Consider the following 55,545-nt stretch of genomic DNA (forward strand, 5'->3'; position numbering starts at 1 on the left):
TCCAAAAGAAAAGAGAAAGGAAACCTTTCAAATTCATTCTATGAGGCCAACATTACTCTGATACCAAAACCAGATAAAGACACCACAAAAAAAGAGCACTACAGGCCAATATCTTGATGAATATAGATGAAAAAATTCTTAACAAAATACCAGCACACTGAATCCAACAACACATCAAAAACGTCATTTGCCACAATTAAGTGGGATTTAGTCCCAGGATACAAGGATGGTTTCCCATCAAAGTACTAACCAGGCCCGACCCTGCTTAGCTTCCGAGATCAGACGAGATCAGGCGCGTTCAGGGTGGTATGGCCGTAGACACAAGGATGGTTTAATACTTGCAAATCAAGCAACATGATATGAAACCTTACATCAGTAAGAAGGATTAAAAAAAATAAGATCATTTCAACAGATACAGAAAAAGCCTTTGACAAAGTACAACATCCATTTATGATAAAACCCCTCACAACAAAGTAGGTTTAGGTACCTCAACATAATAAAGGCCTTATATGAAAAGTATGATGGGAAGATGGCGGAGAAGTAGCAAGCTGAGACTGCTTCAGCTAGCCGGAGATCAGCTAGATAGCTTATCTAAAGATTGCAAACACCTGAAAATCCATCGGCAGATCGAAGAGAAGAAGAACAGCAATTCTGGAAACAGAAAAACAACCACTTTCTGAAAGGTAGGACCGGCGGAGAAGTGAATCCAAAGCGACGGGAAGATAGACCCCGGGGGGAGGGGCCGGCTCCCGGCAAGCGGCGGAGCAACCGCGCACAAAATCAGGACTTTTAAAAGTCTGCTCCGCGGAGGGACATCGCTCCAGAGGCTAAACCGGAGCGAAGCCCACGCGGGGTCAGCGTGGCCTCAGGTCCCGCAGGGTCACAGAAGGATCGGGGGTGTCTGAGTGTCGCAGAGCTTGCGGGTATTGGAACGGGAAAGCCGGCTACAGAGACAGAGCCGACAGTAAGCTCGCAGCTCCGTGTTACCTTGAACCGGTCGCAGGCTCGGTGAGCTCGGAGCGCGGCCGGAGGTCAGGCAGACGGGAGTAACTGGGCGCTGTTCTCTGAGGGCGCACTGAGGAGTGGGGCCCTGGGCTCTCGGCTCCTCCGGGCCGGAGACCAGGAGGCCGCCATTTGTATTCCCGTCCTCTGGAACTCTACGGAAAGCGCTCAGGGAACAAAAGCTCCTGAAAGCAAACCCGAGCGGATTACTCACCCCGGCCCCGGGTAAGGGCGGTGTAATTCCGCCTGGGGCAAAGACACTTGAAAATCACTACAACAGGCCCCTCCCCCAGAAGATCAACAAGAAATCCAGCCGAGACCAAGCTCACCTACCAAGGAGTGCGGTTTCAATACCAAGGAGAGCAGCAGAATTCCAGAGGAGGAGAAAGCCAAGCACGGAACTCATGGCTTTTTTCCTGTGATTTTTTTTAGTCTTGCAGTTAATTTAATTTTTTCTTTTTCATTTTTTTTTTTTTTTTCTCGCCTTCGGGTAAAATTTTTTTTTTTTTTAACTGTTACCTTTTTCTTTTTTAACGATTTTTTACTAGTTTATCTAATATATATATATTTTTTTTTACATTTTTCTTAGGTGTTTTCTTTTTTAAAAAAAAAATTCTTTTCTTTTTTTTTTTTTTTTTTTTTTTTTTCTTTTTTCTTTCTTCCTTTTTGAACCTCTTTTTATCCCCTTTCCCCCCACTCACGATTTTGGATCTCTTCTAATTTGGCTAAAGCATATTTTCCTGGGGTTGTTGCCACCCTTTTAGTATTTTACTTGCCCCTTCATTTACTCTTATCTGGACAAAATGACAAGACGTAAAAATTCACCACAAAAAAAAGAACAAGAGGCAGTACCGAAGGCTAGGGACCTAATCAATACAGACATCGGTAATATGTCAGATCTAGAGTTCAGAATGACAATTCTCAAGGTTCTAGCCGGGCTCGAAAAAGGCATGGAAGATATTAGAGAAACCCTCTCGAGAGATATAAAAGCCCTTTCTGGAGAAATAAAAGAACTAAAATCTAACCAAGTTGAAATCAAAAAAGCTATTAATGAGGTGCAATCAAAAATGGAGGCTCTCACTGCTAGGATAAATGAGGCAGAAGAAAGAATTAGTGATATAGAAGACCAAATGACAGAGAATAAAGAAGCTGATCAAAAGAGGGACAAACAGCTACTGGACCACGAGGGGAGAATTCGAGAAATAAGTGACACCATAAGATGAAACAACATTAGAATAATTGGGATTCCAGAAGAAGAAGAAAGTGAGAGGGGAGCAGAAGGTATACTGGAGAGAATTATTGGGGAGAATTTCCCCAATATGGCAAAGGGAACAAGCATCAAAATTCAGGAGGTTCAGAGAATGCCCCTCAAAATAAATAAGAATAGGCCCACACCCCGTCACATAATAGTAAAATTTACAAGTCTCAATGACAAAGAGAAAATCCTGAAAGCAGCCCGGGAAAAGAAGTCTGTAACATACAATGGTAAAAATATTAGATTGGCAGCTGACTTATCCACAGAGACCTGGCAGGCCAGAAAGAGCTGGCATGATATTTTCAGAGCACTAAACGAGAAAAACATGCAGCCAAGAATACTATATCCAGCTAGGCTATCATTGAAAATAGAAGGAGAGATTAAAAGCTTCCAGGACAAACAACAACTGAAAGAATTTGCAAATACCAAACCAGCTCTACAGGAAATATTGAAAGGGGTCCTCTAAGCAAAGAGAGAGCCTACAAGTGGTAGATCAGAAAGGAACAGAGACCATATACAGTAACAGTCACCTTACAGGCAATACAATGGCACTAAATTCATATCTCTCAATAGTTACCCTGAATGTGAATGGGCTAAATGCCCCTGTCAAAAGACACAGGGTATCAGAATGGATAAAAAAACAAAACCCATCTATATGTTGCCTCCAAGAAACACATTTTAAGCCCGAAGACACCTCCAGATTTAAAGTGAGGGGGTGGAAAAGAATTTACCATGCTAATGGACATCAGAAGAAAGCAGGAGTGGCAATCCTTATATCAGATCAATTAGATTTTAAGCCAAAGACTGTAATAAGAGATGAGGAAGGACACTATATCATACTCAAAGGGTCTGTCCAACAAGAAGATTTAACAATTTTAAATATCTATGCCCCCAACGTGGGAGCAGCCAACTATATAAACCAATTAATAACAAAATCAAAGAAACACATAAACAACAATACAATAATAGTAGGGGACTTTAATATTCCCCTCACTGAAATGGACAGGTCATCCAAGCAAAAGATCAGCAAGGAAATAAAGGCCTTAAATGACACACTGGACCAGATGGACATCACAGATATATTCAGAATATTTCATCCCAAAGCAACAGAATACACATTCTTCTCTAGTGCACATGGTACATTCTCCAGAATAGATCACATCCTCGGTCCTAAATCAGGACTCAACCGGTATCAAAAGATTGGGATCATTCCCTGCATATTTTCAGACCACAATGCTCTAAAGCTAGAACTCAACCACAAAAGGAAGTTTGGAAAGAACCCAAATACATGGAGACTAAACAGTATCCTTCTAAAGAATGAATGGGTCAACCGGGAAATTAAAGAAGAATTGAAAAAAATCATGGAAACAAATGATAATGAAAATACAACGGTTCAAAATCTGTGGGACACAACAAAGGCAGTCCTGAGAGGAAAATATATAGCGGTACAAGCCTTTCTCAAGAAACAAGAAAGGTCTCAGGTACACAACCTAACCCTACACCTAAAGGAGCTGGAGAAGGAACAAGAAAGAAACCCTAAGCTCAGCAGGAGAAGAGAAATCATAAAGATCAGAGCAGAAATCAATGAAATAGAAACCAAAAAAACAATAGAACAAATCAACGAAACTAGGAGCTGGTTCTTTGAAAGAATTAATAAAATTGATAAACCCCTGGCCCGACTTATCAAAAAGAAAAGAGAAAGGACCCAAATAAATAAAATAATGAATGAAAGAGGAGAGATCACAACTAACACCAAGGAAATACAAACTATTATAAGAACATACTATGAGCAACTCTACGGCAATAAATTTGACAATCTGGAAGAAATGGATGCATTCCTAGAAACATATAAACTACCACAACTGAACCATGAAGAAATAGAAAGCCTGAACAGACCCATAACCAGTAAGGAGATTGAAACAGTCATTAAAAATCTCCAAACAAACAAAAGCCCAGGGCCAGACGGCTTCCCGGGGGAATTCTACCAAACATTTAAAGAAGAACTAATTCCTATTCTCCTGAAACTGTTCCAAAAAATAGAAATGGAAGGAAAACTTCCAAACTCATTTTATGAGGCCAGCATCACCTTGATCCCAAAACCAGACAAGGATCCCACCAAAAAAGAGAGCTATAGACCGATATCCTTGATGAACACAGATGCGAAAATACTCAACAAAATACTAGCCAATCGGATTCAACAGTACATTAAAAAGATTATTCACCACGACCAAGTGGGATTTATTCCAGGGCTGCAAGGTTGGTTCAACATCCGCAAATCAGTCAATGTGATACAACACATCAATAAAAGTAAGAACAAGAACCATATGATACTCTCAATAGATGCTGAAAAAGCATTTGACAAAGTACAACATCCCTTCCTGATCAAAACTCTTCAAAGTGTAGGGATAGAGGGCACATACCTCAATATCATCAAAGCCATCTATGAAAAACCCACCGCAAATATCATTCTCAATGGAGAAAAACTGAAAGCTTTTCCGCTAAGGTCAGGAACACGGCAGGGATGTCCATTATCACCACTGCTATTCAACATCGTACTAGAGGTCCTAGCCTCAGCAATCAGACAACAAAAGGAAATTAAAGGCATCCAAATCGGCAAAGAAGAAGTCAAATTATCACTCTTCGCAGATGATATGATACTATATGTGGAAAACCCAAAAGACTCCACTCCAAAACTGCTAGAACTTATACAGGAATTCAGTAAAGTGTCAGGATATAAAATCAATGCACAGAAATCAGTTGCATTTCTCTACACCAACAGCAAGACAGAAGAAAGAGATATTAAGGAGTCAATCCCATTTACAATTGCATCCAAAACCATAAGATACCTAGGAATAAACCTAACCAAAGAGACACAGAATCTATACTCAGAAAACTATAAAGTACTCATGAAAGAAATTGAGGAAGACACAAAGAAATGGAAAAATGTTCCATGCTCCTGGATTGGAAGAATAAATATTGTGAAAATGTCTATGCTACCTAAAGCAATCTACACATTTAATGCAATTCCTATCAAAGTACCATCCATCTTTTTCAAAGAAATGGAACAAATAATTCTAAAATTTATATGGAACCAGAAAAGACCTCGAATAGCCAAAGGGATATTGAAAAAGAAAGCCAACGTTGGTGGCATCACAATTCCGGACTTCAAGCTCTATTACAAAGCTGTCATCATCAAGACAGCATGGTACTGGCACAAAAACAGATACATAGATCAATGGAACAGAATAGAGAGCCCAGAAATAGACCCTCAACTCTATGGTCAACTAATCTTCGACAAAGCAGGAAAGAATGTCCAATGGAAAAAAGACAGCCTTTTCAATAAATGGTGCTGGGAAAATTGGACAGCCACATGCAGAAAAATGAAATTGGACCATTTCCTTACACCACACACAAAAATAGACTCAAAATGGATGAAGGACCTCAATGTACGAAAGGAATCCATCAAAATCCTTGAGGAGAACACGGGCAGCAACCTCTTCGACCTCTGCCGCAGCAACATCTTCCTAGGAACAACGCAAAAGGCAAGGGAAGCAAGGGAAAAAATGAACTACTGGGATTTCATCAAGATCAAAAGCTTTTGCACAGCAAAGGAAACAGTTAACAAAATCAAAAGACAACTGACAGAATGGGAGAAGATATTTGCAAACGACATATCAGATAAAGGACTAGTGTCCAGAATCTATAAAGAACTTAGCAAACTCAACACCCAAAGAACAAATAATCCAATCAAGAAATGGGCAGAAGACATGAACAGACATTTCTGCAAAGAAGACATCCAGATGGCCAACAGACACATGAAAAAGTGCTCCATATCACTTGGCATCAGGGAAATACAAATCAAAACCACAATGAGATATCACCTCACACCAGTCAGAATGGCTAAAATCAACAAGTCAGGAAATGACAGATGCTGGCGAGGATGCGGAGAAAGGGGAACCCTCCTACACTGTTGGTGGGAATGCAAGCTGGTGCAGCCACTCTGGAAAACAGCATGGAGGTTCCTCAAAATGTTGAAAATAGAACTGCCCTATGACCCAGCAATTGCACTATTGGGTATTTACCCTAAAGATACAAATGTAGTGATCCAAAGGGACACATGCACCCGAATGTTTATAGCAGCAATGTCCACAATAGCCAAACTATGGAAAGAACCTAGATGTCCATCAACAGATGAATGGATCAAGAAGATGTGGTATATATACACAATGGAATACTATGCAGCCATCAAAAGAAATGAAATCTTGCCATTTGCAACAACATGGATGGAACTAGAGCGTATCATGCTTAGCGAAATAAGTCAAGCAGAGAAAGACAACTATCATATGATCTCCCTGATATGAGGAAGTGGTGATGCAACATGGAGGCTTAAGTGGGTAGAAGAATAAATGAAACAAGATGGGATTGGGAGGGAGACAAACCATAAGTGACTCTTAATCTCACAAAACAAACTGAGGGTTGCCGGGGGGAGGGGGTTGGGGAGAAGGGGGTGGGATTATGGACATTGGGGAGGGTATGTGATTTGGTGAGTGCTGTGAAGTGTGTAAACCTGGTGATTCACAGACCTGGGGATAAAAATATATGTATATAAAAAATATATGTTTATAAAAAATAAAAAAAAAAAAAAAAAAAAAAAAAGTATGATGGTGAACATCATACTCAATGGGGGAAAAACTGAGAGCCTTCCTCCTAAGGTCAAGAGCAAGACAAGGATATCCTCTCTCACCACTTTTATTGAACATAGTACTGGAAGTCCTAGCCACAGCAATCATACAACAAAAAGGAATAAAATGCATCCAAGTTGGTAAGGAAGAAGTAAAACTTTCACTATTTTCGGATAATAAGATACTACATATAGGAAATCCTAATAAGCCTACCAAAGAAAACCTACTAGAACTGAAAAATGAATTCAGTAAAGTTGCAGGATACAAAATCAATGTATAGAAATCTGTTACATTTCTGGGGCGCCTGGATGGCGAAGTAGTTTGAGCATCTGACTTTTCATTTTAGCTCAGGTCATGATCTCAGGGTCATGAAATCAAGTCCTGGATAGGGCTCTGTGCTCAGCACAGGATCTGCTTGGTTTCTCTCCTTCTGCCCCTCCCGCCACATTCTCTCTCAAACAAAGAAATCTAGAAAGAAAGAAAGAAAGGAAAGAAAGAAAGAAAAAAAGAAAGAAAGAAAGAAAGAAAGAAAGAAAGAAAGAAAGAAAGAAAGAAAGAAAGAAATCTGTTGCATTTCTATATGCTAATAATGAAGCAACAGAAAGAGAAATTAAGAAAACAATCCCATTAACAAGTGCACCAAAAATCATAAAATAGCTAGGAATAAACTTAAAGAAGTGAAAGAAAGACCTATACTCTGAAAACAATAAAACACTGAGGAAAGAAACTGAAGATGACACAAAGGAATAGAAAGACATTCCATGCTCATGGACTGGAAGAACAAATATTGTTAAAACAAGATTGCCTTGGGTATACACTACCCAAGGCAACCTACAGATTTAATGCAATCCCTGTCAAAATACCACAGCCTTTTTCACAGAGCTAGAACAAACAATCCATAAATGTGTATGACGCCACAAAAGATCCCAAAGAGCCAAAGCAATCCTGAAAAAGAACAAAGCAGGAAGTACCGCAATTCCAAACTCCAAGTTATATTACAAATCTGTAGTAACCATAACAGTATGGTACTGTCATAAAAACATGACACAAATCAATAGAACAGAAGAGAAAATGAAGAAATAAACCCACAATTACATGGCCAATCTTCAACAAAGGAAGCAAGAATATGATATGCAAGGGATAAAAGTCTCTTCAATAAATGGTGCTGGTAAAACTGACCAGCTAATGCAAAAGAATGGAACTGGACCTTCTTCTTATACCTTACACAAAAATAAACTCAAGATGGATTCAAGACCGAAATGCAAGACTTGAAACTGAAACAATAAAAATCCTCTAAGAGAGCACAGGCAGTAATTTCCCTGACATCAGCCAGAGTATTTTTTAAAAAGATTTTATTTATTTATTTGACAGAGAGACACAGTGAGAGAGGGAACACAAGCAGGGTGAGAGAGAGAGGGAGAAGCAGGCAGGGAGCCTGATGCGGGGCTCAATCTCAGGACCCTGGGATCATGACCCAAGCTGAAGGCAGATGCTTAATGACTGAGCCACCCAGGTGCCCCAGCCAAAGCATTTTTCTAGATGGGTCTCCTGAGGCAAGGAAAATAGAAGCAAAGATAAACTATTGGGACTACATCAAAATAAAAAGCTTCTCCACGGTGGTGGTGGGGGGGAAATCAACAAAACTAAAAGGCAACCTACTAAGTGGGGGAATATGAGGGATGCCTGGCTGCCTCAGTTGGTAGAGTATGTGACTCCTGATCTCAGGGCCATGAGTTCAAGCCCCACACTGGGCATGGTGCCTACTTAAAGTTAAAAAAAAAAAGAAAGACCAGAAAAAGATATTTGCAAATGAATATCTGATAAACGGTTAGCATTCAAAATATATAAAGAACTAATAAAACTGAACACCCAAAAGGCAAATAGTCCAATCAAAAAATGGGCAGAAGAACAAAATATTTTTTTAAAAAAAGGGCAGAAGACATGAACAGACATTTCTCAAAAGATATGCAGAGGAAGACACTGAAAACAGACACATGAAAAGATACTCAACGTTACTCATCAGAAGGGAAATGCACATCAAAACTACAATGAGACATCACCTCACACCTGTCAGAATGGCTAAAATAACAAAAAATAACAAACGTTGGCAGATGTGGAGAAAAAGGAACCTGCCTGTACTCAGTGGGAATGTAAACTGGTGCAGCCACTGCGGAAAATATGGTAAAACTACCTTCCTTATGATCCAGAAATCACACTAATAGGTATTTACCCCCCAAATATACAAACACTAATTTATAAAATCTTTTTTTTTAAGATTTTATTTATTTATTTGACAGAGAGAAATCACAAGTAGATGGAGAGGCAGGCAGAGAGAGAGGAAGGGAAGCAGGCTCCCTGCTGAGCAGAGAGCCCGACGCGGGACTCGATCCCAGGACCCTGAGATCATGACCTGTGCTGAAGGCAGTGGCTTAACCCACTGAGCCACCCAGGCGCCCCCAAAAACACTAATTTAAAGGGATACATGCACCCCTATGTTTATTACAGCATTATTTACAATAACCAAAATATGGAAGCAGTCCAAGTGTCCACTGAGAGATGAATATACACACACAATGGAATATCATTCAGCCATTAAAAAAAAAAAGAAACATTGCCACTTGCAACAACATGAATAGAGCTAGGGAGTATAATGCTAAGTGAAATATGTCAGAGAAAGATAAATACCATGATTTCACTCATATGTGGAAATTAAGAAACAAAACAAATGAGCAAAAGAAAAATAGAAAGACAAACCAAGAGAAAGACTCTTTTTAAAAAAAAGTTTATTTATTAGACAGAAAGAACACAAGCAAGGTGAATGGGAGAGGGAGAGGGAGAAGCAGGTTTCCTGCTGAGCAGAGAGCCCAATGCGGGGTTCAATCCCAGGACCCTGAGATCATGACCTGAGCCAAAGGCAGATACTTAGCAACTGAGCCACCCAGGTGCCCCAAGAGACAGACTCTTTTACTTATTTTTTTTAAAGATTTTATTTATTTATTTGACAGAGAGAGATCACAGGTAAATGGAGAGGCAGGCAGAGAGAGAGAGAGAGGGAAGCAGGCTCTCTGCTGAGCAGAGCCTGATGTGGGACTCGATCCCAGGACCCTAAGATCATGACCTGAGCCGAAGGCAGCGGCCCAACCCACTGAGCCACCCAGGCACCCAAGAGACAGACTCTTAACTATGGAGAACAAATTGATGATTACCAGAGGGGAGGTGAGGGGCAAGGAATGAGTGAAATAGGCGATGGCCTTAAAGAGTATACTCATCATGATGAGCACTGAGCCATGTACAGAATTGCTGAATCACTGTATTGGACACCTGAAACCAATACGGTACTGTCTGGTAACTATACTGGAATTAAAATAAAAAAACTTTAAAAGGAACACAAAAGAAGAGAGAGCTGAGTAAGAAAAAATGACACTTTCATAGCATAATACCATTGATATAAATTTCAAACATACAACATATGACTGATTTTATAAGGGATATCTATATATTTAAGGATGAATACGTGTGCATGCCTATGGGGGAGAGTAGGAATTGGGGATTATTTGGGAAAAAATAAACCAAGAAATGAGTGTTGTACTAAACAGTTTTGATAATGTATATGAATTGAAGTCCAAAAATATAAATGGAGATTTAAAAAACCAAGAGCCAGAACTTCCTGGACTCTGTCTTAATAGAAGACAGAGTCCAAACAACCTCAAATAGCCAGACGGCCTCTGAGACTCTGACGTTGCAGATTCACAGGGGCAGGATTTACAATTCTGTCTTACATGAACAGCTGGCTTGGGGCGTGCAATTCAAATTCCGGCTTGATTTATGATTAATCAATGTCATGTTAAATGTTACATATATTACATTCTTTCAAATATTCTTTATAAAAACAAAAGGCTGGAACTATTACTTCAGTTTTATAGATAACTAAACTAAACTAAAAAGAAGTATAATCACTTCTCAGTTTCTCCTAAAAGAGCTGCCATCCATATGATTGTCTGACTCCAACACCTCTACTTGTGCCAATAATCAAAATAGCAGATACTTTCACTACTTTTTCTGGTTAGAATATGTGATGAATTACCATGCAAATGGCTTTCTTGGGGGAGCGGGGCTTGGGTGGCTGTCATTAAGTGTCTGCCTCCGGCTCAGGTCATGATCCCAGGGTCCTGGGATCGAACCCCAATCTGACTCCAAGCTCGGCAAGAAACCTGCTTCTCCCTCTCCCACTCCCAATTTGAGTTCCCTCTCTCGCTGTCTCTCCCACTCTGTGTCAAAAAAAAAAAAAAAAAAAAAAATCCTCAAAAAAGAAAGAAAGAAAAGAAAAGAAGGAAAGAAAGCTAGCTGGCCAGGAAGATGAGTCATTTCTCAGTCACTAAAGTATCCTCACCTCATGGCTTCAAAGAATCTGCTTTTCTCCACTACATAACCCATTGTCTGTCTTGAGTTTTGTGGACAAAGAAGAAAATCTTAGTAGGGTACAGCAAATTAATATGCTAAGTAGGAACTTGAAATCAATGTGAAATCATATTCAAAAAAGGAAACATTTTCCCCAGCTGTCTCTAAAAGGAGCCCAACCATAAATGGCAGGAATTTTGTCCCAAAATTCATGTAAAGTCCTAGCATCCAAATATAGTAACTACTAAAAGGGCACAGAACTCTGTGGGAAATTTTTTTATATTTCACACAAAGCTTTGTATTGTTTTCTCAGGAAGAGAGATTGGAAAAACTTTTAAAAAGAAAACCTTCTGTAGCCAGAAGAGAACAAGTGGAATCATAAGGCATCTAGAGAAGCTTAGTGACATTTCCTTTTGACTCATTTACATCAGTTGAGGCAATTTTAAATTATTAACTTTCAAATGGCCACTTTAAACTTATTAAAACAGTGTTTCAAAAATCCTGAAACAACTTCATTTTATAAACAATAATTAACATATAGTTCTTATTAGGGTGAGCTTAATATATACTTATCGAAGTAAGCTCTACCACAGAGTTGAGCTATCTTTTTCCTCCTGAGCAACAGAAATGATAGAAAACAAAAAACACAGTGTATATGGACAACCCAATCTTACTTAGACTCTTTCTAAGAACCCCAAGTGTGGCTAGCAAGATCTTTGAGAAAAATTATTTCCATTCTTAAGAGGGAAAATTCTATTTCTGATTTCATATCCCTTTTTGAATACATGTGCCTGTTTTCTCCCTCCCTAAATTCCTTGCATGGTAGCTAACTTCATGATTTGGGCAAAAAACACTGAGGATGGGTCTGGAACATTCTATTATTGTCAGAAAGTAAGGATGCTTGCAAAGATGTCAGAGCAGTCTGAATTGATCCCCGGTGGCTCATTCTGACAACTGAGCACCACAATATATACATTATAATTAACTGAAATATGTTAAGATTACAAAAGGTCATGAATTCATGAGACTAAAAAGAAAAACATTAAAATGCAGTACACAAATACAGAATGAAAGATACATATGAGAATGAATTTAGTAAGTACAAAGTTAATATTTACATGTATGGATTACATATATATACACATACATAATTCACATACATATGGATTACCTTTCCAATAGGCATACAAGGCATACATATGTGTGTGTGTATATATACACAGTATAGATAGATCTCTTACCTATAGATCTCTTACTTTTCCCAGGTTTTTCATCTCCTTAATAAAAAGTCAAATTCAAAAGAGACTTCCTTCCCTGGCCATACAATTTAAAAAAACAGTTTAAAATATGAACATTGTCTCCTACCTCTTCCTTCATCTTCTTCTCCTTAGAATTTACTCTCTTACATATTTTTTCATATATGTTGGTTTTCCTCAGTAGAAATTAGCTCTACTAAAAAAAAAGAAAAGCGCCTGGGTGGCTCAGTAGGTTAAAGCCTTAGCCTTCGGCTCGGGTCATGATTCCGGGGTCCTGGGATCGAGCCCCCCATCAGGTCTCTGCTCAGCATGTAGCCTGCTCCCAACACCCCCGCCTGCCTCTCTGCCTACTTGCAATCTCTGTCTGTCAAATAAATAAATAAATAAAATCTTAAAAAAAAAAAAGAAAAAGAAAAAGAAAAGCAGTGATTTCTGTCTGTGTAGTTCACAACTGTATCTCCAATGCCTACATTAGAACAAAGCCTGGCACACAGTAAGCACTCTATACAAAATGTTTCAGTAAAACACACACACACATACCTCCTGCTTAATCAAGAGTATATAAAAGAACAATTTAAATATGACAAGCAAAAACTGCACAAACTGACATGGCAGAAAGGCATGTTCAGCAACATAAGAACCAGATTAAAAAAGGAATCCAACAGTTCCACCATCACTGGTCATACTCAATAACCAAGTAGAAAGGGTTTTGCCCATGTGTTCTAAATGAATTAGTTCACATCCTAAAGAGAATTAACTGGGGGGATGGGTGAGCCTGGTGATGGGTATTAAGGAGGGAACGTATTGCAATGAGCGCTGGGTGTTATATGCAAACAATGAATCATAGAACACTACATCAAAAACTAATGATGTACTGTATAATGACTAGCATAACACAATAAAAATAAAATAATAAAATAAAATAAGTATTTCTAGACCCCTAGGTAATATAAGAAAGAATAAAGAAATGACATGGATTTTCAGCATATCAAGTGACATTTTAGTTAAATATAATGTTTGGCAGTGTTTTATAATCGTATTTTTTTTCTGTTCAAGGTTTGAAGTATTAAGTCATACTAAATCCATGGTTTCAGTCTCAAGGGAATCCGTCTTAATATTCAGGAAATTTTCAAATTTGTATTAGATAAAATATAAATTGACTAATAAAGAAATTTTAAGAGTAGTAGTCATTGCTTCACTCCATGCACACATACAAATCTTTTACTCTTTCTTAATTCATTTGTTCTGTTGTTTTTACAAATGCTTTCCAATGTCCAAGATTCTAACAGCTCTAACTTTTTAAGGTGGCCCCATTATCATATCATCAGTTTACCTCTCTATACCCACTCATTTACAATAGGAATATACTGCCCTATACCCTCCTATTCCTCATTACTGTGAAGAATGGTAATAACTTATAGCCTAAGAATTCTAGGCTCTAACTGTTTCACTTTTACTATGAGTTGGAAATGTCCCATCCTTTCTGTCTGCTGGTAGAGAATGTTCAATGAAATTATCCATAAACTTCTTAAGCCAAGCTTACAGTCTCCCCACAAAAGAAAACCTCATTTACAACTCTATTATATTCTATTACACAATATGCTTAAACCCATTCTGAAAACAGAAAATCAAATAATTCCTTTAAGATGAGGAGCCATTCATTAATGTGACAAATCCGTTATTCTCTTAGCCTGCCACTCTTTCTTTAAAGGCCTATAGTGAGTTGCCACCACAAATGATTTTAATTCCTTATGGGAAAGCCTGTGAAGGAGTTTTACTAGGTGAATTTTAAAAAATTTATCCTTATAATGAGTCTAACAAATACCAAATTAATTTTTATCAACAAGTAAAACATAATAATTCTCTCAGCTTCATGAAGGCTGTGTATTCAACTTCCAAATACTTGTTTGTTTACAGAGTTTCTCAGGATAATTGTGCCATAAAAAATTAAGGCTTTTTCAAATGTACAGCAAACATAGGGTGTATGAATCAGGACTGTAATTCCAAGAGGCAGTAATCCAATTCAAATTAAGGGGAAAAAAAAAAGGAAATTTATTGGACCACAGAAATTAAAAAGTAAAAGATGGTATAGACTTCAGGCATGATTGAACTCAGAAGATCAAACAATGTCATCAGATTTGTCTCTTATCTCCATTTTCCTCTGTGTTAGACTGATCTTGGGAAGGCTTTCCTCATGCGGTGACCAAAAAAAAAAAAAAAAAAAAGCTATGGTGAGTTGTTAACCTTAAAAATCCTTTAAATCCATGAAACTTGCAATTCCAGGGGAAAAAATGATCTTTTCTTATATCTGTAATAATGCCCCCCTAGTGTTTTAGTGGTGCAAACAGGGCCATCTTCCAAGTCCTTATTAACCAGACTGTGGCCAGCCTATGACCAATCCACTGCTCTCCCTAATAGTTTCATCAGAATAATTTGCACTAAGGGCGAGGTAAGTTTTAAATGGGGCACAGAATAGATCCAAAAGTAACAGATGTCTATGATTCAGGCTATTTCAAATAAAGGATGCTCATAAACTGAAGGCTTCTCCATATTTACTACATTCATAGAATCATTAACCAAAGAATTCATTGATATTTATTTAATAAGGACTGAGTGGTGACTAAATGTTTTCTTTCATACACTTGTTACAATCAGAGAGTTTCTCTATTATGAATTTTCTGATGTCGTCTAAGGGCTGAGGCACAGCTAAAATTATTCCCACACTCGTTACAATGATAGGGTTTGTCTCCAGCATGAATTCTCTGGTGTAGCCTAAGGGACAAGATCTGATGGAAAGCCTTCCCACATTCATTACATTCATAAGGTTTCTCTCCAGTATGAATTCTTTGATGTTGATTAAGGTATGAGCCACAACTGAAGGCCTTCCCACATTTGTTGCATTCATAGGGTTTCTCTCCTGCATGACTTCTCTTATGATGAATCAGAACTAAAGCATCACTGAAGGCTTTCCCACATTTACTGCATTCAAAAGGTCTCTCTCCGGAATGTATTCTATGATGTCGATTAAGTTGCGAGTCAGTCCTAAAAAACTTCCCACATTTGATGCATTCATAAGGCTTTTCACCTGTATGAATTCTCTGATGTTGATTAAGGTGTGAGCGATAGCCAAAAGTCTTCCCACATTCATTACATTTAAAGGGTTTCTCTCCTGTATGAATCCTTTGATGCAGAGTAAGGGCGATGCGTCTGCTGAAGGCTTTTCCACATTGATTACATTCATAGGGCTTCTCTCCAGTGTGAATTCTCTGATGCTGATTGAGGTGTGCGCTCTGTCTGAAGGCTTTGTTACATTCCTTACATTCATATGGTTTCTCTCCTGTGTGAATTCTCTGATGTTCAACAAGGAAGGCATAACGGCTAAAGGCCTTCCCACATTCACTGCATGCAAAAGGTTTCTCTCCAGTGTGGATTTTTTGATGTTGAGCAAGGTGTGCGCTCTGTCTAAAAGCTTTGTTACATTCCTTACATTCATATGGTTTCTCTCCAATGTGAGTTCTTTGATGTTCACTGAGAAAGAAGTCATGACTAAAGGCTTTTCCACAGTCATTGCATACAAACAGTTTCTCTCCAGTGTGAATTCTCTGAGGTTGAGTAAAGAATGAGTAACAGCTAAAGGCATCATCACATTCACTGAATCCACGTGGTAATTTTCCAAAATGAGTTGTTTGATGCTGAGTAAATAATGAATGGAAACTTAAGAGATTCGAAAAATCACTACTTTCAAAAGGTTTCTCCGCAGGACGAATTCCTGTATCTTTACTATGGTATGTACTCTGGTTGAATTCTTCACATTCATTATCTGTCAAAGAGTCCTTCTCAGCAGGTAATCTTTTACGTTCAATTAGGACGGAATTTGGGGGAAACATTTTATCATAAATGCCAAATTTATGTACTTGCTGTACTGTGGGAACTCTCTCTTGTGGTGAAAGTACTGATTTCAAGAGAACACTTCTCTCAGAATTATTATATTTTTTGTCCATTTTCACAGCAGAGATTTCCTTAAGGGCTGTCACTTGCCTGAAATGCCTCTCCTTTTGTTGATGCCGCGCAAATTCACCCTCATATTTCCAGGCTTCTCTGAAACTGGAATATTCAACGTCATAACTTCTAAGTCTTTCCTTTACCATCCCCTGGGATATTTCCTCTTCACCAATGTACCATTTTGGAGATAATTCCTTGATTTCATACCAAGACTCCCAGTCTGAAAAATATCAAGAAAGCAAATGTGTCCTTTTTGCCTCTGTAAGGAGAAAACTGTTCTAGAAGAAACTAAAGAATTTAATTCGGGGGATGAGGGAAGAAAGTACATGGTTTTGACACCTTTCAAATATGGCCAAGCAAATATGAAAAACATACAAAGAAAGAACAAAGAATGAAGAAAGCTGATAAAGGAAGATATACGTGTTGGCGATAGGGAGAAGGTGACAGGGGAAATGTAAGGGATCAAGATGCAGACAAAGCTCAATGCTGAAAAGATAAGGAATTGAGAAAAACTGACTAGATCATAATCACAGTTTCCCTGCCTCTAGTCTTTCAAGTCTCGAATCTACTCTGCACTATCTAGTCCTATTCTTAAGACTAAAAGCTCCATGAAGGCAGGGATTGATGCTTTACCTCTTTTTCTTCTTACTATTGTATTTAGTGCTGAGGACAATGGTAGCATTTTGTTAAGTGAATGAATGCTGCCAGAAAGCGCAACAACTTTTAAGATTTTATCAGGGACCAGAAAAAAAAGTACTGTGGGCTTTTTGGTTGTTCCTGTTGTTATTGTCTAGAAGAAATCTGAAGGTCAGCTTTGCTCATCATTGAGAGAAAAATGCTGCCTACTAAATAGAAACTTGATACTTTCGGGAGAGGGTATTGTTGAGATAAGATGGAAAGAAAATTATTTTTTAAAATATGATCTCAAAGTGGCATCTGGGTGGCTCAGTCAGTTAAGTAAGTGGCTGGCTCTTGACTTTTGGCTCAGGCCATAATCTCAGGGTCCTGGGCTCAAGCCCTGTGTTGGGTTCTGTACAGAGTCTGCTTGTCCCTCTCTCTCCCCCTCTGCTTCTCCCCACACATTCTCTCTCTCAAATAAAAAATCTTAAAAAAAAAAAAAATGATCTCAAAAAGAGGAAAATGAGGGGCTCTGGGCTGATTCAGTTGGTGGGGCATGCAACTCTTGATCTTGGGGCTGTAGGTTTGAGCCCCACATCGGGTATAGAGTCACTGAAAGGAATCTTTAAAAAAAAAAAAAAAAAAAAAGGAAAATGAGAAAGTCCTTTTCGTGTCACACAATAATCAGCCAATATATTCAATTATACAGAATCGACTATTATGCACCCAGCATTTAGTAGAAGGGAAAAAAGTCTGAGACATGAGTCGTTTTCTCTCTCTCTCTCTCTTTTTTTTTTTTAAGATTTTATTTATTTGAGAGAGAGAGAGCACAAACAGGGTGCGGGGCAGAGGGAGAAGCAGACTCCCTGCTGAGCAGGGAGCCCCATGCGTGGCTCAATCCCAGGACTCTGGGATCATGACCTGAGCTAAAGGCAGACATTTAACTGTTTGAGCCACTCAGGCACCATTTTCTCTCCTTTTGTTAGATGAAACAAACAAACAAACAAACAAACAAAAACTTGGGGGGCACCTGGGTGGCTCATTCAGCTAAGCATCTGCCTTCAGCTCAGGTCATGATCCCAAGGTCCTGGGATCAAGTTCCACATCAGGTTCCTTGCTTAGCAGGGAGCCTGCTTCTGCCTCTCCCTCCCGGTACCCTCCCTGTTTGTACTGTCTATTTCTGTCAAATAAATTTTTAAAATCTTAAAAACAATTTTAAGTACGCTCCACACCCAACATGGAGCCCAATACAGGGCTCAACTAACAACTGAGATCAAGACTTGAGATGAGATCAGAGTCAGATGCTTAACTGACTGAGCCACCCAGGTGCTACCCTTCTCTCTTTTTTAAACTCTAAGGAGATAAAACTTGTACATATGAAAATTCAGTTTGACACATAATGAAGGACTGGTTAATATGATACAGATTATTAGCAGTATAAGCGTCAGGAAAACAGAAATCGAAACTCACTAATTTAGTTAAGGAATAATTCCTGGAGAATCTGAGCTTGATTGTCAAGGCTATGATCATGCTTCCAAAATGCAGTGGTTATTCCAGTAACAGTCATTTTCATGTTTTATTTTGTTTTTTAGACAGAGAGAGAATGACAGAGAGAGAGCATGAGGTGTTGTGAGGGGGAGACGGAGAGGGAAAATCTTCAGCATGCTTCATGTCCAGCATGGGGCCTGACTGGGGGCTCAATCTCCTGACCCCGAGATCAAGAGTGGGACACTTAACTGACAGAGCCATCCAGGCCCTCCTCATTTTTACGTTCTGATATGCATGGAGATTATTTTAGAATTGCACATGTTAGCATTACATACATAGTCTTACATACATCCATAACATAGTCTCTTCCATAACAGCATCCCATCTGTTGAAAGAAAAGCCACCTGCAGGCCAGGTCAGCACAAGTTGAAAAACAAAGAATACATTATGCATCTGTATCTTTCTTCTTTCCAATACACCCTCCACCCAGGGAAAGCCCCATCCCTACCTACTCTTCCTATGCATAGCCATGGATTTTCTCTTACTTTGGGCTCTATCTCAACCAAGCCCTGAGAGGGATTTATTCACTTATTCTGTTAGGTCTACACTGTTGTTCTTTTTCTTTTTCTTTTTTTTTTTTTGGCAGAAATTCATTATTTCCTCACGAACTCTCCTAGAACCTTCTTTCCTATATTCATCACCCAGGGCCACTGTGTTTCCTCTTACCAAGAATAAATCTTTTCTGTATTCCAGGAAAATGGCAGCTTTATAAAGTACCTACTGTAATGCTGAGTAAAAAAAAACTGATGGGAGAAAACTACAGACATTTTCCAACATCAGGTATTCTGAGATGCCTGGAGCTCCAACAACTCTTCAGGGGGAAAAAAGAAGAAGACACTCTGTACTTAGGCAAATGAATACTATCAGGGAAGGAATTCCATATAGGGTATTCCAGGGGACAGTATAGAGTATAGCCTGGGAAAGTACAGAACAGGAAGTATGGTATATGTGGAAGACATATTCATAGTGATCGGAGTCCAGAAACACCTAAAGTCAATGGTATTAAGGTATTATGGTGGCATTCAGCAAGAAAGAAGAGAGACAATTCACCCTTATCAGTGATTAAGGGGGAAAGGGAAGTTATGGATTCAGGCAAAGTGGAAGAGATTAAATAGGCATCCATGTGTCACACTGGAAAAAACACAGGGTTTGGGGTCATAGGTGAGTTTAAATCCTATTTCTTCAACTAGGGAGCTAGTTATTCTACCTTTAACAAATTAACAAATTGATTACGCCATCTCTTGAGCCTCAGTTTCTTAGTAGGCAAAATGAGATGACCTTACAAGTGTGGTATAAGAAAAAAGCATACATTTAGGAAACAGACGTTCGTTATATGTATTCAGTGACACTTACCATAAAATGCAGCAAATTAATAGGGATTTGTTAAGTTATCATTACACCTACACCATTAGTAGTCTCAGAAGTTACATTTATGTTCAAGAAAGGATTATGAGGGGCATTTGGGTGGCTCAGTCAGTTAAGCGCCTGCCTTCAGCTCGGGTCATGATCCCAGGGTCCTGGGATCAAGCCCCACATGGGCTCCCTGCTCAGTGGAGAGCCTGCTTCTCCCTCTCCCTCAGCCTGCTACTCTGCCTACTTGTGCTCTCTCTGTCAAAAAAATAAATAAAATCTTAAAAAGGCGGGGGTGGGGGTGGGGTGAGAGGGGCGCCTGGGTGGCTCAGTGGGTTAAAGCCTCTGCCTTCGGCTCAGGTCATGATCCCAGGGTCCTGGGATTGAGCCCTGCATTGGGCTCTCTGCTCAGCGGGGAGCCTGCTTCCTCCTCTCTCTCTGCCTGCCTCTCTGCCTACTTGTGATCTCTCTCTGTCAAATAAATAAATAAAAATCTTTTTAAAAAAGGGGGGAGGGGGAATTATGAAATAGACTGATGGTCAAATGACAAGACAAACAATGGGAGAAGTAAATCCTTTGGGGTTAAAATATATCCAGGCTGGGGTGCCTGGGTGGCTCAGTCGGTAAGTGTCTGCCTTTGGCTCAGGTCATGATCACAGGGTCCTAGAATCGAGCCCCACCTCAGTCTCCTTGCTCAGCAGGAAGCCTGCTTCTCCCTCTCCCACTACCCCTACTTGTGTTTCCATTCTATCTCTCTCACTCTGTCAAATAAATAAATAAAATCTTTAAAATCTATCTATCTATCTCCAGGCAATTAAAGATGTGTAATTTCCAACTGATTATAATCTATAAATAGACAGAAGCTAAAAATCAAAGTCTGATCAACTTTGGAATCCAATCAGAACTGCACAGAAAGTAGTAAGCATAGTAAATATAACTTGGCAGAAGAAAAAGTCTTACTATAGAATCTCCCTGGAAGATTTCCTGATGAAGTAAATAATCTCCTGGCAGGAAGCCTAGAAGATTCTACTAGAAAGTCTAGGAAAAAAGGACAGGACCTAAAGAGAAATCTTAAGAAGAAAGCCAAAGCCCAGAAAACATGTTTCCATGAATAGCCTGACCAATGATCCACAGATTTACAGATTGGATCTCTATCTTTAAAAAACTGTATAGAGCTATGCTGTCCAATATGGTTACATATGGCAATTTAAATTCATTAAAATTTAAAAAAATAATTCAGTTTCTCAATAATACCTAGCCATATTCCAAGTGCTCAACAGCCAAATGTGGCTAGTGGCTACAAAGCACAGATATAGAATATATCCATCATCACAGAATGTTCTACTAGATGTCACTGGACAAAGATCCAAAGTAACATGACAAAAATCTTACAGTTGAATGAGGAAAATACAGAAAAATAGGGGCATGAGTCAGTTAAAGGGAGAGAGAAACAGAATAGAGCTTTGGGGACGCCTGCGTGGCTCAGTTGGTTGAGCAGCTGCCTTCGGCTCAGGTCATGATCCCAGCGTCCTGGGATCGAGTCCCGCATCAGGCTCCTTGCTCTGCCGGGAGCCTGCTTCTCCCTCTGACTCTGCCTGCCACTCTGTCTGCCTGTGCTCGCTCTCTCTCTCTCTGACAAATAAATAAATAAATAAATAATTTTAAAAAAAAAAGAATAGAGCTTTGAACAGAGAAAATGAATAGTGGTCAGAAATATCTTATAAATCTCAGTAAGCTGATGAATAGGAAAATAAAGAAAGGCACCTGGATTTAGCCAAATTAGAGGGAGCAAATGCCAGACTGCAAGTGGTAAGACATGTAAGAGAATCTGAAGTAAAGGCAATGAGTGGAGATTATAATTGGTATAAAAGCAGTTGGAAAAGAAAAGGTAGTATGGTGTACAGAAACACTGAAAAGATCCTATGAAATGGTATGAAATTATTTCAAAGGAGTTTTTTCAAAGAAGATTTAAGTAGATAAAAATATAAGACATAACTGTATAAAAAGAAAAAAATACATACACATGCTTGCTTACCCCAACATAATTTGTATCAGGTCAATTTCAATCAGAATTCCACAAGGATTTTACCTCTGAACTTATGAAATTATCTTAAAGGATGCATGGCATAGGATGAGCAATAATATAAAAGAAAATTCTAAAGAAAAAAGTTTCTAGAATCAGTAATAAAACCTCAGCATTGCATTTTATACCCTCCTTTCATTAAAATCTCTAATGAAAGGACTCAATGAAGGCAATTTGTAAAATTCTCTTTAATTATAGGGAAATGTCAAAAGAAACACACCTGAAGCACACAAATTTATAGGATCCAGTGGAGAATAAGAGTTTCGTCCTCTACCCCTTTCCTTCTTATAACCATCAGTTTGTTCTCCATATTTAGAAGTCTGATTCTGCATTTTGCTTATTCATTTTTCAAAATTTAGATTCCACATGAGTAAAATCATATGGTATTTGTCTTTCTCAGTCTTATTTCAATTAGCATAGTACCCTCTAGAGGACCATCAGTGTTGTCACAAATGGCAAAATCTTATCTTTTTATGACTGTGTAATATTCCATTGAGTATACATAGGCATCTTACTTCTCTATTTGTCTGTCAATGGATACTTATGTTGCTTCCAGATCTTGGCTATTATAAATAATGCTGCAATAAACATATGGGTGCATACATCTTTTTAATTAATGTTTTTGTTTTCTTCAGGTATATACTCACTGATGGAATTACTGGATCATATGGTATTTCTATTTTTAATTTTTTAGGCATCTCTATACTGTTTTCTGAAATCTCTGTACCAGTTTACATTCCCAATGGCAGCACACTACAGCTCCTTTTTCCTCCACATCCTAACCAATACAATGTTTTAAGTTAAAATTTTTTTGAAAAAGCAAGTTGTAGGGGCACCTGGGTGGCTCAGTGGGTTAAAGGCTCTGCCTTCAGCTCAGGTCATAATCCCAGGGTCCTGGGATTGAGCCCCGCATTGGGCTCTCTGCTCAGCAGGGAGCCTGCTTCCACCCACACACACACTCTCTCTGCCTGCCTCTCTGCCTACTTGTGATCTCTATCTATCAAATAAATAAAATCTTAAAAAAAAAAAAGCAATTTGTAAACAGATGCATATAAAAATTGTGTGTGTGTGTGTGTGTGTGATCTGTCCAAGGGAAATTCTAGAAAGATATAGATCCAACCATAAACAGTAAAGGTCTTTGGATGGTATCTCAAGAGAAGAGTATACTTCCTACTCTATTTTTTTTTAAAAGATTTAATTTATTTATTTGACAGGCAGAGATCACAAGTAGGCAGAGAGGCAGGCAGAGAGAGAGAGGAGGAAGCAGGCTCCCTGCTGAGCAGAGAGCCAGATGCGGGGCTCGATCCCAGGACCCTGGGATCATGACCTGAGCTGAAGGCAGAGGCTTTAACCCACTGAGCCACCCAGTCACCCCTCTATACATTTTTTTTAAAGATTTTATTTATTTATTTGACAAGGAGAAACACAGCAAGAACGGGAACACAAGCAGGGGTAGGGGGAGAGGGAGAAGCAGGCCTGCTGAGCAGGAAGCCCAATGTGGGGCTCGATCCCAGGACTCCAGGATCATGACCTGAACTGAAGGTAGACACTTAACGAATGAGCCACCAGGAGCCCCTACTTTATACATTTTTTAATCACTTGAATATTTTCTAATAAATACTATTTCTATTCAAAGGAAAAAGGAAAGGGGCATCTGGCTGGCTCAGTCAGTAGAGCATGAGACTCTTGATCTCAGGGTCATGAGTTCAAGCCCCACACTGGGTATAGCGATTACTTTATAAAAAGAAAAAAGAGGGCACCTGGGTGGCTCAGATGGTTAAGCATCTGCCTTATGCTTGGGTCATGATCCTGGGGTCGTGGGATCAAGTCCCATATCTGGCTCCCTGCTCAGTGGGGAGACTGCTTCTCCCTCTCCTTCTCTCTCTGTCTCTCATGAACAAATAAATAACATCTTAAAAAAAAAAAAGAAAAAGAAAAATGGAAAAATGTTATAGAGCAGCCCTAATATTGGTTCTTAACTGTACCTTTTCAAAACAATCTGCATCTTAATTGATTTGGAAATCCCTCCATGTGTCTTTCCTATGAGATTCCCTCCTAGGTATGTTCAGGATTGAAAAAAAAATTATTAAATAAATAAATAAATAAATAAACAAACTTAGGGCTACCTGGGTGACTCAGTCAGTTGAGCATATGCTTTTGGCTTAGGTCAGCATCTTGGGGTCCTGGGATCGAGCCCTGTGTCAGGCTCCTGGCTCAGTGGGGAGTCTGCTTCTCCCTTTCCCTCTGCCCCTACCCCTTACTTACGTTTTCTCTCTCTCTCCCCCTGAAATAAATAGACAAAATCTTAAAAAAATTTTTTTTAAACTTAAAATACTATAGACATTTTCCCATGTCCATACAAATAAAACTACTCTATTCCAGAATGGATGAACCATAATTTTGGTAACTAGGCATCTTAATAGATTTTTGCACTCCTAGCCCAAAAGCTGAGTTACTTGCTTGCCAAAATTTAGTTGTGTTCTCAACCTCATTAGTTCATTGGTTGAGAACCACATACTTTAACATTGAGTTAATAAAATGCATGCTGAAGAGAGATTTTAAAAATTTCTTTTGAATATAGTTGAAAGTTTTACATTAGTCTCAGGTGCACACCAGAACACACCTAGTTAAAACTTGCCACTTCTGGCCAAGGACTAAACACTGCAGGCAAGGAGAGCCTCTACAGATGGCTGGCCTGAAGGACAGAGCAGCCAAAACACAAAAGCAGAGCACAGAGCACACACCAGAGACACTCCCCAAAGCTCCAGGCCCCAGACACTCTTCTTCATAAAGACTCTCAGGAGCAGGAAATATAACAGGTTTTTCTAATATAGAAGAAGACAGAGATTTAAAATGGATTTAAAAAGGAAAGGAAAGGAATTCATCCCAAAAGAAAGAACAAGAAAAGGTCATGGCCTGAGATCTAATCAAACAGATATAAGTAGTATGCCTGAAGAAGAATGTAAAGCAACAATCATAAGGATATTAAAAATAAAATGTCTCATGTGTGTATATATTTTATGATCCCTCATGACAATCTTTTAAAAAGAGTAATCACTTATAAATCAAGTAAGCAGCTTCTACAGTATGTTTTTGCATGCTTTTATGTTTCTTTTTAAAAAAGATTTTATTTATTTATTTATTTGAGAACGAGCACACACACATGAGAGGACGGGAGGGGAGGGGCAGCGAGAGAATCTCAAGCAGATTCCATGCTGAGCAAGGAGCCCCACATGGGGCTCGATCTCAGAACCCTGACTGAGATCATGACTTGAACCAAAACCTAGAGTTGGACACTCAACTAACTGAGTCATCCAGGGGCCCATTTTATATTTCTATATATTTCTAAAAGAAGTATTAAATAAAACTATAAATGTGCATATTTAAAATATTAATATCCATTGTCAAACTGCCCCCCAAGGTAATTTTTATCAATTTGCATTCCTACCAGAACATAAAATACATGTCTTCAGACTAATCTATACTGACTAAAATTTTTGTCCCTATAAGTAAAGAGTACCTCATTATTTATAACTTGCAATTTTCTGATTGTAAACTAGAGCATTTTCATAAATGTGTATGTGTACTGGCTTTGCATTTTGTGGTTTCTTCTTTGGTGAATTCTTTATTTGTATTTTTTACACATATTTTAATTGCATTAGCATTTTCTTTTAAGTAGTTTATAGAAGTCCTTTATAAATTTAGGGTTTTAAGGCTTTACAGTATTTTTTTCCCCCTTGATCATCACTTTTTTTTTCAAGTCATCACTTTTTATTGTCACATGTCATCTTCATTTACAGTGCTTTCAATTAAAATTTTTGAAAACATGAAGTCAAATATCCCATTTTTCCATTATGCAGTCTGGCCTTGATATACATTTTAAGAAAGACTTTCCAAAATCCAGTATTATACAAATACTAACCTCAACTTTTAAGAAAATCTCTTTACACGACTGATTTAAAATCCAGCCACCTTGTTGGGGCGCCTAGGTGGCTTAGTCAGTCGTTAAGTGTCTGCCTTCAGCTCAAGTCCTGATCCGACGGTTGGATCAAGCCCTGTATCAGGTTCCCTGCTCAGTGGGAAGCCTGCTTCTCCCTCTCCCACTACCCCTGCTTGTGTTCCCTCTCTTGCTGTGTCCCTCTCTGTCAAATAAATAAATAAAATCTTTTAAAAAGAATAAAAATAAAAAGCCACCTTGTTATCAAATATAAAGTTCTTGTATATACTTCTGAGCTTTCTCTATTGTTCCACTGATCTCCTTCACTACCCTTATATCAGACTGATCTCCCCCATGGATAACAGGCTACATTCTTTAATATTAAAAATTAAATCAAGCAGTATATTTAATGAATGATACACATAACCATGTATGCAACTCAGAAATACAAAAATAGTTCAGCAATAGGAAATCTTCACTATAAGTTCTTACAGAATTTTTCTTCCATAAATTTTATGAAAGAAAAAAATGTAAAGGAAGAGAAAAAAAATAATTGCCTTAAAAGATGCTGAAAATATATAAAATCCAAAAGCTTTTCATGCTTAAAATATATACACCCATAGAGCTAGGAACAGAAAAAAATAGGCACATTTAAGTGAAACACCTGAAAATGCCTTGTGATATCAGAAAGAAAAAAATTTATAGCAATTATTTAACATAGATTTGGAAACTATAGTTGATAAAGTAGAAATGAAAATAAGAAAAGGCAGGAAAAGGTAACTAAAAATGGTCAAGACTGAGACGTACTCTTACAAAATAACTTTAAAATTAAAGAAAGAACTACTAGGAGACCAGAACAAAATATAAAGCTAATAATACATAAAGGAAAATATCAAGTTGGTATCAGACTTTTTCATAACACTATTCAACATTAATATTATACTATAATAAACTTATAGAAAGAACGAGATAGAACCTGGGAAGCTTTTATTTGTGTGAACTCTTTGTGAGGAAACTTCTAGAGGACAAACTTCAGGCAACCAAGAGATATCTAGAGAAATCTCAGCAAAAGGACCTCATGGAAAACACAATATATTTAACTGTAGAACAAAGATGAAATGAAAGGTTGGGACAAAAGTGACAGAAAGCATGTAAATATAATATGCCTTGACAATATAAAAAGTGTACAACTAACAAAATTTAGGAAGAGAAAGTAGGAAGTAAAACAAGCCTACTAACTGACTCATCTATACTAGGTAAAGAAACAAACTCAAAGGCTAGTTTTTAAAGTAACAGAAGGAATAAATATTGTCTACAGAAACAGAGCACTATAAAACTGGAACAAAAGAAAAAAATTCCTACTTATTACAAAACTATAGTATTAAGTAATCAAAATAAAAGGCTAGAAAAATAGATAAATAAATGTCTTTTTTAAAACTGTAAAAACCATGGGGTGCCTGTGTGGCATTAAAGCCTCTGCCTTCGGCTCAGGTCATGATCCCAGGGCCCTGAGATTGAGCCCTGCATCGGGCTCTCGCTCAGCAGGAAGCCAGCTTCCCCGCCTCTCTGTCTGCCTGCCTCTGCCTACTTGTGATCTCTCTCTCTGTCAAATAAATAAATAAAATCTTTAAAAAAAAAAAAAACCTGTAAAAACCAGAAAATGTCATATAAAACAACAACACAGAATTAAGCGCAAACATATAAGAAATGTACTGGACTCTCACCTATAAAATTGAAAAATGATATTCAGATTGGCACCAGAAAAACTCAATTCTATACTGTATGTAAATGTCATACTTAAAGTGATTTTAAAAAACTGAAAATAAAAGGGTCATACTTAAAGTGATTTTAAAAAACTGAAAATAAAAGGATGAGGAAAGATCCCAAAACAGCATAAAAAGGCAAGAAACAGTTTCTCTTCTACGGTATTCATAAGACAGGCTGCTAACATCTTGATTATAGTCCTATAAGACCCATTTTTCAACTGTTGACCTCTAGCGCTATAAAATGGTAAATTCATGTTGTTTTCAGCCAGTAAATTTGTGGTAATTTGTTACAGCAGCAATAAAAACCTAATACAGAAAGCAGTCCGCTACAACCTTTCTGGAAGGGCATTTGGCAATTCCTAACAAAACTACATACACACTCAGCAATCCTACATCCAAGCATCTATTCTGAAAATACAGCCTTGACAATATGAGAAAACATACATACAAAGTTATTACTGAAGTCCTGGTCCTAATTGTAAAATAGTGCAAATATCCCAGAAGTCCACACATCAATGAGTAGTTAAATAAATTACCATAACATCCAGATAATAGAGTATTTTGTAGCTGTTAAAATGAGGAAGATGTCGGGGCACCTGGGTGGCTCAGTGGGTTAAGCCTCTGCTTTTGGCTCAGGTCATGATCTCAGGGTCCTGGGATCAAGCCCCGCATCGGGCTCTCTGCTCAGCAGGGAGCCTGCTTCCCTCTCTCTCTCTGCCTGCCTTTCTGCCTACCTGTGATCTTTCTCTCTATCAAATAAATAAAAATCTTTAAAAAATTAAAAAAAAAATGAGGAAGATGTCCATGACTAATGGAGTGTATTTATAGTTAAGTAAAAACAGCAAGATGCAAAGAGTATGTACAGTATGCTACCCCCACCCTTTTTAAAAATATTTTGTTTATTTATTTGACAGAGATCACAAGTAGGCAGAGAGGCAGGCAGGGAGAGGAGGAAGCAGACTCCCTGCTGAGCAGAGAACCCAATGCAGGGCTCGATTCCAGGACCCTGAGATCATGACCTGAGCTGAAGGCAGAGGCTTTAACCCACTGAGCCACCCAGGTACCCTTTATGTAGCATACAAGGAGATACAATAAACTACATATATGTTGGCTCATTTGTACAAAAGAAACATAAAAAGGACAAATCTGAAAATAAAGAAATCCGTAATCTATAAGAAGTGGGTAAGAAAGGGGTAGGAAGACATTAGAGAACAGAATTAGGATAGTAGATATGAAGACAAACTAACATATTACTGAGGATATATTTTTCTATAGCTCTGATCCTTAAAAGCATAGTAATGTTTCAGATACAAAAATAAATATATAATTAAAACCAACCAAGTGTGGCAGGAACCCAAACAGAATACAAGTAGTAACAAATCTAAAAGAGCTAACTTAGATAACTTTGGAAAAGAGTATTTTGACTGAATACTGTAAGACTACAGATAGAAACAACCATATACAAATAATGTAATCTAGTTAGTAAATTTGTTTCTCACAGAAGAATAGCTTGGAAATTCTGAAACTACTTAATATGCATACTAAAATGGAACAAATAAGTAAATGCATTGTTTCTCATTGTCAGAAAAAGAAAGTATAGATAAGTAAAGGAGAAAGGCTAAACTAAACCCTGTGGAGTAGGACTAGAATAAAGATACTAAAATAGGGTTGCCTGGGTGACTCCATTGGTTAAACAACTGCCTTCAGCTCAGGTCATGGTCCTGGAGTCCCAGGATCAAGTCCCACATTGGGCTCCCAGCTCCACGGGGAGTCTGCTTCTCCCTCTGACCTTCTTCCCTCTCATGTTCTCTTTTACTTGCTCTCTCTCTCAAATAAATAAATAAAATCTTTTTAAAAAGGATATAAAAATAAACTGAGAATTTTAATATATAAAAAGACAGAAACAGATACAAATATAGAAATGTGAGTATACCTATGTGTATTGGGTTACACACACATATATTTTCCAGCTAATCTGCTGTGAGGGCCTCGGAACAATGACATTCTGGTAGCAAAGAGCACACATAGCACCCAGACATTGGTTTCTAAGCATCATTTCCCAATAAGGGAAACAGAGCTCCCAGGAGAAACAGCTGATTCAAGGCTAAGGCAAGGAAAACAAGATGAACCTAGAATACCTGGAACCAGGAAAGAAGGAAGTGCTCAAGAATGGATGGAGGCAGGTGCCTGGGTGGCTCAGTAGGTTGAGCCTCTGCCTTCGGCTCAGGTCATGATCCCAGGGACCTGGGATCGAGCCCTGCATCGGGTTCTCTGCTCACCGGGGAGCCTGCTTCCACCTCTCTCTCTCTGCCTGCCTCTCTGCCTACTTGTGATCTCTGCCTGTCAAATAAATAAATAAATAAATAAATAAAATCTTTTAAAAAAGAAAGAAAGTACTAAATTCTTACTTTCTTAAAAAAATATTGGATGAGGTCTAAACCTAGAAAGACAATTAAGAAACAGCAATATAAACATATTGCAGATTTGAAGGAAACATCCAAAATAAGCTGCAAAAGCAAGATCAATCCTTCTGAGAGGGAAATTGAGGAAGAAGACAAGAGACTGCCTATTTTAAGGGAAGAAGTCTTGTGCTCGCTTTGGCAGCATGTATATTAAGGGAATAAGTGTTGTAAAATTACTTGACTCTTTAAACAATGTGCTTGCACAACCCTGAAAACTTTGGTAAAAATAAAAACTCTAAAATATATCTGGAAATGTATACATTTCTGACCCTAAAAAGGAAAGAAGTGGGAAGGACTAAGATTCGGGTTATATGCAGAAGAATCACAAGTGTATAATTTGATAGCAATAGGGAGAAACCCGCCCCTGCCTAGCCCATGGCAGCCTCCTCAAGTGCAGGGTAGCCTTCTCATGACCTCTTGGCCTGCCACCATACAACAGCCTTCCTTGCCCAGCTCCCGGTCACTCACCAGTATACTGACCATCTGACATCTCTTTCTGCACCATCCAAGGTTCCTTCCCTTGCTCCAATAAGGAGATCATGTTGGGCTTAGAAATGGAGAGTCCTGTTTACAGGAGAAGAAAAATGAGAGCAAGAAAGAGACAAACAGGCAGACAATCAACTTGCTATCGCCTTTCTAGGACTCAATCTCAATCTTTTGTTCATTAGGCAAGAAAAGAAATTAGAGGAAGGGCCAGAGAATGGAATGATGCTTGTATGAAGGATGAAGATGAAGCTTCTTCTGCAGTAGTGGCTCTCAAAGTGCTAAAGCACCACCACCTAGGAACTTACTAGAAATGCAAAGTCTTGGGCCCCAGCCCAGACCTACTAAGTCTGAAACCACAGTGGTTCTCGAACTTTTATGGGCATCAGAATCATTTGGAGGGCTCATTAAAACCCAGACTACTGGGCCTATTTCCTGAGTTTCTGATTCTGGAGGTCTAAGGTGGGACCTCATAATTTAACAAATTCCTACCTCATTCTACAGCAATGGGGGCTACTCATTTCTAATTCTTTGGAACTACTTCAAATTATTCCCTGGGAACAAGAAGTAGAAATTCAGCTAAGCACTTAAGATGACCTAGATATTCCCAGTGGAGGAAGCAAAAACACCCCAGAGGGAAGATTCTGAATTACGGGGGTGACATCCTTACCAAGCCATACCAAGTTCCTGTAGTTCTCCAACATGACATCTCTGTACAAATCCTTCTGAGACGGGTCCAGCCATTCCCATTCCTCTTGGGAAAAATCTAGAGCCACATCTCTGAAGGTCACCAGACCCTGAAATTAAAAAAAAAAAAAAAAAAAAAAAAAAAAGATCTCGTTGCCAAGTACTCCCATATGGTCCTAGCAGAAAAGATGAAATTTTGCCAGAGTTCAAAGCTCTAGGTGGCCTGAGGAAAATAATTACTAGGGAGCAAGTACATGCCCAGGCTTGTCAAAACTTTTGAGAGAAAGAGAAATATTAGAAACAGACTCACCCCTTGAAAATTTCACACTTGTGAATAAAAAGAGATGTACACACAGGAAAAAAATTACTTTACGGCCTGAAACATGAGTTTATAACATGAAAGTATGTCAACAAGGCTATTTTATGTTACATATACTATGTACCAAGAAATTCTGATAGTGATGATTCCTTTTTACTCCTCAAACTGAGATACTGAATGGGTTAGAATAGTGAGGGAAGACCTTGAATTGGGGTTTAACAATAGGGTATGGTCTGAAACTTAGATTTGATATATGAGGAGAAAGTTGTAAAAAGGTGTTCTGAAGAAATAATGAAGTATATGAAGTAATTTATTTATTTTATTTTATTTTTTCTAAAGATTTCACTTATTTACTTGACAGAGATCACAAGTAGGCAGAGAGGCAGGCAGAGAGAGAGAGAGAGAGAGAGGGAGTAGCAGGCTCCCCGCCGAGCAGAGAGCCCAGGGGCTTGATCCCAGGACCCTAGGGCCATGACCTGAGCTGAAGGCAGAGGACTCAACCCACTGAGCCACCCAGGCGCCCTGTATGTGAAATAATTTAGATAGAATTTTCATTGGAAGATTATATGAAAAATCCGGAAAAAAACTTTAATGTCAAAAAATAAGTTTAGGGGCACCTGAGTGGCTCAATGGGTTAAACATCTGACTCTTGATTTCAGCTCAGGTCATGATCTCAGGGTCATGGGCTGGAGCCCCACACAGGGCTCCACACTCAGTGGGGAGTCTGCTACTCTCCCTCTCCCTGCTCATGTGCTCTCTCTCTCTCTAAAATAAATAAAATAAAATCTTTTTAAAAATAAAATAAAGGGGCACCTGGGTGCCTCAGTCAGTTAACTGTCTGCCTTCAGCCCAGTTCATGATCCCAGGGTCCTGGGATCAAGCCCCACTCAGGAACCTACTTCTCCCTCCCACTCTGCCAGTCCTGCTTGTGTGCTCTCTTCCTCTCACTCTCTGTCAAAGAACTATATAAAATCTTTTAAAAAAATAGATCAATAAATAAAATAAACAGGTTAGCCTACTCCATTGGACTATGAGCTATACGAAGGGAAGGATCTCTGTTTTACAAGCTCTTGAATATCTGGTGTTTATAAAACCTGTCACATTGTAAGCAGTAAATATTTGCCACTCAGTGAATAAATGGTAAACTTTCCTGTAATACATCCATAGGAAGGAAGAGTACTCAAAGCTTAAAATGGCAGAGTTCCATTTTGCAGAGTATGGTCTCATTTTTTATAAAAAATCATGAAGTATCTATCAGTGCAGAGAACGGATCTAGTGCCAAAATCTCCGATGCTAGTCAAAAGCCAACCAGGAAGTGGGTTCTTCTAAACACAGCATCTGCTGTATTAACTCTTTTTTGAGCATTGGTATATTTAGTTTTCTACTTTTTGAGCTAGTTTTTGTATTTTATATTTACCTAGAAAATAATCTCTTTTGCTTGTGCTTTCAAATTAAAAGTACACTGCTGTTCATCAAATTGCAAAAAAAAAAAAGACAAATATGGTTATTCTACACTGCAGAAATACAGATGAACGTGGCTAGAGAAAAAAGCCTCATACAACTACATACAGTTATATAACTTTCGTTTGTCCCTCTACACTTCTCTGTGTCCTGGGAGGCTGACCTGTGTTGACTGCATTAAGAGACTCCCCGACCTGACCCCATTTTCAGTTGGGTTCAGCCACATGCAAGAGATGGGAAGGAGGCAAGTGAGGCACAATATTTACTCCCCTGGCATCCTCCTTACAGCACCACCCTGTGTGGTCTGTCTCCTTTGATCCTAGGTCACAATGCCTGTCAGAGGCCCTCCCCACTCAGATCTCTCTATCTCTGGGTTCAGGTCCAAGTTTTACTGTCCGAGGGTATAGCACTATTCTTTACAGTTCTCTATACACTGATTCATAACTTGGAAACACTTCCCTTTTGATTCTTGCTGGAGCCCTGACTGATAAACACACTGATCCAATGTACTTCTAGGATATGACCAGAGAGTCCACAAAAGCACCACTACACTTCCCCCAATAAATTCACTTTCCCATTTTCCTATGACTACTTCATAGATTCTGCCTCTCTCTCAAAATACCACCAATTCCTTCCCTGTTTTCACTTTGAACTTCCTCATCTTCTTGCTTACCACAGGTCCTTGCTAAACTGTATCTATACTCATATATTCTGTCTTCCCTCTGTTACTATGCATGAAACTCTAGGCTCCTATGACCATTCCCTCCACTGTCCACACAAAGACACTGTCACCTCTCTTCCTTGTATCAGGGAGATAACAGATATCCCTCTTATATTATCAGTATTTTCCACTTTCCTAAATGATTTTTATTCATATACAAACTGATACAGTATCTTTCATCTTATGGACAAATTCCCTTCCATAATTCACTGTAGTTATTGTCCAATTTCTCTACTCCTCTTAAACACAAAATCTTCCAAAGAGTTGTTTAAATCGACAATGTCTAATAGAAAAACAAAGTAAACCTCATATTAAAATTTTTCAGTAGCTACATTAAAAAAGTAAATAGATTTAATGATGGAAACAAATAAGAATAACTGCTATATTTATTGACCAATTACTACATACCAGTAAGTGGTATAAGACACACTAATGAGCATTTTACCAATATTATCTTAAATCTCATTGTAAAACTTGTTAAAAAAATAAGAAAAAATTATGAACCCCATTTTACAGTTTAAGTTTACATTTTACAGTTTAAGACCAATTGTCATGCTGAATTACTAAGTTACATATTGCAAAAAGAAAAAACAAGGTAAGCAGAAATAAGTAAATTTAGGGGCGCCTGGGTGGCTCAGTAGGTTAAGTCTCTGCTTTCGGCTCAGGTCATGATCACAGAGTTCTGGGATCGGGCCACGAGTCAGGCTCCCTGCTCTGCCAGGAGTCTGCTTCTCCCTCTCCCTGCTCTTGTGTTCTTGCTCTCTCTCTCTCTCTCTCTTTCTCTCTAAATAAATAAAATCTTTAAAAACAAAAAAAGAAGCAAATTTAATAATATAGTTAACCCATTACATCTAAAATGTTATTTCAACATGTACTCAATGTTAAAATTATTAATGAGATGTTTTACATTCTTTTTTGTACTGAATCTTCAAAATCTGGTATATATTTTATACTTATAGTACATCTTAACTCAGAGCAGTCTTATGTGGCTACTGGGTACATTATTGGACAGCACAGGTCTCCACTCATCTCTATTCTTACCTTTTAGGCCCACTATTCCCTTGTGATCCCACTGCAATGCTTTCATCCCAACCACTCTATCAAGTAGCTGTTGTCAAGAATATCAGTAGCTTCTATGTTACCAAACCCAATGGTCAGTTCATCTTCCTCACTGTCTCTCAGAAGAATTTAATTTAATTGATCATACCCTCTATGAAACACACTGTACTCCTGACTACCAGGACCCATACTCTTCTGGTTTTTCTTTTACATCAGTCCTTCTCAGTCTCTTTTGCTGGTTCCTTCTCTTCTTTTCAGCCTCTAGATACTGAATACTCAAAACTCAGTCCTTGGGCATCTTTCCTATCTAACTCACAATCCTATCCTCAAGATAATCCTATCCTGTCCTATGGCTTTAAATACACTAATGCTTCTCAAATTCACATCTGCAATCCTGACTCCAGGTATATAATCACTATTGCACTTGGATATCCAACAGGTCTCTCAAACTTACTAGATCAAGAACTCAAGTTGTGTTCCCATCTCATCATTCTGCCCTGTCTTTCCACCTCAGTAAATGCTAAGGTCATTTGCACAGCTGCCCCAGGTCAAAAATTTTTGTAATTATCCTTGACTTTCTTTCACACTCCCAAACCAGTCCCTGGCCAAATCCCTTATTTTCTTCTCCAACATATACCCCAAACCCCACCAGCTCCAATACCACCACAATGGCCCAGGTAGCTATCACCTTCCAGGTGGACTACTGCAGTAGTCTCCTGACTGATCTCCCTGCTCCACCCTTACTTCCTTTCTATTTTCCTTTTAAAATAGAAATCACATTAAATCACAAACACTCCAATGACTCTCCTTCACCCTCAGAACAAAACTCAAAGTTCTGGTCATGAGTTTCAAGGGTCCACATAACTTGTTCCCCAGCTACTCCTCTGCTTTCACAGTGCTCATTCCCCTCTGAGGATACTGGCTCAATGATATTCCTAGAATACATCAGACATCTTTCCACCACAGTAACTTCGTATTTGCTATTCCTTCTCCCTTTTAAAAAAAAAAAAAAAAGGATTTTATTTATTTGGGGCACCTGGTGACTCAGTCGGGTAAGCATCTGCCTTTGGCTCAGATCATGATCCCAGGGTCCTGGGATCAAGCCCTGCATCAGGCTCCCTGCTCAAAGGGAAGCGTGTTTCTTCCTTTCCCACTCCCCCTGCTTGGGTTCCCTCTCTTGCTGTCTCTTTCTAATTAATTAATTAATTAATTAAATGATTTTATTTATCTGTTTGACGGAGAGAACACAAGAAGGGGGGAAGGCAGAGGGAGAAGGAGAAGCAGGCTCCCTGCTGAGCAGGACCCCGGGATCGTGACCTGAGCCAAAGGCAGACACTTTACAGACTGCGCCACCCAGGCGCCCCTTCCTTCTCCTTTTTTTTAAAAAAAATATATTTTATTTATTTATTTGACAGAGAGAGAGATCACAAGTAGACAGAGCAGCAGGTGGGGGAGTTGGGGGGAAGCTGGCTCCCCACTGAGCAGAGAGCCTGATGTGGAGCTCGATCCCAGGACCCCGAGATCATGACCTGAGCCGAAGGGAGATGCTTAACAACTCAGACACCCAGGTGCCCTCTTCCTTCTCCTTCTAAAGCTCTTTCCCAGATCTTCACAAAACCTCCCCCCTACTTTCACTGAGGGTTTTCTTTGCTTAAATGTCACTTCCTCAGAGAGGCCATCCTGGACCTTCTTATTTAATAGGACACTCAATAATCACACCTCTGTCCTTTATTTCATTTGTACTGAATGGCAGCACAACAAATCATGATCCATCTAAAGAGGACAGTTGTTTCCCATCACATATTTCAGCACAGCACTGAGTGAAAAATGATTTGTAGAGAGATCATAAGTAGTTAAGAGACAGAAGAGATCAGAGTGCTCACAGGGCTATTTCTGACTCTCTGAGGTCCCAAAGTCCAAAAAAATGAGGGGGAATTTCTGCAAACAAAGTGAAAACATCAACTTACCTGGGACATGGCTTTACAAAGCCCAACAGCCATCCTTCTTTCCTTCTTCAGTAGTCCCTTTTGGAGAACAAAGTCCTGAGAAGAGAGAATTAAAGGGGAAAAAAAAAATGGCAGACCACTGTGGGGTGTGTGGACCTGGCGATTCACGGACCTGTGCCCCTGGGGATAAAAATATATGTTTATTAAAAAATAAAAAATTAAAAAAAATGGCAGACCAGCCCCATGCTGCTGACCTGAGATTCACAAAGATAGAACTCTTGTCCCTTTAAGGTCTCCACAGCCTCCTTCCAAGATCTCAGAAAAAACCAGAGCTGAATTTAAGCCCTAAATTCCTGATATTAAGAACATGTAGCCTCAACTCAACAAAATCTCAATGGTCAACAATGGTGGTTTATGATCTGACCCCTGACTGCCCCTTAGACTTCATTTCCTACCCTCAGCCCCCTTGGCTCATCCCACTCCAGGCACACAGGTTGCCTTACAGTTCTTCAATCACTGTGCACACTCCTTCTTCAAGGCTGTTGCCTTTGCTTTTCCTTCTTCCTGGACTCAGGAAGGCTCACTCCCTCTCTTCACATTCCTATTAGTGCTCAATTGTCACCATATCAAGGGAACCTTCCTGAAAATTCTATCTAAAGAGAATTTCCCTTCTCTTTCCCTTATCCTGATACATTTTCTTAGCATCTGACACCGTTGGACTTATTTTTTTCTCTTTATTGTTGTCTCCCCAAACAATAGTGTAGGATCTAACAGAACTATGATTCATTTTGTTCACTGATATATCTCTGGTTTTAGAATAATGCCAGGTGTTAAAAAATATCTGCTATTTTTATATTATGTATATATTTATGTATTATTTTTATAATACCTTTGCAGGAGCTCAAAACATATCTGCTAAATGAGTAAATAAATCTTGCTGTGCCTCCTGTAATATAAATAGCAATGTTACACATGTATGTCATTATCTTAATCTTCACAAAACTGCAAAGATAAGTATTATTAACCCCATCTTACCAACAAGTAAAATTGAGGTTCAAAAAGCTTAAACAGGGGCGCCTGGGTGGCTCAGTGGGTTAAGTCGCTGCCTTTGGCTCAGTCATGATCTCAGGGTCCTGGGATCGAGTCCCACATCGGGCTCTCTGCTCAGCAGGGGGCCTGCTTTCCTTCCTCTCTCTCTGCCTGCCTCTCTGCCTACTTGTCCTACTTGTGATTTCTGTCAAATAAATAAATAAAATCTTTAAAAAAAAAAAAACAAAAAACCTTAAACAACTAACTCAGTCCTAAGGTTAAAACTGCAATAAGACTTAAAAGCTGGTCCTCCTTCAAGAGCCTACAATGTCTGAACAAAATATTTAACATAACCTGGGGAATCATTGCTATACATCTACTAGAGAAGCCTCTTCAGAGCATGCAGATATTACCTTTATTACTTCACAGGAATAAAGCTTGAGGCAGGCATTGCTCATTTTTAATACAAACCAGTAACAAAGTGCACAGTCCCCTCAGGGCCAACATTTATTCATTCCGAAAATGAGCATAGTTGTGTTTGACCTAGAATTTAGGATACACAACTCCCTAATTCTAGGCTACTACTCTGCACTAGCCAACTCACTGTTTAAGAAATTTATTTCTGGGGTGCCTGGGTGGCTCAGTGGGTTAAGGTCTCTGCCTTCGGCTCAGGTCATGATCCCAGGGTCCTGGGATCGAGCCCCACATCGGGCTCTCTGCTCAGTGGGGAGCCTGCTTCCTCCTCTCTCTCTCTCTCTCTCTGCCTGCCTCTCTGCCTACTTGTGCTCTCTGTCAAATAAATAAATAAAATCTTAAAAAAAATTATTTCATTAGCACAATGCAGCTTCAAATTGTCCATAAAAGCCTTTGAAATCTGAGAGGAATCAATGAAGTATTCTCTGCATCTGGGAGCCCTATCTAGCAGCTGCATAAAAGAAATGCCTTTTTAAAATTTCTGTTTGCAAGTAACTGTGTACCGTTTGGGTAATGTTCTCCAAGTTTGAGATGAACATCGTCTCTGAAGCTGAATTTAAAGACTTGGGTTTTATATAACCCCCAGGCACATGCTGACTTTCCAATCTTTCACTCATTGGCTACATGACCTTGGGGCACATTACTCCATCTCTCAGAACATTTCTTTCCTCACTGTCAAGACAGCATGAGCCAATTCCTGGCATAAATAAGTGCTACCCTTGTCCCTGCCTACATCCTATACACACATTTGCAAAGGAAATGAGAACAAACATTTTTCTTATTAACCGAGAAAGTCAGAACTAAAATTTAGCTCACTTGGTACATAAGGAAAAGAGTCATGGATCAGCCTCTCTGAGCACCAAACATGGAAGAGCTTTGACAAAGACAAACCTAAAATCTCAAACTCCATGGCCTAAGGAGAGAAAAACTAGGCTTTCAGATTAAGCTTTCCTCCCCCAGAGACAGTCAGTTTGGGGATGGTCTCACTACAATGTCTTTAGACTAGGTCCTGTGACTCACAAGAGGAATGGAGGAAGAAACCCATATCCTAGAGATTCCTAGTCCAAGGTCAAGGACAATCCTCTCCAAAACTCTTAGAACCCAGGGTCCAAAATTTTTCATTCTCACAATATGGGAAAGATCAAGAGAGTTTAGTGATTAAAAGCAAGGACTCTGGAGCCAAAATGCCTAGGTTCAAGACCCCGTTCTGTCACTAAAAAACTGTCTGAACTTGGGCAAGTACTTTTAATATTTCTGCGCCTACTATCACACACTAGGTCCCACACAATAAAGCTTTCTGTTTCACGTACATATAGATAAAATTTCTCACCCAGTCACACACATACACTATCCACGGTCACGCAAGCTCACTTGTAATGTCAAACACCTATGCAGTGGCATTAACACAAAGACAGATGACACAATTACCCCAACAAAGAGACAGTCCCATGCAATCTCGCACACAGTGACATACCACACTAGGTCACTCAACCTGTCATCATTACTCAGACAAATCTATACCTGCAGAGAGAAGATGGACACAGGTACACAATCACACCTGCTGTCTTAGACATTCAAACACTGTTATATCCACAGAGACAAGTAGTCAAATATAATCTCACAAATTCATCGGCGACACACAGTGTCACACCCGCAGTCGCTCACAAACCCATATTCAGTAACACATAGTTGTACCTGCAGAAACAGACACGCACACACAGTTTTATACCTGAAACATAGAGTCGCACATAAGCACACATGCGGTGACAGACAAGATCACATTCTGTCACACAGCGGCCTCTCACATAGCTAGCTGGACAGTAACCCCAGAGGCACCCACCCTGGTCCAATCCCTGTAGCTGCGGTTCTACCCCAAGCCCGGCCCTGACCTCCGGCTCCCGCGCGCAGCCAGGCCCAACTCACCTCCCAGCGCGGCGGGCTCTGGAAACCCGCCCAGCGACTCGGGACCCGCGACGTCCCCTCCCAGAATCCCTCGCGGGGTGAAGGTGAGCAGGGACTGAGGCGCGCGGGACCCCGAGCTCAGCTGGGGTAACATCCAGCTGAACTGGACGCTGCTCAGCTTTTCCTTACGAACCCCGCGAACCACGAGTCCCAGAACGCTTTGCGCCGCGGCCTTCTTTGCTGAACTACATTTCCCAGAGGAACCCAAGGCTCTCCTCTACTCCGCGCCTGCGCAGGCTGCCTTGGCCGAGGGTGTGTAAGTAGAGGGGTGTGTGCCACCGGAGTCGAGTTCGGGCACTCAGGGGCCCCTGGGTACCGGAGTGTGAGGAAACCGTGAAGCTCCGCGCGTGCGTGACTTCAGCGTTACTGAATGCTCAGGTGTGGCGATCTGTGTGTGACCGTCATTGCACACTTTTGTGCCTGCGCACCGCGGGGCAAAGTTTTCTGTCCGTGCAGTGAGCTTCTGCATTTAAAATCACGTCCCGTGATTGTGGGTCGTTGTGTGATGCCGAGAATGTGAGAGTGTTTGTGGATTTAAGAGAGGGACTGTGGCTGACTTTGGGCGACCATTTCTTTCTGTTCTTACCCTGGAGATCCAAGGAGTTTACTTGTGACACGCGTTGGGGCTTTTTTTTTTGTTTCTGGGCTTGCCTTTAGTGTCGAGCCGGTGGGAGAGGTTTCTTTGTGTGCCTTTGTATATGACTGTCTCCAGATCTAACTGTTCGCCCGCTCCTATGCCATCCCTCAACTCCGGCCATGGGCCGGGTCACTGTTACCTTCCTTTTTATACCCTTTCTCTACTTGGACGTAATGTAGTACCACAGAAGGGTAATTAGATTTCGTTAGGAGACACCCATTTGCCCCAGAGCCCTTTATGATGTGATCGCCGGATCTCTAGGGGTTCTCTTGGTACTCCTTCCACATTTTCACTTGACAACTTCATTCAGGGCCCAACTTCAAGAAAGCCTTGTCAGTCACGACAAGAATGTGAGCCCCTGAGTGAAGTTAAAGAAAGCTACAGCTGAATGGTAGTAAAAGAGGTTTTTAAAAAACTTTTATTCAAGAACAATCGTAATAGGGGAGAAGAAACTTCAGCATAGAACTGGGCTCAATTCCAATGCAGCGAGAACAAGTAGGGTTTAAAATGTGCAAGGAACAAGTTTATGGGGGTTGGGGCAGTCTGGATGGAAAATTAAGAGGAGACATCAAGGGTAGGGGAAAATTCTTGCTAGACTGACAAACAGAATTCTTGCTGAGGGCAGTCCAGGGTGATCAGATATTGCCTGGGTGGATGAGGAATTTAATTAGATATTAAAAGTAGTCAGGTATTAAGGGCTCTGGCTAAACTAAGTTGACAGAATTCTTGCTAAAACTGGGTAATGGAAAGACAAACATTGAAACCCAAAGGTTGAAGCCTCACAATTGAGAAGAGGGTCTAGAGGAGCCTAACGAAAATTTGATCAAGGAGAAAGTATTTGGTGGTTAAAATTCTGAACAAAGCAATATTCATCCCAATCCCCAGACCCTGGAAGAACTGGAAGGTGTACTGAAGTCAAGATCTTGGTAAGTAGGGGTATGTGGAAACAAGGAGGAAGTTCTTGAATGACAACCAATCTTTGGAGAATAATCCCTCCAATCTCCCTCTAAACACACGCACACACACACCTCTAATAGCTAAAGCTAGAGAGTTTTGAACAAAAGGAGTCTGGCTAATAGGGTTGGGGTGATTTGCTATTTATTCTGTGAAAATGGTCATTGTTACTTACAAAATGAGGCAAGCACTTTTTTTTTTTTAAGACTCTATAAAGACATTTAATATTTGGGTCACTTTAATGGGGAAATGTACTAGGTAAGTGTTCTTCAGATGATAATTCTGGTTTGCTACTTGACCAGTACATGGAACAGCTCTTTCCTGGATTTGATTATAAGTGCAGGTTACAGATCATCTTGTATATGTGCTGCTGAAGCTAGTACTAGAGATCATCTTGGATATTTCATACTAATGTGCCAGAAATGTAAGACATTCCTTTCTTTTTTTTTTAAGATTATTTATTCATTTATTTGACAGACAGAGATGAAAAGTAGGCAGAGAGGGGCAGACAGAGAGGAGGAAGCAGGATCCCCATACAGCAGAGAGCCGGATGTAGGGCTCAATCCCAGGACCCTGGGATCATGACCTGAGCCAAAGGCAGAGGCTTTAACCCACTGAGCCACCCAGGCGCCCCCAAGACACTCCTTTCTTGACTGGCACAGTATACCTTCAGAGAAACTTGGAATGTGTATAACTACCTCTTCACATGTCGTAATTGATGATAGGAAGATTTTTTGTCTTTTATTTATTTTTCCTATCTCATACCACCAAGTCCAACACTGGTTTGACTCTAGTCATCTCCAGTAGAGCAGGACAGTAGTACTCAAAGTATGGCAACCAAGTTAGTGGTTGCATTGCTAAAACAAATTGTGGCAGGACGATGTCCATCAAGATAGTATAAAAAAAAAAAAAAAGCAGAACTACACTGACAGTTTCAAACAGAATATTTAATTGCAGGAAATTTATTATACAATGTTGAATGACTGAAAGACCAAAAAGGGGATAGATTTGTAACATCAAGAAACCACTAACACCATAGAGCTTGAGGAATGAGGGGAAGGGATGGATTTACTAGATCCTAAGAGCTCTGAAGAGGAGATTCAGGCTGGCTCTTAACTGCAAAAAAGAATTTGCAGGCAAGCTACAGCCCTCTTCTGCTGCTAGAGATACTGAAAGAACCGGAAAATAAGAAGTGAGTTCCTTCTCTCTTTCCGCTTTTCAGTCTCCTTTTAATTTCTCCATTGGCAAACTATAGCAGTAAGCAAGGGAGACTGGGAAATGGCTTTGTCAGAGGTCCACCTCCAGTGTCACAGAATAGAGAAGGGCACGTTTGAAGCTGAAATGATGACAGGGAAATGATTAGTATATGACACTTTTTCAATTTGCTGGAAAATAAGTTAACTCATATAATTTTCCAAGTTTCTTTTTCTTCTCAGAAACATTTATCAATGTTACTAATTCCTTATAAAGGAATCTTACTACATGACAAAAAATGGTGCATATTTAGTAACAAAATACCTTAATAAAGCAAATTCTTTGTTAAACAATTCTTTGTTAAACATAAATTCTGAAATAGCTCTTGTCTAGTTTAATATGTGGTTATATGGATGAACTCATGTTTTTACATATTTTGCTGTAGTTTTGATAATATAGATTTATATGTTTTCTAACTTTGTATTATCTAATAAAAATATTTCATGATGAACCACTAATTGCTCCCATCACTTAACAGTTCTCAATATCCTGGTGTGCCTGGGTGGCTCAGTCGGTTAAGTCTCTGCCTTTGGCTCAGGTCACAATCCTGGGATTCTGGGATTGAGTCCCACATTGCTCAGCAGGGAGACTCCTTCTCCCTCTCCCTCAGTCCCTACTCCTGCTTGTGCTCTCTCTTTCAAACAAACAAACAAACAAACAGTTCTCAATATCCTAACAAGTGTGAGAATCACGGTATGTGTATTTTTAAAAATAAACTATTAGGTATATTAGTCATCTATTTTTTAAATTGCGATATAACTGAAATGTAATATGTTTTTTCAGTTGTACAACATAATGATTCAGTACTTGTATATATTGTGAAATGGTCACCACAATAAGTCTAGTTAACATCCATCACTATACATAGTTATAAAAGTTTTTTTCTTTTGACGGGAACTTTGAACTCTTAGCCACTTTCAAATATACAATATAGTTTTATTAACTTTAGTCACTATGCTGTACATTACATCCCCATGATCCATTTATTTTATAGGAAGCTTGTACCTTTAGACGCACCTCACCCATTTTACCTACACTCCTACCCCATGTCTGGCAACCACCAATCTGTTCTGTATCTTTGATGTGTGTGTGTGTGTGTGTGTATGTTTAAAGATTTTATTTATTTGACAGAGAGAGAGATCACAAGTAGGCAGAGAGGCAGGCAGAGAGACAGAGGAGGAAGCAGGCTTCCCGCTGAACAGAGAGCCCAGTGCAGGCCTCAATCTCAGGACCTGAGCCAAAGGCAGTGGCTTAAATCACTGAGCCACCCAGGCATCCCTGATAGGTGTTTTTTCCTACATTTTAATTTTTAAGAAAAGTTTTTTTCAAACTAAGCCCAATGTGGGGCTTGAACTCACGACCCCAAGCATCACATGCTCTACTGACTGGGCCAGCTAGGTGCCCCTCTTTAATATGTTTGGGTTTTTTTTTTAAGTTTCTTCTTATTTGAAGGCAGTTATTCTTTTTTTTTTTTTTTTTAGATTTTATTTATTTATTTGACAGAGATCACAATTAGGCAGAAAGGCAGGCGGGGCGGGGGGAAGCAGGCTCCCCGCTGAGCAGAGAGCCTGATGCAGGGCTCGATCCCAGGACCCTGGGATCATGACCTGAGCCAAAGGCAGAGGCTTAACCCACTGGCCACCCAGGTGCCCCTGAAGGCAGTTATTCTGAATTGAGAATAAAATAAAATTGAAGGGACACATGGGTGGCTCAGTCAGTTGAGTCTGACTCTTGGTTTTGGCTAAGATCATGATCTCAAGGTCATGGGATCGAGCCCCACATGAGGCTCTGTGCTCAGTGCAGAGTCTGCTTGAGGATTCTCTCCCTTTCCCTCAGCCCCTCTCCCCACTTGTGTGCTCGCTCTCTCTCTAAAATAAATAAAATATTTAGAAATAAATAAAATTGAGAATGCAAAAAAACAAGAATTATTTCTTGTCTTAGTTATTTTGATTGGTCACCCATATTCTTTACACTAGAATTTTTTTTATAACAGCCTAGGGAAGGATAAAGTACAAGTTTACCAGGCCTTGCTTAGCATCGCTTCCTGAGGTATTTGGAAAGAGTCCATACCCTACTATTAGTGCTAGTAAAGAACTTCCTAACACCGTAATTCATGAATGTCAAATCCAGATAAATTAAAAACCAATGGTTAATTTCTGGGAAAGAAAATTTACATTTAATGGGTAACTTACACGATCCAAGAGCTGTGTAATTTCCTTTGTATATGTCATTTCATTTGTTCTTCACAATACTACAAATAAATACTCCTATCCAGTTTACAGTTGGGGGACTCAGAAGTGTGACAATTTATAAGTATGAGATAGTATGAGATAGAAGTCAAACTTCTATAAGTGAGATTGAAATCAAACTTCTCTTTAGGATCACATGTCTGTACTAGTATACTTGATACAACATTTACTAAACCTTATCTTCCTTTATGAGAGCAGTGGTCTTTCAAAGGTTTTGCTACATTCCTCTTGAAACAATTTGAAAAAAAATTACTTTTTTTTTTTTTCTTAACTAGGCTCCATGCCCAGCATGGAGCCCAAAGCAGGACTTGAACTCATGAACCTAAAATCAAGACCTAAGCTGAGACAAAGTCACATTTTTTTTTTAAAGATTTTATTTATTTATTTGACAGAGAGAAATCACAAGTAGATGGAGAGGCAGGCAGAGCGAGAGAGGGAAGCAGGCTCTCTGCTGAGCAGAGAGCCCGATGCGGGACTCGATCCCAGGACTCTGAGATCATGACCTGAGCCGAAGGCAGCGGCTTAACCCACTGAGCCACCCAGGCGCCCCAAAGTCACATTTTTAAATGGACATCTACAAGATATTCTTCATGAGTTTAAATGATGCAAAATACCATTCTAGCATATTTTCTATAGCATCACTAAACATACATAAGCTTTTTTAAAATTTAGTAATTGTGTACTGGGCCCTTTTCTTGAAATCATTTCCATTCCACTTTCATCGCTGAATTTTATCTTAATGTAATAATTGCCTATCCTTAAAAATATTACTAGTTACCTTATTTAACTTCTTGGCAACAAAAATGAAATTTTAATTTTTCCCTGTGACCTAAACACTCTATAAGTGTCAAAAAGCTTTTTAAAGATTCAGTTATTTGTCCATTCATTTAAAGATGATGTGATGTATAGGTATATACACAATGGAATATTACTCAGCCATCAAAAGGATGAAATCTTACCATTTGCAACAACATGGATGGAATTGGAGGGTATCATGCTAAGCAAAATAAATTAATCAGAGAGAGACAATTATCATATGGTTTCACTCACATGTGTAATTTAAAGCAGAGGATTGTAAGGGAAGGAAGAGGAAAATAAGAATAGACAAAATCAGAGAGGGAGACAAACCATAAGAGACTCTTAATCAGGAAACAAACTGAGGGTTGCTGGAGGGGAGGTGGATGATGGGATGGCATATTGTGCATCTCCCCCTGCTTGTGCTCACTCACTCTCTCTCTCTCTCAAATAAATAAAATCTTTTTAAGAAATTGTTGAAAAAAAAAAAAAAGTCTGGCACATGGTGTAATGAGCATTGGGTGTTACATGTAACTGATGAATCATTAAACTCTACATCTGAAACTAATAACATACTAGAAGTTAATTAATTGAATTTAAATAAGATTTTAAAAGATTCAGTCATAATTCTGGTATCCAGATGATAAAAATAATAAATATATTTAACATTCTAATAATTATGAATAATACAAAAGTTCACTTGGCCCTCCTTTGGTCAAGCCCCTTTTCTTCCTGGTAAGAAATTGATATGCAAATATACCTACATGTCCAGAGCCTACAACCTCCTTTAGACCGTGCTCTAAGTACCTGAGAATTTTCCACTTACGTAGCCTCAAGCCTGCTTCCAGAGCCTGTGCCTCTTCGGTCTCTTAAGCTCTCTCCCTTCATCTGTCCTCCAAAAGGCAAACATGCTGCCTCTGTGCACAATATGGTCAAGTGGTAGCTACATTGTGAGACTAGACAGCTTAGACATACAAGTTGGGGTGTCCACATGTGGACATGAGGCCCTTTTTGTTGTGGACAAACGTGGAGATGATTAAGAGAAGGGAGCTGGATGGGGTCCTCCATTTGTACTACTGACCCAGGTCTCTAAATATCAGTAACCGGCTTGCTGGTATCTAATCTGTTTAGAAACCACTGACCTTGTTAAGATAGAGGCCTTCGAATTAGGGTAGTAAATGTTACAGGCAATAATAAATGGTCAAAATGGGGTGCCTGGGTGGCTCAGTGGATTAAAGCCTCTGCCTTCGGCTCAGGTCATGATCTCAGGGTCCTGGGATGAAGTCCCGCATCGGGTTCTCTGCTCAGCAGGGAGCCTGCTTCCTCCTCTCTCTCTCTCTCTCTCTCTCTCTGCCTGCCTCTCTGCCTACTTGTAATCTCTGTCTGTCAAATAAAATAAATAAAATCTTTTAAAAAAAATGGTCAAAATGATACAATTTGAGTGTAGAAGTAACAAGAGTGGCTGAGGCTTGGATGTGAATATGAAGGAAAGACCAATACTAAAATAATGCTTCAATTTTTGTCCTGATCATTTATATGAATGATAGTCTCCTTTTTTTTTTTTTTTGAAGATTTTATTTATTTATTTGTCAGAGAGAAAGCGAGCGAGATCGAGCACAGGCAGACAGAGTAGAAGGCAGAGTCAGAGGGAGAAGCAGGCTCCCTGCGGAGCAAGGAGCCCGATGTGGGACTCGATCCCAGGACGCTGGGATCATGACCTGAGCCGAAGGCAGCTGCTTAACCAACTGAGCCACCCAGGCGTCCCGAATGATAGTCTCCTTTACTAAAATAGTAAATGATGATATGTAGCAGGTATCTAGGGTAGGGTGAGGTCATGTTAAGTTGGAGGTACTTTTTGAATGTTAAAGAGGTGATATCAAGTAGGCACTTAGACATGTGTATACCTCAGTGGGAGGGTTGGTAGTAGAGTAAGAATTTGGGATTTTTCAATTAAGATACTTTTAGCTGGCAGTTATATAAATCCCAGGTAGAAGTGGCTTTTACAATAAAAGTATTTATTTCTCCACTTGGCAAGTTCAGTTGGCTAAAAGCTGAACAATTATATCAAAAGAATTTTATATTATTTATTTTCATAGTTGATACCTTTTATCAAATGCAATTAGTTGATTAATTGGAAGGGTTAGATAGTGGGAAATTATGAAAAATGGTTTTAGTGGGAAATCATGAAAAATGATACATACTAAAAACATTTAAGTTTTATCCTAAAATCTTTAAATGAATATTCATTTATGACTTTCTTGCTTCTCTCAAGAATCATCCAGCTTGTTTTTTTTTATCCAGCTTTTTTTTTTTTTTTTTTTTACCTAATTTTCATTGCTGCTTCTGCGTGTTGATGGATAGAACCTAATTCTCGCAGCACCTATTTAGTGCTGGCCTTGGCACATCAGCCAAATTATATTACATTATATTACATTACAGCTAGACATCATTCTGATGCCTTGAGTTCAAATCCAGAAGAAGAGCATATGGAGAGGGGAGGGAATAAAAGTGATTGAGGGAGTTACACTTCCTTGAGTGAAATATTTTGTGTAGTTTAGACTCAGAAATGTTAGCATTTCACATATTTTTAAAAAGGATAAAATTAACGAATATAGTTTTTTATTGTTATGTAACAAATAACCACAGACCCATTTATTATCTCATAATTTCTGTGGGTCAGGAATCAGGGCACGGCTAGCTAGATTCTCTGTCAGTCTCTTAGAAAGCTGAGATCAAGGTGTCAGCTGGGCTGCAGTCTCATTGGTAGGCTTGATAAAGAAAGGGTTAACCTCCAAGCTCTTTCTGATAGTTGGCAGAAATGGTTTCTTTGTGGATATAGAATTCAGGGCAGTTTGTTTCTTCAAAGCCAGCAATAAAGAGAAAATCTTTGCTTCTCAGAGCCTCTGACTTTAGGGAAGACTGAGGCCTTCTTTTAAAGATTTACTGAATTAAGTTGGACCCTCTTAAGATAATTTACCTTTCCATTAACTCAAGGTCAACTGATTAAGGAACCTTCATTACATTTGCAAAATCTCTTCACATTCGCCATACAATTTAACATAAAAACAAGAGTGATATCACATAACCTTTGCCATATTCTGTTGGATAGAGGCTGCTCACACTCCCACTCACACACAAGGGAAAGGTATTACCCAACAGTGTGGTATTAGGAGTGAGAATCATAGGAGATACCCTAAGATGTGTTCAGAACAGCAAAGATGGAGGGAATCCCCAAATTAAATATGAACAAATTAATTCTACTTCAAATGAATAACATAACCACACTGAAGTTGGGGAAAATGGAACTAACTTGAGTAACTCTCAGGCCAAAGACAAAAAGATCTACAAAAATAATAAACTCCAGTGAGTGGGTTTGCTTATCACGGTTGTATGCATTAGCAATTCTGAAACTACTCAATGTGCATTCTAAGACTAAACAAATAAGCAAATATGGGTAATGGGGGCCAGGTTTCTAACTATAAGAAAAGGGATTTTAGGTGTGGGAAAGAGTTTAGAATGAACGCTGTGATGTTGAATTGAAGTTGGAAGCATCCATACGAACAGATTTTTTTTCCCCAGGGATAGACAGATATGTGTGTATACATGCATAGTAGTATATGAGGGTTCCAAAAGCTGGAAACAACCCAAGTATCCATCAGCAGGTGAATGGATACGTATGTGGTATATCTATATAAGGGAATTTATTCAGCCATAAAAAAATGAAGTACCAATACACGATACAACATGGATGAACCTTGAGAACACAGTGCTAAGTGAAGTAAGCCAGACACAAAAGGACAAATACTGTACAATTCCATTTATCTGAAACATCTAAATTAGCCAAATTCATAGAGAAAGAAAGTGGATTAGATATTTCTAGGGGTTAGGGAGAGCAGCGAATGGGAGTTATTGCTTAATGGTTACAGTTTCTGTTTGAGATGATGAAAAGTTTTAGAAATACATGGTGGTGATGGTTGTACAATGTTGTGAAAATAATTAATGCCACCTAACTGTACATGTTATTGTGTGTGAGGACTTTAGTGAGGGGGACAACAATAATTTTAAATATTATTTTTTGGGGCCCCTGGGTGGCTCAGTGAGTTAAGCCCCTGCCTTCAGCTCAGGTCATGATCTCAGGGTCCTGGGATTGGCCCCGCATCGGGCTTCTGCTCAGCGTGGAGCCTGCTTCCCTCTCTCTCTCTCTGCCTGCCTCTCTGCCTACTTGTGATCTCTATCAAATTTAAAAAAATTAATTTTTTTTATTTTTAAAGTCATTTTACATTTTAAGCCATAGTTAGTGTTTTCATTTGTGTTTTAATCTGCTCTGAGGCAACTTTTATTCTTTCTAAACTCAAGAGCAGGCCAAATTTGGCTGTTAAGTAGAGAACTCATTTAATGGGATTATTCTCTCTCTTATTTTGTATAACCTTATAACTTATTCTCTAAATAGATTTGTATAACCTGTCTCAATCCTGTTGTAGTTTACATTAAGTCATATTAATTATTTTAACTAAAGGGTAATGCCAATTGGATCCCACTCTTTCAAGCCAATTTGTAAGCACCAACGGCTCAATTTTAATTCATTACTCATTGGGTTATAATGTGCATGCCCGTGATGGTGCATTATTTATTTATTTATTTATTTTTAAGATTTTATTTATTTATTTGACAGGCAGAAATCACAAGTAGGCAGAGAGGCAGGCAGAGAGAGAGGAGGAAGCAGGCTCCTGGCTAAGCAGAGAGCCAGATGCGGGGCTCGATCCCAGGACCCTGGGATCATGACCTGAGCCTAAGGCAGAGGCTTTAACCCTCTGAGCCACCCAGGCGCCCCACAATGGTGTATTTTAATGCAATGGGTGCTATAACCATGGTAGTTTATGCAAGGCAATAAATGATTAAGGTGAGAAATAAGTGTCCTCTATTTTATGTTCAGTAACTCAGCTCTAAGTTTATAGAGGAAACTTTTTTTAAATTTAGTGTGATCCCCAGGTATAACTCTAATTCGAGCCCCAGTATTGAGTAAGTCCATGAAGACTGGTCAAATCATTCATTTCAACAGATGCTAAAGTTAGTTCAGTACTTAGGTAGAAGAGCAAAAGCCAGTTTTCACCTTTTGTCTTTCCAAAATATAAGCTGTTTTAGTAAAGTCTGGATTTCCAATTGGTTCAGATTCTAAACGTCTGTTTCAGTTTTTTTGTTTCCTCTCTTGTATCCAACTTTGTCTTCCTTCCTCCCTCCCTTCCTCTTTCCTTCTTTTTTTATTTTTTTAAGTATAATTTTTTATTTTTTATAAACATATATTTTTATCCCCAGGGGTACAGGTCTGTGAATCACCAGGTTTACACACTTCACAGCACTCACCAAAACACATACCCTCCCCAATGTCCATAATACCACCCCCTTCTCCCAAACCCCCTCCCCCCGGCAACCCTCAGTTTGTTTTGTGAGATTAAGAGTCACTTATGGTTTGTCTCCCTCCCAATCCCATCTTCTTTCATTTATTCTTCTCGTACCCACTTAAGCCCCCATGTTGCATCACCACTTCCTCATATCAGGGAGATCATATGATAGTTGTCTTTCTCCGCCTGACTTATTTTGCTAAGCATGATACGCTCTAGTTCCATCCATGTTGTTGCAAATGGCAAGATTTCATTTCTTTTGATGGCTGCATAGTACTCCATTGTGTATATATACCACATCTTCTTGATCCATTCATCTGTTGATGGACATCTAGGTTCTTTCCATAGTTTGGCTATTGTGGACATTGCTGCTATAAACATTCGAGTACACGTGCCCCTTTGGATCACTACGTTTGTATCTTTAGGGTAAATGCCCAATAGTGCAATTGCTGGGTCATAGGGCAGTTCTATTTTCAACATTTTGAGGAACCTCCATGCTGTTTTCCAGAGAGGTTGCACCAGCTTGCATTCCCACCAACAGTGTAGGAGGGTTCCCCTTTCTCCGCATCCTCGCCAGCATCTGTCATTTCCTGACTTGTTGATTTTAGCCATTCTGACTGGTGTGAGGTGATATCTCATTGTGGTTTTGATTTGTATTTCCCTGATGCTGAGTGATATGGAGCACTTTTTCATGTGTCTGTTGGCCATCTGGATGTCTTCTTTGCAGAAATGTCTGTTCATGTCCTCTGCCCATTTCTTGATTGGATTATTTGTTCTTTGGGTGTTGAGTTTGCTAAGTTCTTTATAGATTCTGGACACTAGTCCTTTATCTGATATGTCGTTTGCAAATATCTTCTCCCATTCTGTCAGTTGTCTTTTGATTTTGTTAACTGTTTCCTTTGCTGTGCAAAAGCTTTTGATCTTGATGAAATCCCAATAGTTCATTTTTGCCCTTGCTTCCCTTGCCTTTGGCGTTGTTCCTAGGAAGATGTTGCTGTGGCTGAGGGCGAAGAGGTTGCTGCCTGTGTTCTCCTCAAGGATTTTGATGGATTCCTTTCGCACATTGAGGTCCTTCATCCATTTTGAGTCTATTTTTGTGTGTGGTGTAAGGAAATGGTCCAATTTCATTTTTCTGCATGTGGCTGTCCAATTTTCCCAGCACCATTTATTGAAGAGGCTGTCTTTTTTCCATTGGACATTCTTTCCTGCTTTGTCGAAGATGAGTTGACCGTAGAGTTGAGGGTCTGTTTCTGGGCTCTCTATTCTGTTCCATTGATCTATGTGTCTGTTTTTGTGCCAGTACCATGCTGTCTTGATGATGACAGCTTTGTAATAGAGCTTGAAGTCCGGAATTGTGATGCCACCAACGTTGGCTTTCTTTTTCAATATCCCTTTGGCTATTCGAGGTCTTTTCTGGTTCCATATAAATTTTAGAATTATTTGTTCCATTTCTTTGAAAAAGATGGATGGTACTTTGATAGGAATTGCATTAAATGTGTATATTGCTTTAGGTAGCATAGACATTTTCACAATATTTATTCTTCCAATCCAGGAGCATGGAACATTTTTCCATTTCTTTGTGTCTTCCTCAATTTCTTTCATGAGTACTTTATAGTTTTCTGAGTATAGATTCTGTGTCTCTTTGGTTAGGTTTATTCCTAGGTATCTTATGGTTTTGGGTGCAATTGTAAATGGGATTGACTCCTTAATTTCCCTTTCTTCTGTCTTGCTGTTGGTGTAGAGAAATGCAACTGATTTCTGTGCATTGATTTTATATCCTGACACTTTACTGAATTCCTGTATAAGTTCTAGCAGTTTTGGAGTGGAGTCTTTTGGGTTTTCCACATGTAGTATCATATCATCTGTGAAGAGTGATAATTTGACTTCTTCTTTGCCGATTTGGATGCCTTTAATTTCCTTTTGTTGTCTGATTGCTGAGGCTAGGACCTCTAGTACTATGTTGAATAGCAGTGGTGATAATGGACATCCCTGCCGTGTTCCTGACCTTAGCGGAAAAGCTTTCAGTTTTTCTCCATTGAGAATGATATTTGTGGTGGGTTTTTCATAGATGGCTTTGATGATATTGAGATATGTGCCCTCTATCCCTACACTTTGAAGAGTTTTGATCAGGAAGGGATGCTGTACTTTGTCAAATGCTTTTTCAGCATCTATTGAGAGTATCATATGGTTCTTGTTCTTACTTTTATTGATGTGTTGTATCACATTGACTGATTTGCGGATGTTGAACCAACCTTGCAGCCCTGGGATAAATCCCACTTGGTCGTGGTGAATAATCTTTTTAATGTACTGTTGAATCCTATTGGCTAGTATTTTGTTGAGTATTTTTGCATCTGTGTTCATCAAGGATATTGGTCTATAGCTCTCTTTTTTGATGGGATCCTTGTCTGGTTTTGGGATCAAGGTAATGCTGGCCTCATAAAATGAGTTTGGAAGTTTTCCTTCCATTGCTATTTTTTGGAACAGTTTCAGGAGAATAGGAATTAGTTCTTCTTTAAATGTTTGGTAGAATTCTCCCAGGAAGCCGTCTTGCCCTGGGCTTTTGTTTGTTTGGAGATTTTTTTTTTTAAAGATTTTATTTATTTATTTGACAGAGAGTGATCACAAGTAGGCAGAGAGGCAGGCAGAGAGAGAGAGAGAGGAGGAAGCAGGCTCCCTGCTGAGCAGAGAGCCCGATGCGGGACTCGATCCCAGGACCCTGAGATCATGACCTGAGCCGAAGGCAGCGGCTTAATCCACTGAGCCACCCAGGCGCCCCTTGTTTGGAGATTTTTAATGACTGTTTCAATCTCCTTACTGGTTATGGGTCTGTTCAGGCTTTCTATTTCTTCCTGGTTCAGTTGTGGTAGTTTATATGTTTCTAGGAATGCATCCATTTCTTCCAGATTGTCAAATTTATTGCCGTAGAGTTGCTCATAGTATGTTCTTATAATAGTTTGTATTTCTTTGGTGTTAGTTGTGATCTCTCCTCTTTCATTCATGATTTTATTTATTTGGGTCCTTTCTCTTTTCTTTTTGATAAGTCGGGCCAGGGGTTTATCAATTTTATTAATTCTTTCAAAGAACCAGCTCCTACTTTCGTTGATTTGTTCTATTGTTTTTTTGGTTTCTATTTCATTGATTTCTGCTCTGATCTTTATGATTTCTCTTCTCCTGCTGGGTTTAGGGTTTCTTTCTTGTTCTTTCTCCAGCTCCTTTAGGTGTAGGGTTAGGTTGTGTACCTGAGACCTCTCTTGTTTCTTGAGAAAGGCTTGTACCGCTATATATTTTCCTCTCAGGACTGCCTTTGTTGTGTCCCACAGATTTTGAACCGTTGTATTTTCATTATCATTTGTTTCCATGATTTTTTTCAATTCTTCTTTAATTTCCCGGTTGACCCATTCATTCTTTAGAAGGATGCTGTTTAGTCTCCATGTATTTTGGTTCTTTTCAAACTTCCTTTTGTGGTTGAGTTCTAGCTTTAGAGCATTGTGGTCTGAAAATATGCAGGGAATGATCCCAATCTTTTGATACCGGTTGAGTCCTGATTTAGGACCGAGGATGTGATCTATTCTGGAGAATGTTCCATGTGCACTGGAGAAGAATGTGTATTCTGTTGCTTTGGGATGAAATGTTCTGAATATATCTGTGATGTCCATCTGGTCCAGTGTGTCGTTTAAGGCCTTTATTTCCTTGCTGATCTTTTGCTTGGATGATCTATCCATTTCAGTGAGGGGAGTATTAAAGTCCCCTACTATTA

The 55,545-nt window shown here is 39.2% G+C and overlaps 1 protein-coding gene and 1 pseudogene across 6 annotated transcripts; both read right to left on the reverse strand.

Annotated features, from left to right (window-relative positions):
- Positions 1-202: 202 nt before the first annotated feature.
- LOC131818984 (5S ribosomal RNA) lies at positions 203-320 on the reverse strand (annotated as a pseudogene).
- Positions 321-14,415: 14,095 nt separating this feature from the next.
- ZNF527 (zinc finger protein 527) lies at positions 14,416-40,648 on the reverse strand. Of its 6 annotated transcripts, none has more exons than XM_059151483.1 (5): positions 40,462-40,648; positions 37,057-37,131; positions 31,523-31,639; positions 30,840-30,923; positions 14,416-16,815 (listed from the first exon to the last, which is right to left on the reverse strand). In XM_059151483.1, exons 3-5 carry the CDS (start codon positions 31,590-31,592, stop codon positions 15,245-15,247), a joined length of 1,725 nt encoding a protein of 574 aa, XP_059007466.1. In that variant the 5' UTR covers positions 31,593-31,639; positions 37,057-37,131; positions 40,462-40,648; the 3' UTR covers positions 14,416-15,244. The 6 variants fall into 6 exon arrangements, with proteins under 6 accessions (XP_059007466.1, XP_059007465.1, XP_059007464.1 ...); XM_059151482.1 differs by having other exon boundaries at positions 30,828-30,923; XM_059151481.1 differs by having other exon boundaries at positions 31,513-31,639.
- Between the last annotated feature and the right edge of the window lie 14,897 nt (positions 40,649-55,545).

Source organism: Mustela lutreola, chromosome 16 (genome assembly GCF_030435805.1).
Source record: "Mustela lutreola isolate mMusLut2 chromosome 16, mMusLut2.pri, whole genome shotgun sequence".
Classification (NCBI taxonomy): domain Eukaryota; kingdom Metazoa; phylum Chordata; class Mammalia; order Carnivora; family Mustelidae; genus Mustela; species Mustela lutreola.

What these genes read in the sequence shown, in the direction of transcription:
- ZNF527 (XM_059151479.1), bottom strand. Translation starts at nt 37,089, where the DNA reads ATGGCTGTTGGGCTTTGTAAAGCCATGTCCCAG. An exon ending in TTTGTAAAGCCATGTCCCAG is followed by an intron (nt 31,640 to 37,056) that starts GTAAGTTGATGT and finishes TTTTAATTTCAG; the next exon opens with GGTCTGGTGACCTTCAGAGA. An exon ending in GTCAGATGGTCAGTATACTG is followed by an intron (nt 16,816 to 30,827) that starts GTGAGTGACCGG and finishes GATATTTTTCAG; the next exon opens with ACTGGGAGTCTTGGTATGAA.